The 72,089-nt window shown below is 45.7% G+C and overlaps 1 protein-coding gene, 1 long non-coding RNA gene and 2 pseudogenes across 2 annotated transcripts; all 4 read right to left on the bottom strand.

The window, feature by feature from the left end:
- Nucleotides 1-15,317: 15,317 nt before the first annotated feature.
- LOC146192257 (uncharacterized) lies at nt 15,318-16,402 on the bottom strand. Its single transcript, XR_014706748.1, has 3 exons — nt 16,215-16,402; nt 15,956-16,131; nt 15,318-15,857 (listed from the first exon to the last, which is right to left on the bottom strand). It is a non-coding gene; the product is annotated as an uncharacterized LOC146192257 (long non-coding RNA).
- Nucleotides 16,403-24,042: 7,640 nt separating this feature from the next.
- Nucleotides 24,043-25,694, bottom strand: LOC146192256 (uncharacterized; the record flags this gene model as incomplete). The annotated part of the gene is made up of 4 exons (XM_084600444.1): nt 24,043-24,157; nt 24,232-24,601; nt 24,986-25,230; nt 25,597-25,694. Coding segments are annotated over 4 exons (828 nt in total), but the record flags the coding sequence as incomplete, so codon positions are not given.
- A 20,745-nt stretch (nt 25,695-46,439) lies between these two features.
- Nucleotides 46,440-46,987, bottom strand: LOC146192255 (uncharacterized; annotated as a pseudogene).
- A 14,072-nt stretch (nt 46,988-61,059) lies between these two features.
- LOC146192254 (uncharacterized) lies at nt 61,060-61,863 on the bottom strand (annotated as a pseudogene).
- Nucleotides 61,864-72,089: the final 10,226 nt, after the last annotated feature.

Raw genomic sequence — 72,089 nt, 5'->3', positions numbered from 1 at the left:
GTTTACACCCTGATTTCGCCATGCCAGCATGACCGCCAAGGCTTCTACTGAGTAAAATGCTCTTTCGAAGTCAATGAATGCTATGTATAAAGGCTGGTTATATTCCGAGCATTTTTCTATCACCTAGTTAATGGTATGGATATGATCGAGAGTAGAGTATTCTTTCCGAAAACCTGATTGATCTTTTGCTTGGTTGCAGCCTAAGGTTGTCCTGATTTTTTTTACTCGATTACATATGTTGCCCCAGCATGGTGGTATCACTCCTCTTTCTCAACTAAGAGATCGCGTCCTATCACTACAATGAATATCACTCCTCGCTTTTACTGGCTCTTACGCAACCATGCGTACAGCTGCACTTAGTGTTCTTGTAAATATTCTTCCATTTCCTATTCACCTAGACCACTTATGTGCCGAGTTCAAGCTTTTTACACTCCGGCAACTTATAATTTATGGTCACATTACATACAACTCTTCTGAAACACAGCCTTTGTTCTATCCCTGGACTGATGATCCCTCACTGAAGTTTAAATTTACTTTTATTAAACTCGTCTATCTGAAAGCCATTTTCTGTTCTTCTCAACGCTCACTGTATTCACTTTTCTTCTCTGTGTCTGCGTTCCGTTCGCGCCCTCTTATACATCATGGCTTACTGTATATCTGATGGGTCATTTACACATCCCTTCGCAGGCGCTGCTGAAACGATGAAACGTATGAAACGATGCCAAGTTTTCCGCCGACAGTGATGAAGTATGGCGACGGCTTTTCGGCAATGCGTGACGGTACGTTCTAGTGTAAAAAAGAAGGGAGGGGGTACATTTAAGATTCGCCGTCAAGGGTATAACGCGATATCATTTCACACACACGGACGATGTTTATCGCTTTTTATATTTTTATTTTTTATATTTTCCCTGCCAGGCAATGACGTCATCGATATGCTCGGACGTGGTGGTGGTAGTGGTTATTTATTGTATATACAAAAGGAAAGGAAAGATGTTTGCCAGCCCCGGTATCTGCTATCTGATATCTGAAGCACCTGAACTTGGGCGGCGGAAATAAAGGGATAGCGAGGAAAAGGTAGAGGAAATCAAAGAGGTGAGCGAGAGGGAGAAAGAAAAGGGTAGGTAAAAAGAAATATATACACTATGGTACAGTATACAGTAGTTTGCTTGAGGCCCACCCGCAAATGTCTTGGGTCACTGAGCACTCGGCACATCGGGCGGGCCTCCGCAATAGCTCTGCGTCCAGGCAACTGTTCACTACGCACGCACTTGCACACGGTACAAAACACTGACGGCTGTCGTGGGCGATCGGTCGTTATTGTCCGAAATAGCACACGCGGAGCGTTCAGTCACAGCGCGCACTATCTGGCGAGGTGAAATTGGCGGGTCATCAAGCCCGCCTGTTCGATATATTAACACAGGCTCACGTGTGTTCGCTCGCGGACGCGCGCACTGTCCGGTGGCCACAGGAGCACAGCTACGCTGTCCGGGATTACCCCCTGCGCTCTGTAAGCCGCCAGCAACTCACGTCGTGGTTCGGCTAGCGCGGCGCAGTACAGGAGAAGATGTTCGAGAGTTTCTACCGCGCCACAGCCGTCACGCACGTCACTGGTGGCAAGTCCGTGGCGCATCCGTCATTCCCCAGGCCACACACATCCAATGCGTGCACTGAGGATCATTGCGCGGTGCAGCCGAGTCAGCGAGCGGCCGCTGACACTCAATGCGCTCACCTCTTGCGATGCGTGGGTCAGGGTGCTGCGTCTGGAGGTAGTCGTCGATTACCGCACGCACGTCCTCCAAAGCGAGTTGCTTGTCGCTAGGAGGGATTTCATGTGCTGCGGTCGCGAGCTCGTCGGCACGATCGTTGCCCTCTATGCCGCAGTGTCCGGGGATCCAGTGCCCGTATAGCGCAGCCGCGCTCCGCCAAGCGCTCGAGACATGCGGGAATCTGACACAGCAGCGGAGTTCCCCGGCCGGTGGTTCGAAGGCGGATGAGGGCAGCGCGGAGTCACATAGCACGGCACACCTGAGTGGCGGCGGAGTCGGTTCAAGCAGTAGATCCAGGCCGAGGCGTAGGCCCAGCAGCTCCGCCGTGATGGAAGAACCCAGGAATGACAGGTGCAGTTGTCTGTGCAGTTGCAGGGCGGGAATGGTAGCCGCCGCTGCTAGCGAGCAACTATCTCTGGCCACGGAGCCGTCGGTGTAAACGAGGAGGTGGTGTCGGAGTTCCTTGTAGATGACGGCTCTGGTCAGCTGCTGCACTGCACAGGTGTGGTGCGTTTCCCCGCTATTCCGACAACCGTAGCAGCGGGCCAAGGCGAGAAGAGGTCGTAGGGGGGCGTTTTATTGGTGAGCTGCTCGAACTCGAGCAGCGCCGCTCCCATGCGCGAGTGGCGATGATGTCGCAACCGATGTAAAAGCGGGCCGCCGTCCTCTGCGTGCTGTGTGCGATCGATGTGTCGGAGCGCCCGCCGCGTGGCCTGAAATTGTAAAGGCCACACGCCTGCCTCGGCCAAAGTAGCTGTGCATTGAGAGTTCTGAGGAAGGACGAGGCAAATGCGGAGCGCCTTGCGATGCTCGACCTGCAGCTTCTTCCAGCATGGTTTGCGCAGTGTGACAAGCGATAGCGCGTAGAGTATTGCCGCCCCAGCCTCGGAGTTGTACAGCCATAACGCGGCTTGCTGGGAGATGCCCTGGCCTCGAGCAGTGAGCCTGTGTACGGCGGCGGTGGTTCTCTTCATCTGCAGGCAGGCCTTGGTCGCTGCGGGTCGGAAGGAAAGGCGCAGGTCTATGTCCAACCTCAGGTACCGCAGCGAACGTCGCCATGGCAGGAGGGTCCCGTCCAGTGTGAGCGACGGTGGTCGCTTGCACGAGCTCAGAACACAGGCCGTTGCAACGGACTTGCCCGCGCTGAGCGAGAGACCTAGGCCGTGCAAACAGTCGCTGCCCGCGTTCCAACCGTGATCGGGTTTTGGCCAATATGCAGAACACAGGATTTGCAAAAGTTAATGCGGGCACGTGAACTGCTGTCCATAGTTCGCGGACCAGTATATACCTGTTGCAGCCCCACAGGCAGCGTCGGCGCAACATGCCGCCAGCCCTGCGGCTGGACTGCCCAACGTGTTCTCGTGGGCCTCCAAAGGCACAGGCGCAGATCCGATGAGTACACCTACGTATCGGTACTCGGTAGTCCGGGGTATGGTGTCGCCGTTGGGCAGGGTCACCTCAGCCCCACTGGGCGGGCTCGAGAAATGCAGCACAGTGGACTTCCTGGCGTTGAATTGCAGACCCAGTCGGTGCACGCAGGTGGCGGCCAGGGTGACCAGCTGTTGAAGGGTGTCCACGTTCTCTGCCAGTAGCACCAGGTCGTCGGCATATGCACGGCCTGGCAGAACCCCCACTTCCGGCATTCCTTCATACATATGGGGAAGCGGGAAGCTCAGCCCTGACTGTAGCAGGGTTTGCTCAAGGCTTGCAACGTATAGAGTGCATATAGAAGCAGCCTTGTTTGAGGCCCCTCGTATCAGGCACGGGCTCCGAGCGAGCGCCACCAAAACAGGCCACAACTGTGTTCTCGGAATACAGCCGGCGCAGTAGGTTTATCCACACAGGCGGCATTTCCAGGTCACCCAGGCGAAGGAACAATGGCTCATGGGGGACGCTATCGCACGCCTTGGCGACGTCCAGGAAGCAGCCCACTAGGCCCCAAGCTTCTTTTCGAGCAATCTCCATCGTCTGGTTGAGCACAAAGAGGTTGTCCTCTAGGCGTCGTCCTGGGCGGAAGCCATTCTGAAGTTCGGTGAGCACACTCGCGTTCTCTGCCCATCCACTCATCCACCCTTTCAAAATGTGGGCGAACAGCCGGTAAAGTACGCTCGTTACGGTGAGCGGCCGATAGTCCCGCAAGAGCCTCATATCGCCTCCTTTCTTTGTTATAAGGCTAACCCTGCCACACTGCCAACCCGACGGGATCGGGTCGCCATCTATTTTTCCGGTGAAGATAGATGCTAGAATAACTCGCGCAGCATCGCCGAGACTCTTCACCAATTCTGCCGGGATACCGTCGAGTCCCTGCGCGGTGTGCGCTCCAATGCGCAATATAGCGCGGTCTAGGGCCGCTCTAGTGACCTTCCAGCCGGGATCGGATCCTCCTTTGTACTGGTTGGAGGCCAGCTGGGTTGAGAATTCGTGGCGTGCCATAGGGTCCATAGGCAGGGGGGATTTGTATGTCTGCGACATGTGTCGTGTGAGGTGTTGTGACATGTCGTTGACAGGTTGGCCAGTACTTTCGTCCCTGATTGTCGGGGCGGTGTCTCTCTTGTCGAGCGATGCCACGTAAGACCAGAACTTCCTGGTACCACAGCGACCTGCGCTTGTGATGGCTCTAATCTGCTCGTGGTCATATTGGGCTATCTTGCGCTGGACCATCCCCTGCATGGCATGCTTGCACTGCAGGTACTCACTCCATGTTCATTGGCACTCTTCGTCCGAGCCGCCTTTCACAGCATGACGGTGTAGTCGATTAGCCTAGCGACGCGTGTTCAGCGCCGCCTGCACCTCACAGTCCCACCAGCCTTTGCATCGCACTCCTCGCCCTCTTTTTGACATGGTGCGCCATCTGTCAAGCAGCGAGGCAAAAATAAGCGCACCAGCGGCAGGGATGGCGCTTGACTTGCCGGGAGCGCTGTTCTTTTTAACGTGGACATCACGCGCAAGGAACTGGGAACAGAACGGCCCACGAGGCCGCTGGCGCGCAGCGTGAGGAAGACCGCCGGCATAGCCTTGATGTGGGCCCGTTCAACTCGGACCACCCTTACTGTTCTCCCGTCTCCTTCATCATACCGGACTCTGTCATCACGCGGCTTAAGCATGAGCGGAGGGGTTTGTGGCGAGACCTTGTCCCTGATATTTCTCCTCCGATCCTTTCCGGCCTCTCTCGTCCTGCCCAAGTTCTCTCATCCTGCCCAAGTTCGGTGCAGCGTGCTGTTGTGCCAGGCCGGCTAAAGCCCTCGGTCATTAAAGGCCCACTGTCCACCCTCCGGTCGAAATTCTTTTTTTTTCCGCGGTGGCTGTGAGGCTTCGTCCCCACAACGCAAGGCCGCAAGAAGTTTTTGAAAAGAGTAATTAATAACGGAGTTAAGCCACCGCATCAACCGATTTTGCGCTTCCCCCTCCTTCCGTTCCCTCTCAGAGGTTTTTCACTCTCCTGCTCGGTCATCTAGCCTCCGTAAGCCAAATTCCCCTTCCTCCTACGCATTTGGCGGGAGGTGGGCAGTCTTGTGGAGAACGTCACTCGCGTACGTAATGGCCCCGCCTTTGAAACTTTTCTTTTTCTTCGCTTTTGCTGCCTCGTTGACGTTGCGCCGTCGCCGAACCTCTCTCCTAAAAGGGAGAGAAAACGAGAGGTCACGTCGGAGTGAAAGTTTCAGGTTGCGCGAACGAAGGGAAGGCTGCAGAAACGGCGCAGCACACAGAACGGACTCGGAGCAGGGGGCTGGTGATGGTGGTACCAGGCCGCGGAAAGTCAGGGCCACTTCCGTCTCGTCTAATTCTCCCAAGCGGGGGCGAAAGGAGGAAAGAAAAAGCTGGGAGGAGGACTTCTCCCTCGCGCCAAAATTTTCCCCTCGCACTGACGGCGCCGCCGACTGAGCTGCGTGGCTTGCTCCGTCCTCGCGTGAACCGCTGTAGCCGTTGCGACTCCGCTCGTTTTGAATTAGAACAGTCGTCTGCGTCGGTCATCGGCGTAGCCTAGCGCTGTGAATTCTCTGCGTGTTGGCTTTTCGGCCAAAGTCGCGATTTTTCGTCGCGGTTCTTTTACTCTGTGCATCTCATTCCTGCTGGCTCTTCGCCCCTTCGTGAGACGAGAGACTTGTCTGCGTGCACCTCCAGTTCCGTGGACCCATCTCGTCTGCTGATTGTGCTGGCCATTACAGTCGGCGATACCCGCTGTGTTTCGTGTTGTTAAACTTGTTACCTTCATGTACTGTGGAGAGACGTGCGTTTCGAAGAAGACGGTTCTTCCAGGAAGGGTAGTGTAAATTTTTAATCATGCATTTTGGTTATGTATAGCACAGTGACATGTGATTACTTGCATCAAATACCAAACTAGGTAACTAGAACGCAGGTATTTGCTCATGTTTCTACATTGCTTTGATGGTATGGAATGCGTAGGGTGAATATGTGCATCATTTATTTAATTTCATATCAACTGTACACATGCTGACAGAAGCAGTGCCGGCAAACTGGGTTCTTTTGTAGTGATAAAGCAAGCATGCAAGATTACAATGTTAGCGCAGAACACATAACACTACTGTAAACTGTTAGCTATGTAAAGTGCGTGTGTGTGAGGGATACCTTGTCGCATCTTTTCATTTTCTGTTTCACGTGCACTTAATAAAAATGGGAAACGATATCTGCTGTTCTCTGTGCTATTTCTATACTGCGGTCGGGTACGCTTGCTGGCGAGCGCCTGCGCCCTCGAGAGCGCTATGCTTGTGGTTTTTCTTTCCATCACACTGTTCCTGCCGCGAGCCGGTCGCACCGCGGCAGAACGATGATGCGGTAGAAAATCCACGGGCAGGGCGTTTTCCCGGGCACGGGCGCACGCGAGCGCGCGACCCGCGCTGCTTGAAGCAACCTACCGACACCCCCCTTCAGCGCACCGTTTTTTTGGACCAGTCCGCTATGCGGCCTCCCCCGTCAAGTCCATTTTTTACGCGCCCCCTCCCGCTATAATCCTATAATGGGGAGTTTGGCGCTAGCGTCTGTAATTCGTGGCCACTGGGAGGTATAGGGAGACAAGCGTTTAGGGGTAGATCGGCTGGAAACGCTGATTGGCCCAGTCATATATGACGTCACAAACAACGTCATGGGTCACGTGATATTTTATGATGTCATGTCCGGATGTAGGGCGCACGTGTTTTCCCTAGACTGTCCCTGGATTCCCCATGCTTTTCAGATCCGGGCTCGGCTGCATGGCCGACGGTGACACGGTGTCGGCGGCGCGCCGCAAGCAAACGGCAGCTGCCTAGTCGATGGCCGTCGGCGGAGAGGCACGAGGCCTAGCTTGCATGCAGTGCGGACACTGTGAAAGCGGCAGCGACGTCAAATAACTTATGCACGCTTCGAGCCGCGAAGAGGTTTCCGAACCAGCTTGTCGCACCACACGAATTGCCGGGGAAATCACAGTTTAACTGCTTTTCCTTTATCTAGATCTGTGTGAGACCTTTCGGCGACAAAAACAATCGAGGTTCGCCAACGCAGTGTGACCTGTTCGTAGGCTGGCCGGGCGAATTTTCCAGTGACAACTGCACACCATGTTTGCGGTGATTCCGCTCTTCTGCACATTTCGTATATTTGCAACACACTTGCAAAATAGCTTTCTCGGTGCGATGTCTTTCAGGCGCGCAGGCTGTCGGCAACGGTCGTCCGTCCCGTTGCCACGCGTCCCGATATAATTCGGTCTTTTTCTAAGCGAAATAGTTCATTATGAATTGTTTTAACCAGAAATGCGCTCGGTGACCGCTCTTATTGGCTAAAAAGGGCCTAATTTCCTCACTCCAAACTAATGCGCCGGCGAATGCAAATGATGCGGGCCGGCAACACCGCGGCGCCGGCGCTATTATAAGCACATCCTAGCTGCAATAACTAGCTAATCGATGACTGTAGGGGGCAAAAAAAAGAAAAAGCTTTGAGGACAAAGGGAATAGAGATGCGTACTAGGTCATTCGACTCTACAAATTTTTTAGGTCAGAATTGTGGTGCTGGGAGTGATATGTTGATTAGGAAAAAAAAAAACTAAATAAGCTGTAGTATTAAAAGATGACCTCTCACTGTTTTGGTTACCCTGTTGTTAAAAACAATTAGGCGCCTAATGAATACCCTATTCTCATTTGGGCTATGATTATTATAAAACTATGTAAGTCATTTCACATTGATCAGGGCTTGTTTTAGATTAAGTTTAATAAAGCAAATCCCCATCTTGCACTTGGAGCATAATGCCTTCATACCTCAAATAAAGTTGATGGAGCATATCATAAAGTCGCAATTATTACAACCGGATTTCAGATCATTCAGCCTCAGGATTTCAGGCCAACAAGAAGAAATGTTGTACTACATTGTTACTAAGGAGGTCATGTTATATATGGGTAACTATAGGAGCATTATAAGATGTGTTTTTTTAAGTAGTACAGAACTGTGCGTAGCCTCTAGAAAACATGAAAATATTGCAGCGTATATATCACATGAAGAGTAATGGCATTGTATGTTTTCTAAGTGTCAGCATATGTTTGCTGTCAAATTGAGATCCATGTGATGCATGCATCTTTTAATGACTTAGTGCTTGTTCTAATGCAACGCATGGACCATTTAAGCTTGTCATGCCTTCGCATGTCCAATATGTAATAAGCAGCATCTTACGTCTTCTGCATTTCTTTCACAGCAACAAGTTTTGCATCCGTCATATGTGTCAATTGTGATTTTTAACTGGACCTGTAGCCTGAAACAGACTGCTGACTGCCATCACAAATTTGTTTGTTATATATTCAAACGCTGCATTTATTTTTGTTCATAAAAACATTGAAATGCTTTAATAACTTTCATTGCCTTGAGTAAATGTTTGTCATTCGTTACATTGATTGCTTGCAGTCCAGAAATTCTTTACATTCTTATTTGGCTATACCTTACACTTATAAACACATTTAAAGTTATATATGTGCTACACTATTTTTTCCTTCCATTTAGTATCTCTTTCACACAACCTCAGAGTTTAAAGACAATTATTTATCAAACAGCACTTGTGAATATATCTAAGTGGACACTTTTTTAATTGCACAATGATGACATAATGCAATGAAGAATAAGTTAATGTGGTCCACCACTTCAGTTTGCAAAAAACTTATGAAAGAGAAAGGTAGCATGCACTATAGCCAATTTTTAACAAAATTTTCTGGGCATATGCCACCTTTTATGCCTCTAATATGTCAACAGCAAAAAAAAAAAAACCCTTTCTTATACATTACTAAGGTGCAAAGATAGTAAAACGAGTATTTGCTGAATTTCGGGCTGTCCAGACATTGTGGGATTGCTTTTCAGGATATAAAAAGGCATTTTTTTAGCATAAAGGAGGGGTTAGAAACCTTGCGGGCCCTATAGGGGTGTGAGGACTGCACTGGGTGCAGTGCTCAGGAAAGTGTGGCTGGGAATGGGGGGGGGGGAGAGGGTGGTAATGCAAAGAGTGCAGTTAGAGAAATATATGCAAGGCAATTCACATGCTGCAATACTGTGGGCCTTAAGTTCTTTTCCTCAAGAGAATGCTTTCTCTCTTTTGTTGCTGTAAGAGAAGGTTATTGTTAAAATGAGAGATACACGTCAGTCCATCATGAAATCAAACCTGACGACCCCCACTATCACTCCGCTGCTGAAGACCACTTTGAGACTAAATGTATTCTGTTAGCAAGGCATCACTGCTCATTGGTACCTTTTTTATTTGCAAGGAGGCTACGGTAGTCTGTGCCATTGCTTTTTTATGTTGCTTGCACCTATAGCATGCAGTACCTGAAGTAGTAAATGCTGCACAATTTCATTTGCAGACAAAGCACCTATACCTTGACAAAGTAGTGGCAAAGATGGATGATTTAAAGCTCTTTCTCAAAGATGATGTGTGGCCACAGTGTGCAAGGCTATTGAGCAGAAATTCATAAAATCAAATGAGCTCAGAATATCAGTAGACAGGCACCAGAAGTTCAAAAAGAGTATGGTAGGAGAATGTGTCTGAGGTTCAGGGTTTTCATTGCAGGAAGAAAATAAAAGGGGCGATGCTTGACTGCACTGGTAGATTTTATGCCGAGCTCTGCATTAAATCAAAAGCGATTTTAGAAGCCGCAGAACATATCTGGTCCTGAAGTGAAGAGATTTCTTTATTCTACTGAGGGACCTCTCAAGCCTTAAAGTATGTATTCCGAAGCTTACATCCTTCTACAACAAGCTGTCTGATAGAACACATTTCATCAAAATGCCTTGGCTGAGGAGACACCTCAAATTAAAGTGGCAAGCATTGGACTCGAAGAGGCCAACGGTTGGGCAGCATTGGAGTTCCCCAGATTGAGATTTTCTAGAGCCTCTCGCAGCCTGCAACTAATCCTAATATATGAGTGTCTGTTGTATCCTGTGAGAGGAGGAGGCTGTGTCCTGTGAGGAAGAGGACCTATGATGGGTCAGTGGACGCTTTCAGATCTGGCATTATCATCTCTCGTAGGTGAGCTGGCAAAAAACATTGATTTTGACAAATCGAGTAGCAGCTTTGAAGCCTTAAAGACCGGAAAATGAAAATGTTGGCATGTCGGTTTTTTTTTTTGCTTTATGCTCTTTAGATCAATACCAGCTTTCAAAACAAGATTTATAATATCTGAAATTAGTTGCTCAAAGCAAGATGACTTCAGTGTTTCCCACTTTTTGTACACAAGCGATTTCTATAATTGATCGAGGGGTATGCTTATTTCATTTGTGCGGCAGGATTAATTATGCACTTGTCCCTCTGCAAAATTTGTCTTTTACAGCGCAGTTGTTGAAGGCCTCAATTATGACTGCTTGTTTGTTTTTGTAACTTCAGTTCTCTTCTGTGTGTTCGAGTTGTCCTTTCACTATTAGCATGCTTACTTCTCAAATGACATTTCTACGCCCATATTTGCATGTGAACGCTCAGTCTAACATTCTAGCTGGTTGGTATTTACTTTATTCTTTGTCACTGTGGCCGATGTAATTGCAGTTGTCTTGTGCATGTTCAAAGCTTTCAACAGTCCTTATGGAGAGTTTGTGGAAGCATAAAAAATATGAACTACAATACAGCACATTGGCCAGTTCTCAAGGCTTTTGCTGGCACTGCGCTATGCCTGATGTAAACGAAATTGTTCACAATGGCACCGTGTTATAATCCTGGTCGCATCTGCCAGTTTGCCACTTTTTAGTTACTGTACGTGTTACCAAGTATTTCTACATGCTCAAAGTTTGCAATTCTTGTGGTTTTTATATGCCCTTTTATTTGAGTGGTCCCAATCTAGAAATTCATCTGTCAAAAACCTCTACTTAATTCTTCACAAATGCACCTTTCTTAAGAAAAAAAAAATATGACATATGCCCCTCGTAATATAGCTATTATCAGTTGTGGTGTATGCTTGTTACGTTGAAGTCTTAAGAAATGAAGGAAAAAAAATGCCTCGGCTTGCACAATGTTGTGCGATACAAAAAACGAACTTCCCCAATCGAAGAAAGCCTTGACGACAAAGTAGTTGATGGTATTGCGCTCAGGTGTGTTCATGAAGAAGGGGGGGGGGGGGGGGCAGTTGCCCCGCATTATTGCACCGGATGTCGCAGACCTACGCCATTGGGGGTTAGAAATGGAGTGCTTTCATGGGATACAGAGGAACGAATACAACCGGTCATGGAGACTGCAAACATGCGCCTTATCTGCACTTGTGCCCTCGTTTTTGTGTTCTTTCGGAGTTGTAAACCATCAACAGGTAGCAAGGCTCGCATGCAACGGGTACCTTATACGCATGAATGTTGATCCCAGTTGAATTCCAGTTAGGGATCCATTGTTATCCAACTGGTATGAACTGGAAGTTTGTTCCTTAAACCATTTACATCAGTTAGGATTTTTGCCTGGGTTGTTTCAAAGTAATGTAGAAATGTTGTCAGTGTTGTTCAAGTTACTGCCTATGAAGCAACACAATTTTACAAAAAAACAATGGTTGTGAGCCACCTCATGCATTTATTTTTCCGTTTTGAAAATGTTTCAAGCTACAATACTTGCCATGTCACTTTGCGTAAAAGAAGCTCTAGCTTTTTACAGGAATGGTTTTAGAGTGTGCTAAAGAAAGAAAGTGTAAAGAAAGATGGAATAGTGACATGTGGCCTGTTTTTTGCATGATGTTTGTGTGCCGCACATGAAGTGAAAAGATATCTCTGTTGGTTAACGGCTTTGCACTCAGTGGATTAGTCATGCAGTGTTGCATGACAGACCACTGAAGGCCCAATACATCCTACAAAAGACTAAAAACGAGGAAACATGACAATGAAGTTGAAGGCCCATGATCTGCCAGGAAACAATGGGGTGGCTCTGAGAAGGACTTTTATATTGGCAGTAGTAAGGATGGCAGTCCTCTGTTTTGTGGCTCTTCACTTCGCAGTGACAACACTGGTGTATACTGCACTAACACCTACTGTAGTTTTGCCCATGCTGTCAGTTATTCTGAGAGCTGCGGCGGTGAGCATCAGCCAGTGCTCTAAGTTTCAAGTGTTCATTTGTAAAAGATGTGTTCTAGATCCTGCTAAAGAGTCTTGTATTATCCAATTGAGTTTCTAGAATTTACACTTTCTCTAGAAGCCCTCATTCCATTTAGGCATCTTTTCATTCTTTCCAATTAGAATTTTTAGTCCTAATTGAATTTCCATAATCAAATGTCTTCCAGTTTCCAGATGACCTCCCAGCTGGAATAAGTACTTAGTCCCAACTGCATAGTTTTAACTCTCTATAAAGAAGCAATTTATTTTTATTATGGGCTGCTAAGTTATGGTCATCTTACGGATTAGAATTGATATTCCTAATGAACATCCAAACTGAATGGACAATTGTTATGCATGGTGAAACTGGAATTCAAACTACATTTCAATGATGCATTGTGTGTGCGCTGGCTAAGATGTTAAAGGAAGCTGGTGCATTTTGCTCCCTAGTAAAAATACACCCAAACATGTCCAATCTGGAGTCAATGATTTCAATTCGAGCATATTAGATAGTCTCGAGAGCTAAATTAAATGTTTCAGAGAGCAACTCATGCACTTAGGTCCTGGACCCATTTACAAAGGAGTAGCTGCAGAGTAGGATAAAAAAATTTACACATTATTTAAAAAAAAGTGCAAGAATTAGAGACCCTATGTCTAGAAGATCTATTAATGCGAAAGTATTACTTCGCTATGTTTATTTATTGTAAGTACCTACAGCGCCCACGAGGCATTATTGTAGGGGGGATACAACTACATACAATAACACATGCAAAGAAGATATAAGGAAACTTGTTAGCAAGGTAACACAACACACTGATAGAACACTAAATGAATTCTCAAGTAGTATAAGTGATAACATAAAATACATTAACACAGCGCTGGCAAACGCACAGATTTCACAGATTTCTGTCCGCAGACCACGTCCGCAGAACGTGTCTGCAAAATCATGTCCGCAGCAGTTGTGAGTAATTGAGAAGTGGTGGAGGTTAATGAGTGATGTCAATCGACGGAGGGTGATGTAATGTTGCAGTAGCATCCGTTCTTTTGCATTGCTCCAATGCAGATTCTGCAGTGCTCTTTAACTTTGCAACATTTCTGATTTTACAACCCTAAAAAGTGTATTCATAGCTGTTTTCACAATTTCAGCAATACCTGTTTAAGTTCATTCAGTGAAACCATTAGATTGTGTTTTATTGATTGCAGGTTGCACCAAGTGTGAAAGTGCGGGAGAAACCAGAGGTTGGAGTTTTGAGTTAAAAACGGAGTGGCTCTAAATTGCAGCAGTGCCATCGAGCAAAGAAAGCTTTTATTGTACCGCCAAGAAAAATAGGAAACATGCAACAAGTGGCATTCATAGTTAAAGGTAATTATACTGTATTCTGCACGGAGGTGTCATGTCGTAAACCGGCAGTCAATATCTGTTATGTAAGAAACACACATTTAATTTACTGAGAATTATCATTTTATTGATATATGCTCTTGTGGTGCTTGCCCACATAAAACTGCAATACCTTATCTGTGGGGACTTGCATAATTAAAGGCAAGGACAGTACCACATCAAGGTAAAGCTCACTCATTGAAGAAATCTTTTTTTTTTTTTTTGCAGTGTTGTTTATATGAATTTCCTATCTCAAATGAAAAAAAATCACACAAGACTTATGCGAGTTTCTACAAGGTCAATATTTTTATTATAGATCGGTAGCCATCTCTTACATCATTTTCTTATTTCATACTCAAAATAAAATAGTTTTTCTGTGTTTATTTCTTCATGAAATTGGACCAGGCAAACGATTTTTCAAGTAAATAATTTCAATGTAAAACAGTCTCATTGAGATCAAAGCCAGTAATAAACACACTATTATCAGCATACATGATGAGCTGAGCACTGTTGTCAATATGAATTATGTCATTTATGTACAAATTCAGCAAAAGTGTGCCTAATACTCTTCATTGAGGTACTAAACAAAATATATAAAGGATGATTTGTTACTGTTCATCTGATTCCTTGAATGGGACTTGATTCAATTATTTTCAATACCTTTGCGAGTGCTGGTAATTAAAAAAAATATCTCTACGAACGTGTGCTCCATGCTCTAGCAGATTTCATAGAGTTCCCCGATAGAATATTGAGCTTTTATATTAGCATTGCATGACATGTTAATTGGATGTGAAGCATGTTTGATGTTCACAAATGCATGCCATTTCCATAATTTCGACTCCCTTAATTGTACGAAATGTTGGCACAGAGCTGAACTGTTGCCATTGAATTGGACTCCAAATTGTTGACTGGGGGCCAATATCCAGTTGGAAATGGTCATTTCCGATTTTGATTTGGCCTCAACTGTTTTGTTAAACTTGGAACAAAACCATACTGCCGCGGTGCAATCCATCGCTACGTACGTGGTTCGGCTAGAGCAGCTCTTTAGACACAGTGACAGACACAGAGACCATTTTTATTTAAGAAACAGCCAACAAAAGTGAACTGAAAACATGGCAACTGCTCACCCCATACATGGTTACTATACAAAGGCACACTGCACTTGAACCTTGTCTAGGACGCCTAGCGCGTAGGATGCTTTCGTGAAAAAAAAGAAAAAAAAAAAAACGGCGTTGTACATGGCATCGAATCCAGGTGCGTACACTTCTGCCTTTTCCCGTGCTCTCGAGTTAAGTGATCCTTGGATGGCGACTATAACCTTCGAAATGTGATGCATTTATAAAAAAAAAAAAAATACACAGCGGCACAAAGCCGCGGTGTATATTGTAGCCTATCGCGAGGCCTAGTTTGTCGTCTCTGCAGCACTGGAGAGAACGACGCTGGCCAAGTGCTAGCTGCAGCAGCTGTGGAATGCACGAGGTAAGTGAGAATTAAGCAGTACAGTACTTTATGAAGCAATATTCAAGACGATTATGCAGTTGTTATATAAAATGTCGATACTTCCATTAACATCGCTGAACAAAGCCGCAGAATACTCTAGCTGTTAAGCCTGTTGTGTGGGCTTAGTTAGCGTTCGTCGCGGCAGTAGAGCGACGCTTGCCACGTGTTCTGCAGCTGCTGCACGAAGACTCGGAAGAATGCGTGAGGGAAGCAGGTAATAAGCACTGTAGCACTTTATTAAATCAAATTTGACACGATTAAGCATGCGTGTATTTACGTATAGCCTGGTAAAGAGGCCTAGCGCGCAAGTTATTTTGGTGGCCGCGACGATTGATACGAAGCCACGTGCAACGTAGAGAGGGAAGAGGAGTACGGGAGGTGCAGGTGTGCGGTCTGCCAGGAAACATTGGGGCGGCCCTGAAAAGGGCCGTTTGGATGCGCAGCGACGTGACGGCGTGGCGAACACAACGCCCTGCACTCGTCCGTGGCCCTTTGCCGTGCACCGTCAACAGCGGTGCACTACGTCGTACACAGTGCCATGGTTATATGCTGCCCTGGATGCTGTCGCGATGCTTCTACTGTAGACATTTACGAGGGTTGCGGCGATGATCTTGGAGAGCTGATCGATGCCGCGATCCCTGACATGGGCTGCTGCGTACAAAGAAAATCCTCGGTCTCTTCGCAGCATACAGGAAACGGTGCTGTAAAAGAGTAGAAAAAGTTGCATTATGAACATAGCGATTTGATGAATGCGCAACATATTACAAAACCTTCGACAAAGAAATCTGCGTTTTTGTACCTCAATCAGGGTTGAGAATGCGCACGGCAGACGTGCGCCTCAGCATAGCAGTCAGGCAGCGCTTAGTTGCCGACGGCGGATGTTTTCGTGGAGGTCTCCATAGCCGTGGCCGATTTTTTTTTTTTTTTTTTGAACACGAGGAGCGTCCATGCCACGAGCTGCTGCTGCACGAGGTCCTGGAAGCACGTGGGGAGAGACAAGCGACACAGTACTTATAAATAAGCAAAATGAGAGACAATTCTGCGCAATTTATACTTACCTTGACGGTGCTTGCGATCTCCCGCAGGTCGTCGCCATTATCAACGTCATTCCGCCCAACGTACAGCACGGATCGGCGTGCCGAAAGCGCATTGACGTAAACGCGCAGGCCCGCCATCGTCGAGCACCTCGGTGACCGAACGCGCCGGTGTCATGCAGCAGCGAGATCCGCGAACCGAATGCCGGAATCGCGCGCGTTGCCAGAGCGGGGGCTCCTAGCGATTCCCTAGAGCGTCTAGGGACGAAAAAAAACAAGCAAACCCAGTTTTTGACTACGTCACGTCCGGTTAAGCATTCAGCCCGACGCAAAAAACGTCACGCCAGGCCGCGGCGTGTCCACCAATCAGCGTTTCCAGCCGATCTACCCCTAAACGCTTCTATAGGGAGTTTCACACCCCTGGTGGTACTTTCTGCGTTCGCGAAAACGAAACGGACGAGGGAAAAGCGAGCAGCAGCGAGCAGTGGACGTACGCCCATCCTAGCTTCTCCCGTCAGTCAGCGAGACGGACCAACGGACGTCGTTCTTGGCAAGTACGTCATAACTGTGGCTCGACGGGCTAGCACAGGAAACGGGAAAGCTGGCTTCCGGAAGGAGAGCATGAGAGAGCTTTGATTTGTATTTTCGTTGCTTTGCGGCGCGCGTGTCACTGTAGCATTTTGCACAGACTATCTCCGGTACCTGATCGAAACTGCTTAAAAGGTCCTTCCCTGGACAGTGGCCATTTAAAGCCAGCCAAGCTTCACCGCGTCACCGGGTTGTGTGGCGCCGCCGTGTCGCGGGATGGACGCTGCTCTATTCCCCCTGCGTTTGCGGTTTCGGGAGGAACGCGACCTCGGCAAGCGGGAGAGAAGGAACCAGCGTGCTGCTCCAGTATGCGCAGGCCTGGATGCGCGGCCGACCATCGGACGCGTGTTGCCATCGGCTTCGAGGTGGGTCCCGGGACCTGTGGCCTCATTCCTGCGACCTTGGGACCTGCAGCTGCACCTGGACCGCCTACGGCGTGAGAGATTTGTGACTGCGTGGGCGGGGCCAGACGAGAGAAAGACGCGGGAGTGTTTTCGGACACGAGTGTGTTGCGAAGCGACTGAGAGAATGCTCGAGAGGCTCTCAACGGAGGCAGGCTGCCGTCCTGCTCTCCGAGTTCTTTGTTCCTGTTGTAAATAGCTGTATAAAGCTCTTTTCATTTCTTCTTCTCAACTCCGCCTCGTATCGCCCGCTTGATTGCTGTTCCCACTCCGACACCACGCTACCATGAATCCCGATAACTGGATGGCAGCTATGGGATGGGCAAGTCAGTCACCGGCTCCAAAGGACCTCGGCAGCAACGGGACTGACGGCCACGAGCTATACTTTGACAGGGTGAGTGCCTGAGATTCACCTCGCATTTCGCCAGACCTCCCTAGCAAAGGTAATCGTTAGGAGGGATTGTGATTGTCGGGAAATGAGTTTCAGGGGAATTTGATTTTGTTTTGTTTTCGCCAAATTGCACAGGCGTTTTGACAACATACGGTGTAAAACCAGGATGGAGAAGTTCAAGGTACGGCAACTTCTCGAAGTTTGCGATGAGTTGGGAATTTCACTGGGTTCTGCAAAGCGAAAGAAAAATATTCTGGAGGTTATGAATCGGGAGCCAGTGACGATTGAGGAGGCCGGAGAGGCTTGAGAAACAATTGTTGAACGGAGAGAGAGAAAGGAGCGAGAAACGCACGAGCTCCGTGAGGAGCAGAAAAGACAAGAGCAGCGCGAGGCACAGGAATAACGGGAGGCCCGTGAGCATGCATGCTCTAAAAATGAAGGCTCTTGAAAACGCTTCGTTCTAGCCCTATATCCTTGGCTGAAAAAAAGGTGAGACATTTGCCCTACCTTTTCTGCAATAAATCTGAGCAGCTGTTGAGCGAGAAAGGTCTTTCCTTCGCTACAGGTTCGGCTGATACGGCACTTGCGAACGCCAGGGCACGAGAGCTGTCGCAAAAACGTGATTTGCTCAACTGAATGAGCAGACGTTGAGCCGTTCACTCGATCAATCAGGGGCATCTTGCGGACCCGAACCGCCGAACCCCTAAAACAGTGAACCAGCTGCGACCCCCGAAATTCAACTAACATCTGTTAACGAGAAAAATTGAGAGCTGTAGATCAATTCGGACGACTCAACGTTAACTCTTATTTCAGCTTGCTTGGAGCACTGTGACGCAAAGGAACGCTGACACGAGCGGCTTCCAGTGCTGAATCAATCTACGGTGAAAGTAAGAGATCGAACGCAAACTGTCGAGGATAAGCAACAGCATAATGTGCAAACAGAATCGCCAGACGTTTCTTCGCTCGATTGGGGAAAGTTGACAGTCGGCTGCGAGAACGATGAAAACGGCATGCAAGGCCCTGAGTTTGTGGAAGTTGAATATCGTCACTCTGACACAGCTGAAGATCTAGATTAAAAACGAGTCGCTGCTGAGCCGCGCAGATGCGGAGGGCGAGAAGTCAAAGATTGTTAGCCCGCAGAGACTAGAGCGACGCGTTGAGGAGGAAGGCGACCTAATAGGGACGCTTGAGGGCAGGTGCCCTACTCTAGAGGTGATTGAGTCGGTTAACTTTGGAGATGAGTAACGGTCGCTTTTCGGAGATAACGAAGTGGTGAATGGTGCACTAGAAGAAACGCCTTACCGCGGAAAGTCTCGAGAATAAGCGGACGCAGTTTCCGATCAGATGACTTGCGCGGATGTTTCAGCTTTTGACCACAATGGGCAACAAAACGGAAATTTTCGAAGCAGAGCAGATGCGAAGTTCTCTAAGGCTGACCATCCTGCGGAAAAAGACAGAGAGCGCCGTCATGGTACCACCTCCAAAAGAAAAAGGGCAGGGCTGCCTTGGAGATCAGGAGGTGCCAGATTATGCTACATTCCACGTATGCCTGCGCTAGGATCTGTTAATAAGGGCCAGTCATCTAGGCAAATTCCTCGCATACTGGGGGAAAGAAAGGTATGTCCTGGACAAAAGGGGTTACCTTTCGGGATACGTTTGTTTCGGAGGGCTGGAAAAACGACTGAATTGGGACGAGAGCAAAGAACAGCTTGTCGCTTAATTCAGGGCTCGTTTCCATGTGGCGGATGCTGTCCGCACCTGTCCGACCTAGGCTGTCGCGGCGTTTCAGCGAAGAGCCGAGAATCTCCGAAGGGCGAAGGCAGGATTAGCTCCACTGCCTGTTGCCACCTCAGGAACGTAGTAGAAGCACTCGGACCGCGACCCAGACGGGCGCGACTGAAGGAAAGCTGAGCGAAGCGCATTGCTGTCCACAAAACTTGTAAGGTTTTCTCTGCGAGAGAGTCAGTGTAAATTTAGTTGTGTATCTTACCTCGTAGTTGCATTTGCAGCTTACAAAAGAGGAAAGAAAAAAAAAGCCAATGGACTTGTATTTTGTTGACATCGTCTTAGCACTTTTTAAAAAACTGGATGAATGAGAATGAGTTGAAAGTTTGTTTTATGAAAAGCGCTTCATCTAAAGGCTGCTTTATTTTCTTTTGCATTGCTTTAGAGCGTGTATGTTAGTTCTTTCCTCAAGTTGAGGTGATCGTTATGCGTTTTATTCTTTTGAGTGACGTTTGTGTGTGATCCGCTTAACCTAAGCGCATTTACTTTTGGCCAAGGAGACAGAATGGCGCGTCTTGACGGTATTTTGGTTCATTCGGGTTCATTGGGGCCAAATTCAAAGCCTGCTTCGGCAAGATCAGTTGTCCCTCCTACCCGACACCTTCCGAGAAGCAGAGAACAGCGCATTCTTAGTGGACTACGAGCGTGGCCATACGCCCTGGAAGAGTGTAGACCAGAACTTATTTGGTGTGCACCTTGTCTTTGTTGCGAATATTTAATTTTTATATCAGATGTACGTGGGTTTTTGTATACACTCGCAGTTTTGCATATCTTGGTCTGGCGGGATGAGTTGTTTTCGAATGGCACTTGTTCTTGTTGAGTGTGGCTTGAGGCCTGTTGTCCTGTCAAGCTAGCCTCAAGGCACGCTCACACTAGCGGGAAAACGCGCAAACGCTGGACGTTTTCCGCGCGCCGCTTCTCGCAGAAGCCGGTTTTTTTCCCGCAGGCTGACTTGTTTCACGTTCCGCGGAGCGATGGGGTCGGGGGCTATTTTTCCCATTCCGCACAAAGGAGTAGCCAATTGGAACCGACCGTGAACCGTGACGTTCCCAGTTCAGTGACCCGTCAGCGGAGGCGCATACTGCGCGCGTCCTGCGGGGGACAGTCTGCAGTTGCTGTTCCAGCATTAGCATGCGGCTTGAGGAATTTGAGTGTTTTTTGGAATGTATTCGACCCTACCGCTTCCTCTACGACAAGACACACTGCGACTACAAGGACACGGATCTAAAAATGCAACCGAAGGGAATCAATCGGACTGGAGTTCGGCCTGACAGGTAATTCTTTATTTCGTTGTGGAGTGTCTAGTATCTGCTGTCGATACAGGTGTCGGTCAGCATGAGAAAAACATTTTCGGCAGCTTCCCAGGCGTCCGCAAAATCTAGAAATCCTAGAGACCGTTGGCTAAAGATAATCAGCGGCATTGACGCCACATGTCGGAGTGGGGCACCCGACAACGGCGCGAAGAAGTGGGCGCTTTTCCCCCTGATTGACGGCATGCTGCGAAGCACGCCACACTACGCCAGCAGGTTATTATACTGACACCTTTGCCGCTATGTTTTACCTTTTCAGTGTGAATATTTTTCTGACTTGGTACATAGCCACAGTGCTCCAAAAGAGGTTCCGCTACCATTTTCGCAGTGGGAGGCTGTAGCAGTGATGTATGTTTCCTTCTTTGCTTGCCCTACTCGGAACTTTTTCAGCGCCATAATTCTTTCTCAAAAACCCGTACTGCTTCTTTTCATGCACACCTTTTCGTTTGCACTTTCGAAACGCGTGCTTAGCCCCAATATCATTGAAAAGCTAGTTTCCGACCAGGCTGCGCTAGTGGCAGGACATACTTAGCAGTCTCCGGCTCCATTTGTGCTTGCGGCACTTTGCTATTGTGAGGTGCGATTTTAAAACATTCTTTGATATCTCCCGAGAAATATTGCAAATTCCATGTTATTTCGCGTCGTTTGAACATATACGCCTCGGAGAGTTAGAAGAATTAAGCATATTGCCTCACTTAGAGTACTGTAAAGATGTTTTTTTTTTGCACATCAGGATCACGACAAACATACGAAAGAAAACCGGGTATGTATAGGTATGACCTGCAGCTGTGATCTGCATGCTTGTATGACTAAAATGTTCTTGTATGGCGACTGTTATGCAGACAATCACAGGGGCCGAGTCAACTAAGTTGCAGCAGGTTTGCTACCCCAGAAAGGTAGGCAGTATTGTCGGCATGTTTGGCTGGCAAACGTATGCAATAATGTCAAGCTTTTGATTGTATTTTAAGCAGTGTTGAGGCAAGGTGAGAGGGCATTTAAATCTACAGTGGGCTTATTTTATGCAGTACTGACACAAGCCAGAGCTCTCCAGACATGGAGCTTCTGGGACTGTAAGTACACACTCAATAAGCAAGTGTGTACTGTGCTATACACTACACACTGCAGATTTCGACGTTTTTGCACCTTACAAGGATAAACCATACATTTGTGCTTCTCAGTATGTTTTCAAGCAGTGTTGGTACATGGAGAGTACAAGGAATGTCATATTTCAATACAATTATTTGATGCAGTGCTGATATAAGCAGCCAGAGCCCTGCAGAAGCACAACTTCTCGCATTGTAACTAGACACATCTATATATGTCATATCATGCCGTAATTTCAGTGAACTGACATTTTATGCAATCCAGGTATGACAACACAGTTGTCAAATCGGATGACGACAACAGAAGGTAAGCATCTACCAGCCTTTTTACTGACATTGGCAGAAACTGCCTGCAGTAATTGATATATATCAGAAAGTTTGGAAATGCATTGTTTGTCATGCAGCCCAGCACCTGCCCAAGCTAGTGTTCCAGGGTCTAGTAGCCCTACAACGGCTCAAAACTGGGGGCCGCTGCCTCTTAGCCCTGCACCAGCTGAGACTGAGCTACTTGGGCGATACACACCTCCAGCCAGGTAGACAAGCAAGCAAGCAAACTTTGTCATGTAGTCATTTATTAACTTTTTGTGCTTTTTCTTCTCAAGGCTGTCCAAAGGAACACCTTCAGGTGAGCCACCTTCACGGTATGTACTTGCAAGTTTCATACTTCCTAAGATAAAAGATAACTTTTTGTGCTTTTTCTTCTCAAGGCTGTCCAAAGGAACACCTTTCAGGTGAGCCACCTTCACGGTATGTACTTGCAAGTTTCATACTTCCTAAGATAAAAGATTGAAAAAATGGTGTGAAACAATGCAGTTTTCATCATTTTGCAGAAGGAAGAAAAGGACAGAGGACACTTTTGAAGACTGCGTCAAGGCAAGCCTTGACAGATGTGCTGGCAGTCTTGCTAGCATGACGAAAAAACAAAAGAATGAACAAGAATGTGACGACGACAGTGACGCCGCGGGCCGCTTAGTCACTGCGAAGCTTCGTACTCTAACACCAAGGCAGCGATCGGAAGCTATATTTAAGATATCTAAAATTTTGTACGAAGCTGAGCAAGAAAGTCTGGAATTTTGAAGGGAAATAAAGCTAACAATTGTTTGAATTCAAGAGTATGATGCCTGCATTAAAGGGACACTAAAGACACCCAAAGATGCTATGAAATTCTAATAAACTGCATTTGGTGACACTGTCGCCGCATATCCGGCAGCAAAAAATCGAATAATAGCTGAGATATTGCGATAAGAAGTTGGGGTTTTTTCTTGTTCCCGCCGGTCGAATTCAAACTGCTGCTTCCAACTACGTAGTCGGGGTTCCACCTATGACGTAGGTGGAGACTCCGTGATTGCTGGCGCGCAGGCAGCGGTGCAGAAATGTATTTCTGGTGCTTCGTTATTTTTAGTTTTTACTTTTTACCCTAGGCCCTTTTTTCGCCGGGCGACGAGCGCAATATATCGACGCTCTCCTTGGCATGGGCGGCATGTATGCCCCTTTTGTTTACGACGCCTGCAAATAGCACGTTGAAGGTCTTGTTGACGCAGTATATGTTGGTCAGATGTGCCATGATTTAGTGAAGAATTGAATGATAATGCGTTTTTCTTTCGGTACTTAGCATATGTATGCTTTTCGTGGCGTACGTAGCTGCAGTCAAGCGGTCAGGTCGCAGTCGAAGCGGCAACGGCGGCGATATGTTGGCGCAGAAGTGTGAACGAAGGAGTGTGTCGGCGGTAGCGGATTTCGCTCGCTCGTGCCTCCGAATGCTCAAATGGGAACCATCAAGGCGCATCTGCTGCTCCAAGCTCGTAATTCAGGCGCTGCAGGTTCAAACAAACTATCCGAGTGCGCACGGAATGCCTGAGCCAAAACATAACCAAAACCGAAGTGGGCGCCTGTGGCGCCTCCAAGTATATTTTTGTATTGGCCTTGCAACGTTTACGTTGTCTTTTCGCCGTCGTTTACGTATGATAAAAGCGTGTTATCATGTTTGAGAAAAAACGTACTACCGCATTCAAACATTCAACGTAATTCGAATTTGTCAGCCTCCGGGATCCCTAGCGCGTCACGTGATTTGTAGTTGTGAGCCTCGGCCGTTTGGCTGTGGTGGCGATACCTGTATTTCTGTTATTCTTCTTTGCTACCTTATAACAGCTCTGTTTTCAGTAAGAGTGGTCTTTTTGTAATCAGGAACTGGCATTCTATCGATGCAAACCCACTTCTTTTCTCTCTTTAGTGTCCCTTTAAGTTTAAAGAATATATTTTAGAGCAGATACAGCATTATCCTGCTTGTTTTACCTTCCGTCCTGCACGGTTGACAATCCTTTCTTGCCATGGAACTTTGCCATCCGTGACAAAATATTGTGCCAGTCTGTCACGCACATCCATAGCAGACCTGCAACACAACATCGGAGTAGCTCAAGATGCACTGCACAAAAATGTTGATTGACATAGGCTTTCCCCATTTACCTTGCAGAGTGGCAGCCTTGTCTACTTATTCCTCTCAGTCCTGGAAGGTCATTGCCGTCTGTCCTCCATAAGCGAGCAGTCTCATTTCCCTGCCAGTCCTCACTGTCGGCATAGCCAGGTGGGCTGTAGGCGGATCGTGCCAATGCGCTCTCCGACATCATGAAGTTATGCAGCACAACACATGCCTTGCAGATATTTTCCGTCGTTTCCTCTGATGCTCTAAAGGGCCTCCTTAATATTCGCCATCTTGCCACCATAATTCCAAACGAATTTTCAATGACCCGGCGAGCCCGGCTTAAACGATAATTAAAAGTAGCTCTCTGCTGGAACTCCTCACGTCCAGATGGGCTTAATCTGTGCTTCTGCAGGTCTGTAATGACTAAATGCTTACAGCTCTGGATGGCGCATTACAAAACGCGTCGTGTCACTAAGGATGGCTTGCATTCTATATCTGACTTAAAAAACCTAGTTTGATTACTGAAAGTATCGTTGCTTTTGAGTAAAAATATGTGGATGGTTACTGTGACAAAAAAAAAATAGAGATTTTAATGTGGACTTCAAAGATCACAAGCAAAACTATTTAAATGAGCATAATGCTGTTTGGTCCCATTCGACTAGGGTACTTCACCCAGATATTTGCTCTAAAATGGAAAACAAATAACAGAATTACCTCCTGGGCAACAAGAGCAACTTTAGAGAGCATCAGAAAATTACTGGCTATAAAATGCATAATGCTATTCATAAACAGGTTCACCACGACGGGCATAGGGACGCATGAGGAATGTCTTCAAAGGGAAGGCTTCATCACCTACAATAACGGTGGGAATGTCACCTGCCGACCCAACAGCGGTGGGGGCTGGAACACCACACCAGTTGTTGGTAAGATCTTTCAGCAAATCTGAACGTAAAAATATTCCTGAGTCCCCTTCACCACCACAGTGGCAAAGATCCACATATGTGAATCTGAAACAAGTGTCATAAGAGAAGGAAATCAGTAAACTAATAATGAGTGCCGTAATAGCAGGTGAGAAAGACTAGGTTAAACCTCTCCAAAATAAATGACGCCACTATAGGAGAATGTTTTACTCAGATATTGCTAAAAATATTAAATGCATGCTATCAGCACGTGTCTAGGACTCGTGTTCTTGTTACATAGCGCTCCATCGTAAAATATTTCTCTGCAGATGCTCATTGTCTGGTGCTGCATTTCTTACAGCATTCAGTCGGCTTTGACATTAATGTTTACCGTTGCTGCAACCAAAAGAGCAAAGCACCGAGCCGTAAATGGCTAGAAATAAGTTGAAACCAAGTGCAGGTAATAACTTTATCTGTAATGTGCATCACAGCAGGCCAAAAGGACAAAACTGAAAGTTTTTTTTGTAGTTCATGTTTCTTGACCCAGAGTTATTTGGGCATTCAATGTTTACATGCTTGCCGTCAAGGCTTCCAATGCAATTTGGAAAATTTCAATAATTTTCCATGTCCAATGCAATCTGAATCAGACACAAATTTGGCAGCAGTAGCTGGCTTAGTAAACAATTTTATAGAAGTGGGGAGAGGGAATAGTGCATATAATGATCAATCAATTAAAATTATGCAAACATAAACGTCCTCATCTCTGCTTCCTGTTTGTTCGGCTGAAACTATTTTCTTTATGAAACATAAATAATTTCACGAGTTTCAAACATTTACACGTGGGTCTCGCAAAACAAAACAATCCATATAAAAAATACTTAAAAACATCTGAAGATGCGAGATTTCACTGCATAATCACAGCACAAAAAGAATGAAGTAAAGGAGGCACTCCAGGGTGTAGCACTGACCATTCCATTCAACTTGCACTACATGTCACGGCAACATGTGCATACAATGTTTTAACAAGTACTGCAGTTTGTTGGAGAAAAGAGATGTTTGTTTCCCAAATTTTTTCCTTAATTTTAGATTAAGGGTTATGCTGAACTGTCACTGCAAGGTGGCATAAACAGTGACGTGAAATTTATAGTCGTCCATGCAATGAGCTAGTACTGAACACCTTTGCACTGTTAGAAATGAGGTGGCAAGGTTCATATGGATAAGTAGAGTCATAGCCTCCTTTTTCATAGAGTGCACAGAGTGCATATTTGGGAAAGTTGACAGTCGGCTGCGAGAACGATGAAAACGGCATGCAAGGCCCTGAGATTGTGAAAGTTGAACATCGTCACTCTGACACAGCTGAAGATCTAGAGATTCATGAGTCGAGTCGCTGCTGAGCCGCGCAGATGAGGAGGGCGAGAAGCCAAAGATTGTTAGGTCGCACAGACTAGAGCGACGCATTAAGGATGTGGGAATTCAACATTTCTCTCGCCCGCACGACGCAGCGAACACCCTCTCTTTCTCTCGGGGAGCCCTCATCTTTCCCCTCCTGGCTTCCTTCGCCCGGCGCTGTAGCGGAGAGGGCGGGGGTGAGAGACGGCCCCTCCTTCCCCTTCCCCTCTGATCTCAGCGAAAAGCATCGAGAGACGACGCCGCGACGCTGTAGCGAGCGGATGCTGCTATGACACCGAGGGAGAACATTGGGCGTTCCCAATAAACGACTTGGCCCGCTGGCTATGTTTGCCTCAGTGTGATGCTCTTCACGGCCACGGGTGTGGTCAGAGCTAGCGTGTGACCTCGGTTCTCAAAGCGGAGCCGCAGCCCCGTGAGAACCCCACAAAATGGCGCACCAACGTGGGGCCCCACTGACAGTCCAGTTGGGGAGGCTAGCTCACGAAGAATGGTGGAATTCCACGCAGTAAGTCGTCCCAAGTCGGCTGGGCGATCCCGGCCGGTATGCGAAGCCTAGCCCGATTGCAGGGGCTTCCAACCGCTATTGCGATACGCCTCCAGTGGAATCGCAGGTGTGGTCCGCCGAACGAGTCATTCTCAAGGAGATCCTGAGCTACTCGTCAAGCTACTGCTAGTTGCCTACGCTACCCCCTTACACCCGCTCGGGAAAGCCAGTTGGTCCAGCTAATGATAAGTGCCCATTTGCTTACCTCCGCCCAGAACCGCCGATGCGGTAAGTCAGTTTTGCCCGTTGGCTCAAAACCGTGCTGTCTGTACGGCGGAGAATGCGGGTGAGAGCGCTGCCGAAGCGCGCCGAGCACACGTTCAAAGTTCACCGGCTCAGGAGAGTCAAGAGCCAAGTTGACTGGAGCGGCATCTCATGGATATGCGGTGAGGTCACTCGTATTCGGCAGGTCAGTTCACGAGCAGCCAAATGCCGTTCGGAAAGGAAGTGTGATATAGTCGCCTGTGCGATGCCTCTAGGAGCCGTGGTACACCAAATCTGCGGAAGGAGGTAGCATCGGGGAGCGCTCTGTTGCGGAAACCTCCAATGCACGTGCATCTCGTAAAAGTGGGGACGCCCACTTGAGCTTGCGTTCAGCAGTTAAGAGCTGTCAGGGGTTAGTAGGAGGGCTCATTTATTTTTTTGTTTGCCGTAAGAGGATCGCTAGTCTTATTGAAGAGACAGAACCCCGCGACGATTCAGGCCAAATTGCGCTGTGAAGCCACTTGTACTGTGGTTGGCGTTAGTTAACTCTAGTGCAGCTGGTATTGCAACGAGTGAGTTGGAGACTTCCTGCTGGTCTATGAGCAAGCTTTGCTACAATAAGTGCTAGGTAATGATGCCTCAAATGAGGGTAGAAAAGTCGTTATTCGCAAACGAGCGCCAGCTCCGAGATCGGAATATAGAGCCGATCTAGGGTGAATATACGAGATCGCATAACTACCGGAATGTGCACTGGCACGCCATTTCCTTAGCTCTGCGCATGAACTCAAAGGTCGAGACCAATGTCGACGGCTACGCAAAGCGATTGCGCGAGATTATGGCCAATGCCAATGGGAGGGCGAACCGCAGCCGCGGTAGCTATGCTTACACACTCAGCGACGTGACGCGAGATCTCGACAAGTCACGCGCCCAGATGGGTGGGACCATTAGAGGTTGCCGAGATTGTTTCGCGGCTGCAAGCGCGCTCTCCTTCGAGACCGGCCGTGGTGGAGCGTAACCACGCCTAATGTTGGCTGACATCGGTTTCCCAAATTTCCTATGGCCTCCGAGATCACCTCCAAGCGCGCGTCACGCGCGCTGTGGTAATCTCAGTGGCCATAAACTTTTCTTTGTGTTTCGCCGCTTTGCAGCTACGTGTCTACGTTATGGTAACAATATCGGTAGTTTTGGTTTCGAAACCAGCGCACTGCAAGGTTTTAAAAAATAGGCTGCCATTACCGCATCGACAGAAATTTTCGAGTTTTATCTCTAGCGTAGCAAACTGGCTGCAGATGCTAAATGTTAAATGGGTCTGGTGAAGTTTCACAATAGGCGCGAAGCTGCATCAAGCCGTGTCGACGAGGCAATCGCTTGGTCCTTAAGGTAACTGCCGTCGCTGTCGGCATAATTGAAGAGACTTCTGCTACGGCCTATGACTATGATGATCCAGCCTTTTCTACATTGCGTCTTCTAGTTAGTTATATAAGAAAGTCAATGGGCCCAATTACGCATTTCATTTGGAGACGTTTGAAACCGCCCGTCAATGTGTACATTAAATAATTCATTCATTTATCTGTTCATTCGTTCGTTTCGTCCGTAGGTTACCCAACCGGCACTTAATGGCTCGTTCGGCCGAAAAGTAGTCGGCGTCGTCGTACCGACACGACAAATTTAATGTCATTTCCATCAAATGACATTTCTTTGCTGCCACACGACAAAATATTACGCCATTCGATTCAAACGACAGTAGGTACCAAATTTTTTACAGTACGTGCTTTTTGTGCCTTTTCAATGACGACAAACGGCAAGCACTCTGTCCTGTCATGTTTGTGGCTAAAAGAACGGTGACTCGTTCTTTACTCCTTTTTCCTCCGATGCAGGGATCAAGTGCTGTTTCATCAGCATTAAAAATGTAATTTGGATTATATGCTACGATATGTTCCAGCAGCTGAGCGTTCTTCCAGTTGTTGGCAGCATCTTCGTTGACGGCACCTCTTTCGCCGCACACAGTCTTGAAAACGAGACCATGTCTGTCTCTAAAGCGCGCACACCACCCTTCTGACGCTTTGAATCCATCGATATGCATCATCAGTGCAAACCTCTCGGCCTGCGCCATGATGAGGGGTCCACTCAATGGGAGGTCTGCATCACGTGAGTCTACCACCCACCGAAGCAAGGCTTCTTCCAACTCCGGATGAGCTGCTGTTCGCAGACGCTTTCTTGACGCTTGGAACTTCTCGCTTTCGAACGCCTGAAGAATCTGTTCTTCATTTTTTACATATGTGCTTAAAGGTCCCCTGAAAGGGGTCACAAAGAAGGGTAAACAACGCCATAGCACTGATAGTTATTCAACCACCAATCATTCTCCCGCAAAAATTTTCGATCTAGCTTCTGCAACACCAGATATATCGGCGATTAAAAATGACCCTTCCAATTTTCCCTCTCAACTCGTACGCCGAAGGGAGCCATAAAAAAAACAAAGAATACAGCCAAGTTCAAAGCTCCGCCCAGACATACGTCACTTCGACGAACTTCCGGTTGCCGCGCGCTCGCTCGCTGGCGCACTCGCGCCAACCCGTCCTCGCTCGCACACGCCTGAGGAGTTCGCCAGTTCGCGCAGCGACGGTTAGTGTAACCGCGAACTCGTGGTTATCCTATGTTACACGGCGGACCAAACCATGGTTGCACCACTAACCGCGGTTACCGCAAACCGAGCTTGACGACCTCGGTTTGCGGCGTTAACCGAGGTTATGACGGCGTCTGTTGACGGAAGCTACTCGTCGGCGCCCGAGTGCGCGAAACGTACGAGCGGGTCTGCTTCACAAAGTTATTCATTTGCCCACTGTATCACATTTAAAGATCGATGTATAGATTATGGTGCCGCCAGACGTCTTCGATTACGGCCGACAGCGCAGCGACTGCGTACTGAAGCCTTGTCTTGCCTACAGTATCGTTTGAACGGCTTGTTGCTGAGCAGAACGTCAAAAAATACGCGGCCTTAGCTATGAAAGTACACGAGTTTGCAACGCTTGCAGCACGGGATGCCGCGAGCAGGCTGAGGTACGTTACACAATTACCGCGGGGGTGGAACGTGCGAGCGCGGCGAACGCCGGCGCCGTGCGTGACCGTCCCTAGTCGCCGCTAGGCCTACTTGTTTCGCTTCGAAGCCGCGGCGGTCGACGCTTTGGAACATTATCAACGCTGTCGTAAATCGTCTACTTATGAAACTGCCTTATAGTGATTCCTATCCTGCACCAATTATAGGATTAACTCTGCCGACGCATTAATCGCAGAGCTAGTACGAGCAGATTGGATCAGCCGAAATGCACCAGCGGCAGCTGGCTTGAGCAGAAACTAGCTTGTATCACGGCTATCGCTGTTACCAGCAATTTGCTGCTGGTCAGCGATCCTCACGAGGGCTTCATACTTGATAATCGTCTCAGTATTCCAGACGCCAACAAATTTTAGCACGCTTTATTTCGGACATCGGTGCTAACGATCCGCTGTGTCGTTCGCGAACGGTATGCGGGAGGAGGGGCCACAGCGGCGGTGTTTACTTTACGGCGGTCGAGGAGGTGCTGCCATCGTGCGGTGCTTGACCGTGCTGTTGACGCCTCGTCGGACGACACTCCGATACTCCTGGAACCACGTTATATAAATAAGATATTTGTAAATGCAGCTTCGTTCTGCCGATCCCTGCGTCGCTTCGGTTGTTGCACTTAATGGGCAATGGCCACCTAACCGATAAGGGCGGCGAGCTGTGTAACAGCCCGCATAGAGTTCGAGCAGCGCACGAGCAGACGACTTTCGCAGCTACCGGAAGTGTGTCCGTGACGTCATGGTTGCAGTGACCGCAGCGAATGGCAGCTTCTAGCAAGCCTTGCCAGTCAACCGACCCGTGACGTCACGGCACTAGGAAATAGTTCCATGCGACACCACCAAGCGACATTCTCTCTGCCCGCGAATTTCAAAAAACGCTGTTTTTAAAAATTAATAATAAATCGCTGGCTTTGTTCCAAGGAGTTATACTTTGCGTTAATGCTCAAAAGGATGTGTTCTACACACTGAACACGTTTATCAGTGGTTTCTTGGGGGCAGTTTCCGTGGACCTTTAAAGTACTCCTTTTAACGTCATATTTTTTCATTGCTTCTTGTCGGGAGAGCCCGTTCTTAAGGCCCCGCAAAATTTCCACTTTGGTAGCCAAGTCCTTGGCCTCGTAGCTCTTCGGCCGTTTCGCCGGTGTTGCCATCGGGGGTGAGTGCGGTGATACCAGAGCACAAGAGAAGCAATGAGCGGCACTAAAGCGAGCAGTCTTCAATACAACAGCGTAGCGCACCGACAGCAGCAAAACGACAAAATGGCACCGCCAGTAACGTCGACTCGTGAAAAAAACAAGAAAAAGCACCCATCCAGCCACAAGTCGAGCCAAGTTGATTGATGTCCATGGCGATGCTGCTTTTGGGTATCACTATTGCGCCGCGATCGTCTTATTTTCGTTTTCGAGCCTCGGTAGCAAGTCCGAATTATCCGTTGTGCGGTCAAATCCGTCCGAATTAACAAGAGTTTCGTCCCATAGACTCCTATACATAATTCTGGGGACCAGGCGCGAAGGTCGAATTATCCGATTTTCCAAATTAACGGGAGTCGAATTAACAAGCTTTTAATCCAAACCAACTCTGGCTATGAGACGCCATAGTGCAGGTCTGCGCAAATTTCTACCAAACCATGTTCTTTAAAGTGCACTTAGGCCACACAGAACATTAATGAATTACTTTTCTCCTTCATTGAAGAGCAGCCGCCTGAATAGTATTTGATCCCGCATTCTTGGGCTCAGCAATCAAAATCCCTCACCACTGAGCCAACGGGGCAGCGCGATTGCGACGAAATGAGATTTTATACATACAAGTGTACAGACTGTGAGCCCAGCAGAACAGGTGCCCCTACCAGGATACTGTACCAACCTGTACAGGCCCCTTGGTTCCGCTCTGATCACGTTCATTCTACAGCACTCATCTAGTCCCATAGAATCTGATGCCTTAGACTCCAAAGGGAGGATCATGTCTAGCAGCGTTCAGAATCCTTCACATCATTTAAAAGTACCCAGAAAGGGGTCACAAAGAAGGGTAAACAACACCATAACACTGATAGTTATTGAACCACCCATCATTCTCCCGCAAAAATTTCCGATCTAGCTTCTGCAACACCAGAGAGATCGGCGATTAAAAATTACCCTCCCAATTTTCCCTCTCAACTCGTACGCCGAAGGGAGCCATAAAAAAAAAAACAAAGAATACAAGCAAGTTCAAAGCTCCGCCCAGACATACGTCACTTCGACGAACTTCCGGTTGCCGCGCGCTCGCTCGCTGGCGCACTCGCGCCAACCCGTCCTCGCTCGCACACGCCTGAGGAGTTCGCCAGTTCGCGCAGCGACGGTTAGTGTAACCGCGAACCCGTGGTTATCCTATGTTACACGGCGGACCAAACCATGGTTGCACCACTAACCGCGGTTACCGCTTGACGACCTCGGTTTGCGGCGTTAACCGAGGTTATGACGGCGCCTGTTGACGGAAGCTACTCGTCGGCGCCCGAGTGCGCGAAACGTACGAGCGGGTCTGCTTCACAAAGTTATTCATTTGCCCACTCTATCACGTTTAAAGATCGATGTATAGATTATGGTGCCGCCCGACGTCTTCGATTACGGCCGACAGCGCAGCGACTGCGTACTGAAGCCTTGTCTTTCCTACAGTATCGTTTGAACGGCTTGTTGCTGAGCAGACCGTCAAAAAATACGCGGCCTTAGCTATGAAAGTACACGAGTTTGCAACGCTTGCAGCACGGGATGCCGCGAGCGGGTACGTTACACAATTACCGCGGGGGTGGAACGTGCGAGCGCGGCGAACGCCGGCGCCGTGCGTGACCGTCCCTATACTCCGTTTCATACATCAGGTGCAACGCAGCGAAAGCTACGCAAGTAGTCCGCAAGAAAAAAAACAGGAGGCGTATCACTACGCGCTCGTTCTGTAGGTGAGTGGTTCCTGCTGAAACGGGCTCTATTCCGAGCATACACGTTTGCAATAACATGCTTCGCATGCTTAGATATCTTCACATAGCGGATGTTATAGAAAAAATGCGCACAAAAGAACCATTTTCTCAAAAAGAGATGCGCAGCGCGGAGGGCACAGCCAGCGCCATCTGGTGGCACAGCTGGCAAGGTTGCGGGGCAGCAAAACGCGGCACGAGCAAAAACGACGTAAAAAAACATACAAATTAGCCGAATCCCACTTTTCTTCTCTAGAAAAGGTGCTTTTTATAAAGTTGATGGCAAATGTAAAATGCATTAAGTTGCAGATAAAGCAACTATTATTTTCTCTCGTCAAGAGCAGGCACTATTTTTTATCGCGGATGCGGAGAGCGCAAACAAGAGCTGTAGCTTTGGTAGTGTTGCACTTGATGTATGAAACGGAGTATAGTCGTCGCTAGGCCTACACTGTTTCGCTTCGAAGCCGCGGCGGTCGACGCTTTGGAACATGATCAACGCTGTCGTAAATCGTCTACTTATATGAAACTGTCTTATAGTGATTCCGATCCTGCCATAGTAAAATAATTATAGGATTAACTCTGCCGACGCATTAATCGCAGAGCTAGTACGAGCAGATCGGATCAGCCGAAATGCACCAGCGGCAGCTGGCTTGAGCAGAAACTAGCTTGTATCACAGCTATCGCTGTTACCAGCAATTTGCTGCTGGTCAGCGATCCTCACGAGGGCTTCATACTTGATATTCGGCTCAGTATTCCAGACACCAACAAATTTTAGCACGCTTTATTTCGGACATCGGTGCTAACGATCTGCCGTGTCGTTCGCGAACGGTATGCGGGAGGAGGGGCCACAGCGGCGGTGTTTACTTTACGGCGGTCGAGGAGGTGCTGCCATCGTGCGGTGCTTGACCGTGCTGTTGACGCCTCGTCGGACGACACTCCGATACTCCTGAAACCACGTTATATAAATAAGATATTTGTAAATGCAGCTTCGTTCTGCCGATCGCTGCGTCGCTTCGGTTGTTGCACTTAATAGGCAATGGCCACCTAACCGATAAGGGCGGCGAGCTGTGTAACAGCCCGCATAGAGTTCGAGCAGCGCACGAGCAGACGACTTTCGCAGCTACCGGAAGTGTGTCCGTGACGTCATGTTTGCAGTGACCGCAGCGAATGGCAGCTTCTAGCAAGCCTTGCCAGTCAACCAACCCGTGACGTCACGGGACTAGGAAATAGTTCCATGCGACACCGCCAAGCGACAATCTCTCTGCCCGCGAATGTCAAAAAACGCTGTTTTTAAAAATTAATTATAAATCGCTGGCTTTGTTCCAAGGAGTTATACTTTGCGTTAATGCTCAAAAGGATGTGTTCTACACACTGAACACGTTTATCAGTGGTTTCTTGGGGGCCGTTTCCGTGGACCTTTAACAAGACATTCTTAAGGTAAAACTTGTTCAACGCAAAAGCTCATATGCCTCATGTCCTTGCATTACGATGCTGTGATTATTAGATCAACCATTCAGGAGAAATACATTCACATAAGGGCTATTGATTGGAAAGGCAGATAGGTTAACTGAAAAGTAGAATATCTGACCTGCTACTCTGTACAGGGAAAGAGGAAGAGGAAAACAGAGGGTCGTGACATGATTAAAACATACACAGGAATATTAACTTGCACCACAGTCACAAGTCGAGTCCTGTGTCATATAACAAGCAGCAGAAAGCCTGCACTGCCTGTAGAGCTTTCCATTTCTGGCCAACCAGCCAATAAGTCCTCTGAGAAAGGCCTGTTGCCAAAACACTTCAAGAAGTAACTCGAGTTATTGTTTTGCACGCATATACTGGACACACCACTAGCACACGCTCCACAGTCTCCGTAATGTCACATGTGGAACATTCTGGGCAGTCCGCCTGTCCAATTAAGTATAAATATTTGTGTGTGAAACCACATTTAAGTGCATGGAGAAAGCATGCATAATCGCATATAATTCCATGCAGAACAGAAAATTACGTCGAGTCGAGCATTCTAAGATAGATGTTTTGAGTGTCTGGCTAGGCCCAATAAGTCACTGCCACACTCCTGATAAAGCTCAAAAGACAAGTGGCACTATCCATTTTAGTAAAACTCACAACTGTTTCCATAAAGCCTGCAGTAAGCATGGATCCACTAAAGCACTATCTTGTGGTCTTGAGCAAAAGCAGATATAAGGAACTCAGTGATATGTAGTGCAAAAGGCCCAAAGACTGGAAAGGGTGTGGCATAAAAAACTTCAAAAAATTTGTAATGCAGGCTTTGAAACTGAATACACAAAACTTCTGAAGTTCCCCACAGATGTGGAAAACCTCTTACCGAGGGGCCACAAGCTCAGCAGCAGTTGGTGAAGAATTATGCCCTAAAAAATATGAGTCGTGTTCTGAGTGGGCATCACCACAGTTGTAGGCAACACTTGTGTTGATACAGATCTATCTCTGTACACATAGATATAGTTCTAATATTCTCAGCAAGATGTATGTCAGCTTAAGTTGCTTGAGTCTACTAATTGGTAACAGTATCCCGAGAACATGCAAACGCACCAAAGGTTCAGTCATTACACACACAGGTTGGGTGGGGTGATATGGGAAGTTGTAGCGTGATAGCATTTGTGATTAATGGCAGCAGAGTGCACGTGAAAAACTGCTGTTCAGCTGCTTTAGAATGCCGACAGGAGCACAAGACAGGAAGACGACACAGTCTCGTCTTATGCTGCCGTCCACGATTTGCGCAGTTACCTCAGGATGGAAAACTAACAAGCCCCAAGCTGCTATTCTGGCTAACATGCCATTGTTTGAGGTGCATTGCGGAAGCCAAGGTTTATCCTAACCATCTGCACTTCTACGCTGTAAAGTTGTAAGCCAAAAATGTACATGTTAAAGTACTGAGAGTGGTGCTCATTTGGGTGTGTACCATTTTCCTCACTCAGGGGATCAGATTCCAAGAGGGCTAGCACACCCAACCCAAAGCACATGTAGCAGAAGTTTGGACTGTCGAACCGAGAAGTTTTCAGTTCAGTTCCTTCCCTATTTTTCAATTTGTATGAGCATCAGATTGTCTGTGCTTGTGATTAAATTGCAAAGGTGTACATACCACCTGCTCTACTGACCAACCTCACTGCATATTCACAGTTTTCGTTCGATCAGAAGGCTTTCACAATATTCAGTGACACAAGCAGCCACTGAGACAGGATCAGTGTAACATTCTTCGAGCTTTGCAAACTGTGGTTACATTGCTTACTAGCTAAACATGCATGGCAAGCAGATATGCACACTAGGACACAAAGATGCAGTGCCAATGTGGGCGGCTCTTACGTCTAGAGCTGCCCGTTAATCCTGTTACATTCCAGCCTGCAGTGAATTCAGTAGCAAGATTTCACAATTTAACCGTCTCAGCTATATATTTTCAAACTTCACCCCAGCACCGAGGAAGTCCTTCCTCAGGACGAGAGGAAGTTCATTATATTACCAGCGTTTTGGTGGCATATTTTCACACTTGACTCCAGCACCGAGGAAGTCCTTCCTCAGGACGAGAGGAAGTTAATTATATTACCAGCATTTAGGTGGCGTATTGAACCAGCAGGCCATTTAACTCAATGCCATATGCAGGTTCTAGTGCAGATATTTCCATGCAAACTATGGGTGTGTATGGTCAACAAGGGAGGCTTTACTATACATACCTTTTCAGCACGCTGTTTTACGACTGGTTAATATGTGCTACATTTCAAAGGATAAGGCTCGTATTATTGCATGCATGTCTACTTAATTGCAGGTTATGTTGGCTTGCTTCTGAATGAGACTTTAAAATGCTACAAACAGTGGCCAACTTTCAAAGCAGCTTTTGCAGCGAACCTTTCAATTTTTATACTTCCCATGAGCCACTCTTTTCCAAGGTCGTGTAAAGGTGAATGTGGCAACTAGAACATCTAGGTTTGTAGTGCAACAAGGACCACGACTCTGTAGTACATTTGGGCATTCTCTAATTTACCAAATGAGTGTTAAAGAGAGACATGTTGCTTTCAAAAGAATTTATTGCTTGGTTCATCAGTGCATTAAAAATATTTAGGCTAGAAGGCAGTTGACCTGGAGCAAGACACCTTTTATTCATGTTTCTTTGCTGTCTTCCCCGCTCCTAAATATACAAATGGGTATATACAGCTTCACAATCATGATGTATTGAGGTCAGTGCTAAAAAAAGATTGCACCCGAAAGGTATAGGTAAGGATTGAGTACACAAAATTCATTCTAAGTGAGCCTATCTATGTCTTGTAGATTCCAAGGGAAGGCAAGTGTAGAGGGAGGTGGCAGAAACTCAGGCAGGCAGATGAAATTAGGAAGTTTGTGGGAATCGTAAACGTGGCACAGGGTGGGGTTATTTGGATGGATATGGGAGAGGCATTTGCCCCGCAGTGGGTGTAGTCAGGCTAGTGATATCCGCAATACTAACAACTGGATGAGTTGATACCGATTCAAAACCAGCCAGAAGACGAAACACATGAGAAGAGAGGAGCACAAGACAAAGCCTGACTAACAACTGAAATGTTATTGAAGGAAAGAGGAAAAGGAAGATTTGCACGGAAATGTGTGCGCATAAAAAAACCCCAAAGTAGTGAAAGCATGGAAAGCAGAAAGGGTGGAAAACAGCCAAGTCACCATTGTGCTACTGAATCATCTAAAAGAGCAAATTCTTTGTGGTCAAGGGCCACCCGCTACAAAAGGGAAGCCATATATCCAAATCCAAAGGCACATTATAATGCAAAGGCTAAGGATGTGTGTGTGGCTGAGCAGTCGGTCAACAGTCTTTTGGGGCCTTTTTTACATACGCTCCTCTGTGTTAGTCTTTTGCTGCCTCTATCCTTCAGTAAAATTTCAATCGTTAATCCACCAGTCTTGCAGTTCTATCTTCTCCTGTCTTTTGGCTGGTTTCACAACGAATAAGGTGATGACTCTACAAACCTTGTTCAAACTGGAAACCAGTGTAACTGTCAGATGAAAATCATTCTTATTTGGCTTGCAACACAGAGGACTTTATTGTGATGCCTTTCTAGGCATCCCCAAAGCCATTGTGCAAGCTGGCTGTAGCTGATGTAGCAGTGCCTCCTGTTGACAAGAAAAAGAGCAATATTCACTTTTCAGCATAGCAAATTGAAAATGTGATTTGGGTCTTTTACAAATCTGAAAGTTATTCATGTTGCCAGCAACTGTACAATTCCCACCCAACAGGTCTCAAGCTGTACAGTGAAACTTTTTCTGTCAATTTATTCTCCCTGGAAGTATGAAAAACTGAATTCTGCTGCAGGTGATTGAGAGAGAATGAGACCACCAAATATTAAAGGTTATGTATACTTGCGCGAAGAAGACGGGACACAAAAAAGGCGCATATACGACATGTACAGAGCGCTCCGTACATGTCGTATATGTGCTTTTTTTGTGTCCAGTCTTCTTCACGCAAGTATACGTAACCTTCAAAGATGAACCAACTCGCCCAAATAAGAGTATTACTCAAATATTAAAACTGCACTGCAATCACAATTTGCTACTGCAGCAGGATAATGCCTGAAGACTGCAGCTTTTCTATAAATGGTTCCGCCACTAGCCACAAGATTATTGCTGACTTGGATGCATGTCACGATAGCTTTTTTTTTTTCTCGCACGGTTTTAAAGCAGCCTTGGAAGATCGTAAGCATGCAAGTTCGATAGAGGTGAAGGGTAATCGTCGCACATTCAGGAACCTCTGCCGTCATATATATGAGTATACGCGAGGTTTTCGGAAGTGATCCCGTTAAAACGGATCAGCTTATACGATCGAAAGTGAGGAGAAGCTATTACATCGTTTGTAAACTACGCGGCCCACCATAGCATAAATGTGCGCAATTATCGCGCGAGTTTCAGCTTATTTCTTGTTTTCACTTGTTTGCATATGCTACAGACTGGGTTCAGTGCTTTCATTTTTAATTTTTACTCCTATGCCTATACACGCAGAGGGCCAAGCCGAGCAAGTGGGTTAATTCAAACGAATTATTAGACTATAGAGTAATGGCACTATCATACACGCCTGCCACACTAGTTAGCAATTTTTCATTAACTTTCAATGATACGCCAAACTTAGAACATTTTTGGCACTAAACCTCCACCAGTTGTAATGTTACTAGCCACTTTCTGAACAAAATTACAAGGCAAACACTGTGAGCAAATTAAAAAAGACGTTTCTTTATTTACAAAACTCATGAGGTGGACAAAGAGAAAAACAATATGGGCAAGCACAATCAAGAAGTACACACAAACATTTCGTTATTTACAAAGTTCAATCACCACATGATGACTACTTGCGTAGTTTTCCATTCGCAAAGATAAAACTCGCAAGATTAAACACGCAGCTCCTATCTTGCTCAGCATTTTTTTTTTCTGTAAGCTGCTTGATCAATTACTATTTTTCCTGCGTTGATAAGCTGTGGCCTAAGCGACTTTTCTATGATTATCTTCGTTGTTTCAGTGGCATGGTCCTTCCTTGCTGCACAAAGCTAAAAGAGAGCACCTCTTGAAGTAAGCAACATAAGCTAGCGACATGTACGCTACACATGGAATGTAGTGATGTACTCTCCACTGAAATTTGTTATATTTGCAAGCAAGCGCAGAAGCCTTAGGATTAAAAATGGGGAGGAAAACGAATGTCTCATCAGTTCACCAAACTGCAACAAGACCTTGCAGCTGAGCAACATGCATGCCTTTGACCACTCGAGCATACGCTCATAGCATTGATTCACTGCCAGCTTCACGAGTGACCATTAGGCACTCAAAGACTACCACCTACAAGAGGTAGTCTTGATGAGTAACTGTTTCACAAGCAAAGAAGACTATTTACACGAGCACAATGCGTAAATTCTAAGTAGAACGGAATGCATTATGTGAACGCAGCAAGAACATCAACACTCCGCTTCGGTAGTAAACACAACACTTAAATTGTGAAACATTTCGGACACACCTTGCAGTCAGTCTTTGCTGGAAAACCAGCTAAAAATGAATAGCTATGTGACAAGCTCGTAACAAATTTTTCATCAATGTACACGTACAAAAAACGAGAGAACCGCCAGCGGAGATACGCCGCGAGCGGGCTGGACGATGCATCGACGCCTAGGTGCGCACTGCCGCCTGGTGGCGCTTGGAGGAACTGACAAAATTACATTTGGCTGGGGCGCGCGCTGATTGGAACGGTCGGAGAGAAACACGTGCGCGGAGGTTATCTCGGAGACCATGGCAACTGAGACGCAGTTTCCTCTGCGGTCGCGGGCGGCGCCACCATTCGTACACACCCGAATTTCGACCAATCAAACCGCCATTTTTGATACATGGGCCATATGGGAAGTTTCGCAACTGGTAGTATCGAAGAGCTCTGGGAAATAATGGGGGTGAAGTAAAAAAATGGTACCTGCAATATAACAATGTTCTACCTGGGTACCTGCATTAGTGCAGACAGAATGCCCCTACAGACACACACACTCTTGGTCCAGTCAGCTACTTGTTGCAAGGAAGCCAAAAGGAAACACTGACCTTGCCACTGCATTGCTTTTTTCTGGCTCAAGTCCTGCAAAATTTCTCATGATGCAGATAATGAAAATCAAATCAATAAGAACATTCTTTAATTACCAGAAGGCGTACCTCTTTCCTGCAGTCAACATGGTAAGTGTGCAACCTGTCTTTTTTCACAATAAACAACCCTAGTTTACAATGCATAACATGAAGAAAACTCACAAGCCATAAATCCTACAGTGAGCCTGCTTTCAGATATCAAATGATTGCGGAATGCATGGCTACTCTTGGAGATGACTATTATTCCAACCAATTTCAAAGTTGCATGCTGCCAACTGCTTAACTTAATCGCATTTAATGCAATTTCAAGTTAGCACAAAGACTTTAATTCACTACATGTTTATTATATGATAATGCCCTCTCCGTATTAGGCCAACAGACATAATGTGTACTACTACTCTAGATTCACCCATAAGATATTGTAATGCAAAAGCTGCTTTGCTGGGAGCCACTGCAGTGTGCCATATTTATAAGAAATAAAGCTGCAAAGGCCGAAGGAGTGAAATTGCTGTCGATAACTGTAACTGGCTGTGAGGGTAAGCTGCATGAAGTGAACCAGCAGACTGCTGGCTCTTCTCTAGATTAGAGCACTGCAGGTGCTAGGGCCAGCCTGAAAGCCTCGGCCTGAAAACTGTTGTTTTGCTGGGCCTGGGCCGGGCTCGGCCTGCGCCCAGGCTTGGCCGAATAGCCAATTTCCAATATGCATTCTAAATGACTGTAATCTATATCTTTTAAATGCACATTGTTCATGGTAACTTTAAATAAAATATATCCCCCAAAATTTTTTTACCAACTGTTCGGTTCCATGGATACTATAACTATGCCCTTCTCTGCTGAGAAATGTTTTGTAAGGTTTTTCTCACATCTTGATTTATTGTTATCTACTGACTGGTTGATTTCTCGTGAAACGGATCAGCTCAGCCTGGTGTGGCAAGCGAAGCACAATTTAAGCACTTGATTACTATTTTGAAATGAAATGCACTCCCATGAAGTGGAGGAAAAACACTGTCCAACTGAAGCCAATTTCTACATTCGTCATAGGTCTGAGATGAGCATCAGGAAAAATTGCTGGCATCTCTAGAAGACAGTGAAGTGGAGCTGTGTGGTGATGGACGCTGCGATTTGTCCGGCTACAGTGCAAAATTCCTCACATATTCATTTTTGTGCCCCCAGCTTAGGAAAAATATTACATACTGAACAAGTGCAAGTTGGAGAGGCAAGTACACAAAACTCAAAGCTTAAAAACAGTGAACAGAAGTCATGACAGTGCTAATTAACTCCGCACTTTTTAAAGTTCTCTGTAATTTAGTGTAATGACTTTGCATTATTTTGATCATTTCTTTTTATTCTTGGCAGAAATGTATTGATGACAGTTGGTTTTCTCCGGTTTTCAGACAAATGCAGTGAAAGCGAGTGCCCATATGGAAAAAGAAGGCCTTATCAGAGGCCTTGCATTTTTTTCGAGCATTGGAATTCAAATTCAGTCATTGATAACTGGCAGACACCCGAGAATTAAGAAGCACATGGAGCAGCACCAGTCCATTACTCACTACTTTGATGTTTGGCACGTAGCAAAAGGTAGGAAGACATTTTCACCTTATTCAAATTAATATGTTGAGTGGAGCAGACCAAGTGTTGCGAAACTAACCAACTAATCTCAGTAGTTAAAGGATTACTAGCGCCTTGTAATTGTTAGCAGAAACAGCAAGTGCTGCTACACATAAAGGAAATACCTTGAAACAAGGCTTACTCACAATTCTAGATCTACTTAGGCATTCCAACAGCTTTTTAGTCATGAAGTGTGTAAATGCTAAGAGAAAATAAGAAAAGGGATGCAAAGGACTTGAAAAATTATAGACCAATCAGCTTGCTATATGTTACGCACAAGGTATTTACTAAGGCAATTGCTAATAAAATCAGGGCAACCTTACACCTCAATCAGCCAGACAGTCAAGCAGGTTTTCGGAAAGGACACTTTACATACTATCAACTAGGTGATAGCAAAATGCTTGGAATGTAACCAACCCCTATAAATAGCATTCTTTGATTATGAAAAAAAGCATTTAACTTGGTCGAAGCCCCCACAGTTATGCAGGCACTGCGAAATAGAGTTGTAGACGAGCTGTGCATGAAAACATTGGAAGATATCTATAGTGGCTGCACAACAATCATAGCTGTGCATAAAGAAAGTAATCAAATTCCCATAAGGAAAGGTGTTAGGCAAGGAGACACAAACCTCCCAGTACTATTCACAGCTTGTTTAGAGGAATTGGAGCAGTTAAAGATAAAGGTTGATGCAGCAATAATATGTGATTCGGTGGGGATATTACCTTGTTAAGTAACTCGGGAGATGAACTGCAAAGAATGATTGATGACCTAATCAGGAAAAGCAGAAAGGTAGGCCTAAAATTTAATATGCAGAAGACTAAGGTAATGTTCAACAGCCTCCGGAAGGAACAACACGTTATGTTAGGTAGGGAAACACTGGAAGTGGTTGGCGAATATGTATAATTAAGACAGGCAGTAACTGCACATCTGGACCATGGAAGAGAAATAACCAGATAACCGGGAGAATAAGATTAGGACGAAGAACAATCTGCAAGTACTGGCAAATTATGACTAGCAGCTTACCAATGTCTCTCATGAGGAACGTATCTAACAGTTGTATCTTACTGGTACTCACCTATGGGGTTGAAGCGTGAAGGCTAACATAAAAGGTTCTACTTAAGCTGAAGACAGTGCAGAAAGCTATGTAATGCAAAATGGCAGGTGTAACGTTAAGAGACAAGAAGCGCGCAGTAGGTCAGAGATATAACACGAGCTAATTACATTCTAGTGAAAATCGGCAGGATATGCAGTGCAAAGAGCACGATAACCGATGGTAAATAAGAGTAACAAATTGGATTCCAAGCGAAAGAAAGCATAGCAGGAGGGGGCAGAAAGTTAGGTGGGAAAATGAAATTAAGAAATCCCTGGGGTCAGGTGGATGCAGCTAGCACAGGGCAGGTTAGTTGGAGTAATATACGAAAGACCTTTACCCTGCAGTCGGTATAATCTGGATGATGATAATGATGAATCAAATGCTGTAATGTGAATAAAAATGAATATGTAAAGTTTACAAGGTATTAACGTGCATCTGCTTTTGGACTGAATAAGAAAGTAATCATGTTAAACAATTTTACTATGATGAGATGGTCTACTGCAGCTTATGTTTAGGAGGAAACTGAAAACATTATATAAGCAACAGCTTTCTCCTTCCTCCCACATCTTCTTACCAACTTTCTTTCCTTTTTGAGATAATGATCAAACAATAAACTACAGTAAAAGCTCGTTAATGCAAACTCGAAGGGGCCGAGAAAATTGTTCGAATTAAACGGAGTTCAAATTAACAGTCGGGCACTGGAATGAGCGCCATCGTGGCCCACCGTGCTGGCCGAGCCCACGTGTTGACTCATTTCCATGATTAGAGAGGGCTAGGCGCTACTGCACATTTACGGAGGGCAATTAAGATAATTTTTGCAATCGAGTCGCACCGGCGAATGAACGGGACTAATCGGTCAGTCATGCGCCGCAAACAAGAACCGAAATGCATTCGTGTGAGTAGCGAGCTTCAAAACATGTTTATTTACACGGAAAAATAATCAGTAATGTGCGTTTGCTTGCGTTTCTTGTGCCGCGACTCCACAAGCATCGACTGCAGCTTGCCCTAGAGTTCCAGTGCAGGATCCGAATTCTCATCAGCGAAGTATCGTGCAGCGAGATCGAGTGCCGACACTACTTCACATGCACTAGGGGGTGGCACCGGATCGTCGCCTTCGTCGGACTCTTCATCGCTTTCAGCCGTGTTCGCCACCCGTGAGCCCTGTGGAGCACATGCAGCCGCGATTATATCCTCCTCACTCAAGGGCCCAGACGTCTCCACACCATTGGACACCCTCCGACAAATCTGCGTAGCCACGGTCGAGCACGACGGAGTCATCAGACGAAGCCTCCGCAGCTTCGTTCCAGTTGGCGTAACTTAACCTGTTGCCAGACTATGCTACCAGTGTTTCCACCAAATTTGACAGCCAGACACTCCCCCAAGTTTGACGGGCACAGTGTGGCTGTTTCCACTCCGTGCACCGCTCCCTCACTCACTTCCTTGGAACTTTCCTCCTCGCAATCCCATGCTTACAATACCGCCGCGCTCGCTATGACCGTTGGCGGCTGTGAATTTGGACTATGCGTGCTGTGAAAGATTTTTTTTTCTTCCAGTTATTCTTGGCAATGTTTTCCTCCTTTCAGCTGCTGTCAAATACCGCGATTGCCGTTACACAATGACCGTTCGATCGGCACACGTTTTCCGGCTGACGCTCCACGGCCAAACTTTTATTTTACGGCAATGTCTTCTGGCTGGCGTTACATAACCTCGACGGTGCTTATGGCAGCCTTAGCGGCTGCGACGCTTGTGGTAGCCTTAGCGGCGTGCTCTGATATATACTTCCAAACTTCGCAGCTGCGAATTTTGACTACGTGTTCTATTTTTTTTTTGCTTCGGTGTACTCTTGACGTTTTCCTCTAAGACACGGCTGCGAACGTCGGCGCACCTGTTTTCTGGCTGGCGTTACATAACCTCAACGGCGCATATGGCAGCCTTAGCGGCTGTGACGCTCGTGGTAGCCTTAGCGGCGTGCTCTGGTAGATACTTCAGAACTTCGCAGCTGCGAATTTTGACTACGCGTTCTATTCTTTTTTTTGCTTCGGTGTACTCTTGACAAAGTTTTCCTCTTTTAAGACACGGCTGCGAATGTCGGCACGCCTGTTTTCCGGCTGGCATTACATAACCTCAACGGCGCTTATGGCAGCCTTAGCGGCTGCGACGCTTGTGGTAGCCTTAGCAGCGTGCTCTGATATATACTTCCGAACTTCGCAGCTGCAAATTTTGACTATGCATTTTATTTCTTTTTTTTGCTTCGGTGTACTCTTGACAACGTTTTCCTCCTTTAAGACACGGCTGCGAACGTCGGCACGCCTGTATTCCGGCTGGCGTTACATAACCTCGACGGCACTTATGGCAGCCTTACCTGTTTTCCGGCTGGCGTTACATAACCTCGACGGCGCTTATGGTAGCCTTACCTGTTTTCCGGCTGGCGTTACATAACCTCGATGGCGCTTATGTAGCCTTACCTGTTTTCCGGCTGGCGTTATATAACCTCGACGGCGCTTATGGCAGTCTTAGCGGCGTGCTCTGATATATACTTCTGACCTTGGCAGCTGCAAATTTCGCTTGCTCCGATTTTACTTCCGATGTGTAGCAAGTCGCGTACGGTTAACTGAGGTTAGAAGATTAGGCTGGAGACATGGCACTGGTAAGAAACTACGAGTGACCAGAGAGAGGGTGGGGCCGGAGCGGACAGCGACGACTCTGCCTAGGCATCTCTTGGTGGTTCCGATAGGAACCGGTTAAAAAATTGTGACAGCAGGAGCTGTCGCTGAAGCCAGCATTGTTTGCCCCCGACTTCAAAGCAAATAGGTCAGCGGCGACTTCGACGGCGAAGCCAGGGTCCTTTACAGCGGATAGCATCTTGCGATGGCTTCCATTAGGTGCAGAAAAGAGTCTGAACACTTCGTGCGGCCGTTGATAGACTGCCACCAATGCCAGTAAAGGTGCGACTCCAGAAGAGCCGATGACGTCTTCACTCAGCGCTTTCAATGAGCTGAGTGTTTGCTCCGGTCGTGGGGTCGACAAAATGGATGGTGTGGTTCACCGTATGCCAGTTGAGATTCAGGGGAACTCCGGTTGGGTCCTGTAGGCTCGGAACACTGATGTACGCGGCCCATTCATCACTGTAAACTGTGGTTCCTGGCTTGATGTTGGCCGCGATGATAGGGCCTAAAGTAGCTGCGTCCCTCTTGTCAACTTTGAAGAGGCGAAGCTCGCCAGTCTGGGACCACACCATCCCGAACACCCACGGACCCTCGTCGGCGACACCACTGTAGTTATTCCGGTGCCTTGGAGGAACATTGTCGCCGGATAGAAGCCTTCCTTTATTGGCTTTCCGCTTTCCACGCAAGAGGCATTCATCAATTTGAACCTCTTCGCCACCTCCTCCCATGAGAGGCCGCTGGAGAAGCTCCTGCTGCAGCACTTCCCGGGTATAGTTTCACCAGTCAGTGCGGGCATCGTTGTGAAGCTCGAAATCTTTGAGCACAAGCTCGCGGGTCTGTCTGGATGTGAGTTCTTTCGCCATACAGTAGGTAATCCAAATTATGTCTCGCCTTGACAACTTTACATTTGGACGTCCCAAACGGTCCGTACAGGCAAAAAAAGCACCTTGGACTTGAACCCCTTGAAGCATACCGGTGCCATGAAGCTGTGAAAGCTGCTTGCGGCACCTGTTACATCTAAAACTTGGCCGCATTCCATTTTTGGCTTCGTGTTGAATGTCACCACTTCTCCTTCGCAGGAAGGCTTGTCGGCGTTAAAGGTAAGGTCTACAGACACCCCAGTACTCCGACGTTGCAGGGCGGCCTCCTTGGCTACTGGCTCTGGATGGCCGGCTTGCAGTTGATTCGGCGGTAAGCCTAAGCTCGCGGAGGAAGGCTTGCTCAGTCTCAAATGTCTTGATGGCGGCATAAACCTCGCCAACCGAAGGGTCAATTCTTGAGGTCGCCATATAACTGTGATATCCCAGTTATAGGGCTCTTTTCGGGGTGGAGAGCAGAAATCAGACATGAAATAGAGCCAGCAACAAACTTAATCAGAGCTGGATGCCCCCGCTCACTCGACGGTCTTGAGGCTGAGCCGGGACGTCACTGCGGTGATCCGGTGTTTGAGGTGCGAGATGGTGGCCTTAGATTCAAGCAGCGCTGATGGTGATGGTTTACACAGCGAGCTCAATATATGTGCCGGCAGGACTAGCGAGCCGTCTTCGTATCTTCAGACAGTCGTCCCTCGGAACACGAGGCTAGTTTGACCAGCTGTAGAGCGTCTCTCGTTCCTGTGTGCCCCACCGTCCTGTTGCTTTCCTTGTCACCTCAGGTCCTTTCTTCCCATTCCAGGAACCCTGGCCATCCTCGAAACAGCGCACGTGTATTCGTCATTTAGCGCGTCGTACCCGCATTCCGGTTTTCAGACAAAAGGCGACACAAGCCAACAAAATTGTGGAGAGGTCGGTGGTTCGCGGAATCCCGCGCAACCCGTATCCCAATATTCGGCACAGGCAATTTCGCCATCACATAACCAAGCTGCTGATGCCAAACAACACTACACTGTGGGAAAAGGCGGGAAGACCTTTCCACAAACTGCAGCGCTGTGCCATCCCCTCATGGATCCACGCAAAGCATGATGGGAGAACGGAGCAATTGCTTTCTGCATCGGCTGTTGGCAAACGTATTGGCATGCTACGCCGCTGCTTTCTGCTGTCATAAGCTTTCTTGTACATGTTGTTGGTGCTTGCTTGCAAAATGCAGCAAGCATATGATTGCTTTGATGGTTAGCTCCTAGTCTTCGTGCAGTTGTGCCGCGACTTTTGAAGCGAAAATTTCACTACGCCATTTAAAGCCAACGTCGGCGTACGTGCCATAAGCCGCTGCAGCGGAACGTGATAAATGCAGCTCACAAAACAAAATTAAGCACAGAAGCTATTGCTTAATTTACGAACACAAACCCCATCTATAGAACCAAGCATCTTGCATAACGGAATAAACACTATACAATATGTAACTATAAACTATATACTGGAAATTGTGCACGAGCCAGAGGTCGACAAAATATATCGGAGCATGCGTAGTCGAAATACGCAGCTGCGAAGTTCTGAAGTATATATCAGAGCATGCCGCTAAGGCTACCACAAGCGTCGCAGCCGCTAAGGCTGCCATAAGTGCCGTCGAGGTTATGTAACGCCAGCCGGAAAACAGGCGTGCCGACATTCGCAGCCGTGTCTTAAAGGAGGAAAACGTCAAGAGTACACCGAAGCAAAAAAGGAAAATAGAACACGTAGTCAAAATTCGCAGCTGCGAAGTTCGGAAGTATATATCAGAGCACGCCGCTAAGGCTACCCCGAGCGTCGCAGCCGCTAAGGCTGCCATGAGCGCCGTAGATGCTATGTAACGCCAGCCGGAAAACAGGCGTGCCGACATTCGCAGCCGTGCTTTAAGGAGGAAAACGTTGTCAAGGGTACACCGAAGCAAAAAAAAAAGAACGCATAATCAAAATTCGCAGCTGCGAAGTTCAGAAGTATATATCAGAGCATGACACTAAGGCTACCAGAAGCGTCGCAGCCGCTAAGGCTGCCATAAGCGCCGTCGAGGTTATGTAACGCCAGCGGGAAAACAGGCGTGCCGACATTCGCAGCCGTGTCTTAAAAGGAAACTGAAGAGTCTGTCGAATTCAGTGAGACGCGCACATGCGGATGTGGAAGCCTTAAAAATCATGCGGGTAAAAGAATTTCTACTCATTCATCACTCGGAGCGCCGTAATTGCCGCCTAAAGTCGGGCTGTAGCTCTGCCCTTATCGCGCGCCGAGCGCTGCTACTACGCGGACCGAAACCGGAAACCGTGGGGTGGTGACGTCATCACTGGTGTTCTGGAGCCCGGCTACGCTTCGACGCACATGCGAAGCATTCTTAGCCGTCGCGTCCGTGCTTGTTTCCTGATTGTTCAGCCAGCGTCGTTCGACCCTCTGTGATTGTGTGTTTGTGGAGTGATAATGCAACGCGTTTAACATCGAGAGAAGTGGAAGGCCCATCATGCCGGCGTTCTGCGCAGCCTTTGGTTGCACAAACACCAGCGGCCGCGACGATGTCGTCTTTCATTACTTCCCGCAAGAGACGAAGCTTTCAGCGAAGTGGGTCGCTGCTGTGAAGCGAAAGAACTTCAAGCCATCGAGAACAGTGCTGTGCTCCAATCACTTCCGTGATGATGACTACTACAAGAGTTGGTCTATAATGCGTGCACTGGGTTTGCCAATCAAGTCAGCTCGGCTCAGGCCCGGCGCAGTACCGTCAGTCTTCGTACACAAAAGCAGCTCGCCACCATTATCAAGGCCAGCGTTTGCGAAGAGACGGAAGCTTGAGGTAAGAATCTCGCTGCACGAACCGGCGCTGTCTAGTGTACTGCGCGTAATATCGTAATTGCGAAGGTGAGTTTTCAGCTAAATGAAGCCCACGCTAGGTTATTGCCGTTTAAGGGCATTGCGCGTGAGTGAGACGGCTGTGGTATGAGAACAGAAGCTAACTGCAACGTACTAAAGAATTGTTTGGCCGTTAGGCTTGTGTGCAGCACTCCCAGCACACCACTTATCGATGCGGCAGCTATGCTACGCGAAACCAGCATTGAATGATTCTAGCGAAACACAACCGAAGACTGCGCGCCGCGCGTGATGAGATAACTTCGTTCGGAAAGCGCGAGTAATAAGAAGGGATATGTAGATGCGCTCACATCGCTTTAAGTTCAGGATCCGTGCATGTGCCTCTGTGGCCAAAACGTTAGGAAATTGTATGCGGCCCCCTTTTCTTCGTGCTTGGAGTGCCGAGAAAATGTTTGGCTGAAGAGAAGGCTTCTGGTAGCCGGGCAAATAAAACATTCTTGTAGCATCCAACGGCGCAATTGAAAAGAAAAATGAAAGACACCACAATTAAAAATAGGCATTTGCTTCATTAACACAGAGGAGTAGGATAATCTTCTTGGCCTCCTCCCCTTGAGTGTTTCATAACCTCCCAGAGAGGTGAACAAGGGGACATGAGAGACTCGCGAAGATGCAGTCACGAAAATGATTAACAGTCTGACAGCAGGGACTATGGAGAAAAGTTTTGTTTAATTTCCGTTGCCAATGATGGGAATTTAATATGACGTGCTCTTTTAATATAAACAGAAGTAACAATAAAGAAGTCAGCAGGAAAAATACTGCAGTGAGGTTGTTATTACTGCTGCCTTGTTTATTGTTGCTTCCCAGTTTATGTTAAAATGAAAAACATGTCACATAATTTAATTCCCATAATTGGCAGTGGAAATAAAAAAAATTATTTGCAATCCCTGGCAGCAGACTTGATCTTCTCGCAGATAGGCATCACAGATGCCTGAGAGCAGACTTTTCTCCTCAACCGTATTGAATTACGCAGCTGGAATAAACTAATGGGTGGCATAGCTGAAAATGCAACATATATAATACGTGATGCCACATCATCATCATCTTTATTTTTCTTCATGCGGTACAAGCACATGGAATTATCAGTATTACAGAAGGAGGTCCCGAAGTGCACACTGTCCGGGGGGGGGGGGGGGGGGGGGGGGGGGGGCCTCCTATGACAAAATGAATAAATTTAGTGTGTAACTTACAAGGCACTCGATAATAGAAAAACATACAGGAGTGCAAAGAGAAAACTTATATGCAATACTAACGACAAACAGGATGGAAATTTCTAAAAAATAAAAAAGAAATGTGCTTATTGCAGAAATCTGAAAATACAGATTACTGAAAAACAAAAGAAATGATGTGAACACGGAAATTAAAGAACCAGATAAATAGAATTAACCAGCAGAACAAAACAGGGTAGAAAATAAAGCCTTTAATGAAGGATGAAATGAATGAAGAGTACGCTGCAATTTGATTTCGGATGGCAATAAATTCCACACAGAAATGCCTGAAAAGTATGCAGTTTGCTTTCTATTCTAGATCTTCGGTAATAGTAGGTTATGCTGCTCTGCAAACCTTGGGTTGCTATTGTTAAAGAGCTTAAAGGGCTCAAATCCACTGAGGATGACACGATTATTACGCGTTTAATGATAACTGATGCCAACCTAAGATGAAGCTATAGAGACAATGGGAGAATGTTAAGAGTGCGATAAAAATTAAGAACGGATGGACGGTAAGGGCTGAAAGTAATCATTCGGAGTGCTTGATTTTGAAGGCGACGAACGCATGAAAGGTGAGTGTTGTATATGTTACACTAAAATAATATGCAATACGAAAGGTGGCTATGTACGAGGGAGAAATATAACATACGAAATGTAGGTAGGTCGAAGTAATATCCGGCTTTAATTATCCCGTGTATACCAAAAGCTGCTATAGTTTTATTGCGTAACACAGTTGTAAAATTCATTCTGAGCCTTAAGGCCAAGCATTGAAATTAAATATGAAAGAAACCAAAGAATTTTACTCCTTTTAAAATGCACTTTTGTTTGTTCTACTTGCAGCAAGCGCATCACATATTCCTTTTCAGATTCTTGCTGACCTTCTGGATAACTCGGCTAGCACTGAAGACAGCACATCAGGTGACCACAAACCAGGTGACGACATGCCAGATGACTGCATACCAGATGACTGCATACCAGATGACACTGCACACCAAGAATTCATCGCAAATGACAACACAAATCAAGAGTGCCCAACGAGCAACATATCATTGGTACATGTTGAAGAACCAGCGTTGAACTCTTATAAAGGTGATGACAAGTGCATTCAAGTACTCATGCAGCCATCAGTGTTCTCCAAGGCATCACAAGTCGACATGAAGAGAAAAGTCTTATCGAAGGCTGCACAGACGAAACCAAGTGGAATTTTTATAGGTATGTTTTGATGAATTTAGCATGCCCTTTCATATAAATAATTGAACATTAAATATATGTGGCACTAAGAGGGAACCATTGATTTTCCGTAATAGTACAAATGTTCTAACTTTAGTAAGAACTGATTTGGTGGACACAGTCTTCTCTGAATGAAGCAACTGTCAGTGAGTTATAATACCTACTGCATATGTACCTCACTTTTTTTTTTCCAGGTGTTCAGGTTGGTGCCTCTATGGTCGACAAAGCCACCCAGGTTCATCTGGGCACTAAAGTGCATGAAGAAAGCTGTCATGACGACAGTGATGACGAGATCAGTGACGATGACAATTCATTCAACCGTGATGATGACTACTGTCCCTTTAATGACTGGAAAGACGAGTATGTTGTATCAATGCTTATGGAAACTGCAATCCTTTCTGAATGTTTTACATGTGAATATTGACCTGTGTGAAGTTGCAGAGCGGGTGCAGTAATTTAGTGTGCCCTTTTTGTTTGTGATATGCAACTTAGCTGAAGAGTTGTTCTTTATTCCAGGAGCATCAACACTGATCAAGAAAATTGCAGTGAGAACTGCAGTGACGGTCCTGAAAATGAAAGGATTATTTTAGTGCAAGAGAAGCAGCTTAGGATGCTTTTCACTTCGTGCCGCAAGTGTTTAGCATCTTGCACATATCATATGCAGTGCAGAGGGACTCTCTTTTATGTGCAAACACTCTGCAAGTCAGGCCACATACTTTCGTGGAAAAATCAAGACTGCATTCAGCAGCTCCGTGAGCTGAACCTACGGCTTTCTTCAGCCATATTGTTTTCTGGGTGCAACCCCACAGTTACCCTCCGGATGCTTTCACTTATTGGAGTACAAGTTTTTGGAGAAAGGACATTTTTTAATATGCAACGTTTTCACTTTTGGCCTGCAATTGAGACAGTAAGTAAATTTCTTAAAAGTATTTTGGGTAATTCACCAGAAGTACTTATTATTTATGAAATTTATAATGTGGAAAAAGGAACAGCAAATGTTGCTTGCAAGTGTAAGACAGCAAAAGGTGAAATTTGCTGGGGACGGCAGGGCCGATTCACCTGGATTCAGTGCTAAGTTTGGCACCTACTCCTTCCTGGACCTTGAGAGCAACAAAATACTGCATTTTGAGCTTGTGCAGGTTTGCTTGAAGTTTGGCATGCTTTTATAGCATGCTGTATTTGTAACAACCAGCGCTAAAAGATAGTCCTGTGCACCGAATAGTCACTTCACATTCATTCTGTTTTCAGAGGACATACCATTGCAATGTATTAACGTTAAGAAATTTTGTCACTTTTTGCAGTCTAATAAAGTAGGTGGAAGCTGCCGAATGGAACTGGAAGTCTTGAAACGTGGCCTCAAATTTCTCAGTGATAACCACATTGATGTACAGTCTATGGTGACTGATCGGCATACGCAAATAAATGTTCTCTCCGCAAAGAGCACTCAGACATCATGCATGAATTCGATGTCTGGCATGTCGTTAAAAGTATTGGGTAGTCTATACATTGCTCGTTCAAAATATTTTTGCTTACGTTATGTGTTCTTTAAGACAGTGTGTTTATTGCTACATTTTTTAAAATATTTCAGGTGTTAACAAAAAGCTGCATGCTCTGTCAGAGAAATGACTCCGTAGAGCTTAAGGGATGGATAAAAGCTGTTGGAAACCACCTCTACTGGTCAGTTGCCTCAAGTGAGAGCCACAAGGAACTTATTGTTCCAAAGTGGAAGTCACTGTTGAACCACATCAGAGGCATTCACAGCCATGAAGATGCACTGTTTCCATTCTGTCTCCATGGAGACATTGAACCAAGAGATTGGCTAAGTGCAGGTACACTGCCTTCTGATAGAAATATAAAATCCATCATTTCAAAATATATAAACTTTAGAAAACAGTTGCATGTGAGTACATTGCAATAGGCCATCTAAGAAAGTTTAGGTAGCTTTTTGTGGTTCAAGCTCTATAATCACGTGAGCATTGCTTTCTGGCAAATTTCGTGTTTTCTGTGGCATCTTTTTATGTCGCTGTAGGTGTAGTAGCATGTGCAGGTTATGTTTTCTGATTTCGAAGCTAACCGGCTGAAAAACAGCCACATACCTGAGGTGACAGTCAGACTAATGATGGCAAGTAGTGTAATGCCAGCATGTACATTCTTAGCTTGGTGCTGAGAGAGATAATGTTTCTCACTTAGTAGAATAACACCAAGTGTTCCATAGCATGCTTCTCGATTTCGCTCCCAAGTTTTGCCAGTATTCTTTTGAAGGAATGGTGGCAAGGTAACTAGATATTTATCTTTGCAGCTACATCTTGACCAGATATTTAAGCCAAACAAGCAGAGTACTTCAGAAAATTGCTTCTGCTAGGCTGTCGCAATGTGAATTGCAACAGTGTTCCCAAGTATTCATGACGAACAGATTTGTCATGGCAGCTTATGCAGGAATATACACCATTTTACCGGAGCGTCGCCATCTTGCGTGCGCAGTGCCGTCTATGAGCTAGCCAATATCTTCGCCATGTTGGAATGTGCGATCGCGCAGTTCCGCATTGACATATGCGGTACCCGCAGGCGTTTCTGTTAAGTGTGCTTTATTTTCTGCGCTCCAGTGCACATCACAGGAAAATTATTGCTTGAGGTTCAGTCAAGTGCGCGAAACGACGATGTCTGAAGCTTCGGATAGCAACCAAACAGCAGACGCTCGTCAAATTGCAAATGCCCCAGCTGTGCCTGTGATTACCATTGGAGGTAAGTGACGACTTGTTATAAAGGTATTTGCTTTGACTGGCTTCATAGATTCCGATTGTATATTCCGATTGTACATAGCGCGAAGATAAACCGGAACGGGCATGCAGCGCCTTTAAACATGGATGTTTTTTCTACTGTGTCTTCCATTTTCTGATCGAATGTGTACACGCGCGCAAGAGCTTGTGTGGAATAATCGCATTCTTACCCTCAGTCCATATGGCCTGCAAATTATACTTACGCATCAGAATTCGCTTTTATATTTCGTATTAATCGGAACTACTGTTGGATCGATCGCGACCAGTCCGTTGCTAGCGGTACACTTCGTATGCGCGTTCGACTGCTTTATCGGTCGTTCCGCAAGGTCGCGATCGTAGGGTTTGAGTACTTTCGAATTACTAAGTTAAGTTGCGCGTCAACTTCGCCGTGTTACGTTGGCAAAATTCGTGCCTAGATTAGGCTATGTTGTCAGTACAGCGAGCTAGCGTTCGTCGATAGGCCCGTGGAGCGACGGGCAACAGCGGCGCTTTCCATCGCTAAAACTATAGATTCCGTCGCTGCTTTGTCGCATCGCTCAGATTTTGGTGCAGCATAAATCGGGCGAAACGCAGACCGCAGCTCCTGGCTGCTTTCACTGGACGTTTCGTCAAGAAAGCGTTCGTCAACAGGCCTGCGGGGTGACGGGCAACTGCTGTGCTTTCTGCCCTCACAACTTTCACTCTTTCCAGTGCTGTATCGCATCGCTCAGGTTTTGCTGCAGCAGAAATAGAGTGTAGCATAGACCACAGCTCTCTTCCTGCTTTAGCTGGTCATTCCACTCGCCACATCACTTCATGAAGAGCGCCGTGTGTAGTGCAGCGGAGATGCAGTAAGATTTTTTTGACAGGTCGCTGCTGGCCATCTGGCTGCAGGCACAGTAGGTGTACTGATTGGATACGCGCGCTGAAAATGTGTCGCTACTTTTTCGGGAGAATAAAGCCTGTTTGAAAAGAAAAAAAAATTCCAAGGCTGCATGTAGCCTCCCAGGTGCGGAGAATGCGGAAGCATGCCAACTTTTTGGGGTGGCCCACTTAAATTTGGAAGCCATCACTCATTTGGCCATAGTCAAATTAAGTTGAACACCCCTTTTGGTCAAATTCAGATGAGGGCAAATTTCAGGCATCCAGAGGACCAAATTCTCTGTAGACAAACATGTTCTGTATACGCTTTTCGGAGGCATGAGCCAATAATTCTTCAGTTTAAAAGAAAGCAGGGACCATGATACAGTTCCTTTTGACATATGTGTCATTTGGGACTCTGGATCAACTGGGAGCCTGCACATAGCATAAAAGACTAGTGCTGCACCAGTTTGGCACTAATGAAATGCATGTCGCCAATTAACTTTGAAAAATAAGTGAACTTCACAATGCCCGCACCTCAGTCATGTACGAAGCACAAACAACAAAACTGTATATCAGTATGTTATTGCTTTGATGTTTGCTGCACTCTAACATTGTGTGATATGTTTACTTTCGTTTCTTTTTTTGCAGACAAGACATATCAGCACCCAAGTGTGATCACCGAGTGGCATGATGATGTCAAAAAATGGCCCCACGTCCAAATGCCGCACATTATCTATTACCTCGTTACCAACAAGGCGTGCGACTTACGGGAAGTCAACTCCTTCAGGAGCATGGAGTCGTACACATATCTACAAAGCGGTTGGGTCAGACAAGTACTTTTACATGAAGTGGACAGTGACGTCATTATTCTAAAGTGCCCAGTGCAAGCGTCACAGGCATTAAAGACGCAGCATGAAGCTTGGGTGGGCTGCAAGCAAAGTGGGCAAGTTAAGAATAGTGGCTGCACTTGCATGGCTGGAAAGGGTAAAGTATGCAGCCATGTGGGAGCACTGCTTTGGAAAATTGATTTGGCAGTAGCAAAGGGCCTCACTGGAGTAGCATGTACTGATGACACAGCAGAATGGAATATGGGTACGAAACGAAACTTGGAGCCAGCTGCATTTCAAGATATTGATTTTAGGTGCAGGATGCGGACCGTTGATAATCCACCATCTAAAAAAGTGCTGTCTGTACCACATCTGCTTGCAAATGACAAAGAGTTCAAAGAGTTCTACAAGAGCTGTTCGTTCCAAAAGCTCGTGAAAGCACCTGGTAAGAGGCAATTCACTGCATAATATGTAAATTATACAATACATTCATAATCTGGTAACCAAAGCAAGTAGACTAGGTAAAAATAATTATAGGGGTTTAACCCTGGTTACACCCAAGATTGAGTGATAGCTATATTTTCAGATTTTACTCAAGAAAGCCTTTTCAACGATATCAAGTTCAATTTTTAATCACGGATAACTGCAAAAATCAAGGCACGCAGTTAGTGTAGTGCAGCCATACTTGTCCTAAGCTGTCCGCTATATGACTCGACATAGTGTTAAATTTTTTACTGCAATTATAATTAAACAGTAATCAATATCTAGTTTAGTAGAGTGCAGTTCTACTCGACATAAGCAGTTCAATATAATGACTTAATCTACCGTGATGTTCAATTTTTAACCACAGTGAACTGTAATTATTTATGATGCATAATTGGCAAAGCAGTCAGTCATATGGTCATGCATCGGTTGACCATAGCACACTATACTAACCGACACTTGTCGCTAGGCAGGCCAAGTCCCAGTTTGACCTTGGCTGAGCTTGAAAGAGCGAGACGTCTGCTGGGTTTGTACCTTGAGTAGTAGAGCTGCCCCTATAAAAAGCATTTTACACTGCGCAATAGGTGCACAGACGTGTCCTCTAGTTGGTACTGGTCGTACACAAGTCCCCCACAAGAGACATTATTAATGCCACTATCTTTTCTCGCACCTCGCTTCATTTTCGTAATGGTGAATCATTGGCCTAAGCGAGACCAGTGAACGTTCCTCCATGCAAGCTGTCAGACATGCACACTGTATGATATTTAGTTATGCTTTCTGTCAATTCCAGGCACCTTGTTTTACGAAACTAGGACTGCTCCATTCCGGCAGCTGCAACCAGGTACACCTGCTCTGCAGCATGCGTCCCATGATGATGTCGCCACCTTGCCTCACGCCTGCATGTTGTGTGCCGAGTTCTACGATAGATACATTGTCCTTTCTGGGGCAGCAATAACAGCTCTGGAAGCGGCTACAAGGGAACAGAACAGTTACTTGTGGCACATATCAAGACGGCTGAGGGTGACAGCCTCAAATATTAGAAAGATTCCCAAAAGATCCACAACCCCTACACTAAAGGAAGTCCAGGCCATAACAGCACCAAATTTTTTTGGAAATGCTGCCACGCAGCATGGCCTCAAGCATGAGTCAGTGGCACGGCAGCAGCTTGCCACGGAATTTGGGCTGACTGTAGAGCAGTGTGGGACATGTGTCTGCAAAGAAAAACCATGGCTGTCTGCAACGCCTGATGGTGTTGTTGCCTCACATCAAGCAGTTGTGGAAATTAAGTGCCCTTTTGTGGAAGATTGTAGGGACATAATTCACAGTGGAAAGTATGATGTCGTTAACCAAGGCACATACATGTTGGCCGAGAATGGGCCAAATGAATACTACTCGCAGGTTCAATTCTCCATGCTGTGCACAGGAAGGAAGCTGTGCTTTTTTTGTGTGGTCAGTGAAATGTGCCATATTGTTAGAAATACCTTTCAGCGAGGTATTTGTGGGAGGCATAATGCCACGTCTCGAGCGCTTCTATTTTTGTGCGTTGCTTCCATGTCTGCAAAAATTGAAAACTGAAGGCAAACTAGACCTTGCAGAATACGAGCGAATAGCACAGATGATACTACAGCGCAAAACTGCATGTTGTCAGGTATCGGCAAGATTTCTCCGATACAAATCATGAGCATGGAATTTTTTTTATTATTGACTATGCTTCTTTTGTACCCGATGCTCCGGGCCTACTTGGAAGGGCCTTGAAGCACTTTTGGATTTGTAATCATTGAACCATCTATGAAGGTGATAACCTGAAAACTCCTGTCATTTGAGATTCCTGCTGTACTGGAAGCTGGCACATGATCTGTTGAGTTACAACATTTGGGCCTTTTTTTTCACTTGCGCCCATTAGCTGATTATTGCTGGCCTAGAAACCTAACTAGTCATTTCTTGATTTGCTTACTCTGCTGCTTAAGTTTTGTTTTTTTTTGCGCGAGTATGCCCTTCGGCATAAGGGACTAAATATACTGATGCAGGCCTGTTGCCCCAATGAAGGCCAACAGCTCTCAGTGGTGTGGTCCATGTGTCCATACCCTTGTGTCAGGCAGTCTTGTGGGGTGGTAAGCGGCATTTGAGAGTCGTGACGGTCAAGAAAAGTCTGCTGATAGCTGTCGTGAGGCGATAAAAAATTGGCACACAGCCTAGTTTCAATACAAAGATTTCAGACAACTCGGCAGAGCATCTGATAGCTTCCAGTACAGCAGGAATCTCAGATGGGTGGAAGTCGAAAGGCGACTGAGGAGCAATTCTCGTGACCTATTAACACCATCAGAATCCAAATTGTTGCCACAAATGATTCCGCTCATGGTGCCCCTTCATACTGACAGATTTTGCAGTAATGAGAGTTGCTTCAGGGCCCCTTTCATCATGCACTGTGCTTTCATCTGTGGCTCCTCAGTACACAAAGTGCTCACTGCCTGTTAGCAAATACCCATTGTCCACAAAAATGTGCAGCTGTGGGAGTGAATTTATTCCACTTAAGTGGAGTGGACCTCATCTTGCGTGTTCTTGCTTCGAATAAGAGCTGGCTTGAAGTTGCATAAGCCAGCACACACAAATATAGTGGCATCTATTGTTTTCTTGGACTTGATGGTCAAGGTGGACTTGAATATACGGAAGATTTTTTATCCGGTTAATGGCCCTCTCAACGTGGATTCGCACTGATGCAATGCGTCTTGTTTGGGTAACCTCCGCTTCAGAGTTGCTTTTTTCCTGAATGAAAAATTGGCAGCTAAAATGTTAATATGAACTTTGTTAGTCCACACTACATGAAGAGCACACCAGTTGACAAGCACCAAACACCTTAAGCAATGGTTTGGTTTGCATGAGCACCAATATCCACAACATTTTGAAGCATACATGGAAACGACCAGGAAGGTAAAGAAACAAAAATGTGGGAGAATGAAGCGGCAAGCTCGGCTAGTTGGTGATGGCTCGTGACTGAAAGAATGAAACTGCTCTTAGACAATGATGAATCACACATGCAATACTTAAATGGGCACATAGCCCCATTCGGGAGGAGCACACTGTTGCATTGCTGTACAGGCACAATCAACAACGCGGCACTGTTATCACCAGACATATTTTATGACCAGTGACCAGTATCCTTTGTGTATCCAAGTGCGTGATCATTCCGCACTTATTTCAGATATGCCAGGCTCTTATGAACAGACTGATCATATGTAGTTACTGGCGTAAATATTCAGTTAAGGAAGACGCCCTGCATATTCGTCAACATTTGCACAAGCAGGCACATTACGCTTCTCACTCACTGCCTATTGCAATGGGTGCTTGAGCAGATCAGTTGCTAAGTAAACATGCTTAACATGTGCAAAATCCAAATGGAGTAGGAATGTAGGGAGCCTACTTTACTATAGATAGGACACCGTACCTCAACGATTTTGCTAGTTTTACCTTAATCAAGTGTGCTGCAATAGTCACTGCAGCCAGACAAACTATGTGATCAGCTAACATAATCATGCAAGATCAAATTATGGCAGAGTGCTGTGCTTTAGGTACATTACGCAGCAACGAATGCCTTCAAAATAGTCTTATCCATGTAATCTATGAAAGGCACTGTTCATATGGAGTTGGGTTAGGATGCGGAGTACCTACCTCTCGTGAAGGCTGGCATGTTGAGCTTTACTCCTTGGGCTTCGAGGTAAGGGTCCAATGTGAAGCCCCTGTCAGCCATGATATCGTCGCCTGGGACAAAGTATTCAATAACTCCGTAGTCTCTCACAATGTACTGATCAGAGGCACGGCCGCCATAGGCCTTTGACACAAACATGATGATGCCATTCGGTGCTATAACTGTTAGAAACTTCACAGTGTTGCAGGCTTTATATGGGCTGTATGTCTGAGCCCTAGACTTCTGTTTTTTCGGCCTTTGCAGGGACACTTCTGTACAGTCCATAATGCATGTGGTATTTTCCTATCCACTTTCGATAAATGCCTTCGGCATGCTGCTTTGTATACGTGATCATGGCAGCCAGAGAACAAAATATTTCATTATTTTCTGGAGAGCTTTCAAGATTCTATTAAAAATCTTGCACGCAAGTGACAGAAATGGAAAACCTCCAAGCAAGATCTTTGTGCAAAAGGCCAAGCCTGAGACGCATCAGTGTAAGCAACAGCTGATCTTCCAGAGGCACTCGAGAGGGTGGCAGCAACAACTGTTGCAGGCTTTTCAAAACCTTCTGAAACATGTCTTCTGATAGTCCAGTGTAAAATCTATAGTCTTTCGCTGACATCCTGGACCTCACAGATGGCCGAAATACAGCCAAGTCCAATGGCACACTGTAGGCATGGTCTACTATTGCCATGTCTTCCCACTGAGTTGTTACTTCACTGCTGACCTGGAAAGTGCAAATAATACAGAATGAGCTCAAAGCAAACAAAAATTGCCTGATACAACTACCAACAACACAAGCAGCAGATGAAATAATATTTATCGGCTGCTTTAGACGTAAAATCATTGATGGTCTGAAACCTTCAGCTGCTGGCATCGATTGCATAAACACAAACTTTTTAAAAAGCACAAAATTATATTCCTTGATTATTCTGCCTAAAGTGTTCCAACACTCTTTAGAAAATAGTATGATGCCGGCACACTGGAAGATAGGGAAGGTGATTCCAGTACAAGCACTCGCCTCATAACTATCGACCTATTTCAATCGCTAGTATCCCCTGTAAGATTCTCGGACATGTCCTTTTTTTCACACAGTAAATTTCTTAGTCAAACTCGTTTTCTCATCATGCACAACATGGATTTCGCAAGTAATATTTGTGCAAAACATAAGTTGTCCTTTTTACTCACAGGTTGCATACAGTTCTTGATCATTCCACTGCAGATTGCATCATTTTAGATTTCGCCAAGGCTTTTGATAAGGTTTGTCATCAGCTTTTGCTACTAAAACTGCGCATGATACTACAGTACTAAAATGGCTTGAGTGCTTCCTAACAAAACGTCAGCAGTTTGTTGCAGCTAATGGTACTAGCTCCTGTTTAAATCTCGTTCTTTCTGGTGTTCCACAAGGTACTGTGCTTGGGCCCTTACTCTCTTTTAAAGAATATTTATCAATGACCTACCAGAATCTGTTACCTCATCAATTCATCTATTTGCAGGCTACAGTGTCCTTTTCCGCAAAATAACAGATGATGATATGTGCACAATTCAAACTGATATTAACAATATCCCTTTATGGTGTAAAGCATGGCAAATGACACTAAACATTAACAAGTGTCAATTCTTGTGTGTCTCAAGGCCGTCTAGCAACTTACCTACATATCTTAACAATGTTGCTCTCGAATCAGTTGCGTCATACAAGTACCTAGGCATTCATATCACTTCTAACCTTAGCTGCAAACTGGTGTTTTTTTTTTCATTTATTTACCCTAGAGGCCCAAGTGGACACTGCATAGGGGGGAAGCATCGAACAACGAAAGCACTATTGTCAACAAAGCTAACAGTCTGCTAGGGTACTTAAAACATCCCCTTCTAACACCAAACTTTTTTTTTGCAAGAGAATAGTTAGTTCACAACTTAAATATGCATCATCAGTTTGGGACCCAGGCACGATAAATCTCATTAACCAGCTAGAAATGGTTCAAAACAATGTAGCTTTCTAATTATCACTGCACTGCCAGCGTATCCACAATCAAATCTAATCTCAACCTGTTAACTCTCGCATCTCGACGAAAGCTTGCACGTATATGCCTCTTTCACAAAATATTCTATCACACTGATCTACACGATAAATTGCTTACTCTGCCTTCCTATGTATCATCTCGCATAGACCACATTCACAAAGTTGGCATGCTTCCTTGCAATACTAAAAGTTTCTGATTCATTCATACCCCGCACATCGAAAGACTGGAATCGCCTTCCCTCTTCTGTTGCAGCTATAACGAATTTTTATAATTCCAATCTGCCATGCGCAATGCAGGCCATACAAATATTCATTGGTATTGTATAAACACTGCCTCAACTTTTGTGTGTCTATTATTCATTTCACCCCATCATGTATTCAGAACCTTGCCGCAAAATCAGTGACTGCATATTGTACGACAATACTTCGTTATTATCTTGTCAAGTTAATATCTACACAATATGTGTTGTTCTGTACCACATGGACCTCAACTATTGCTCACATATTACTTGTGTGCTTTTTTCCTTGCTGTGTACATATTTTCTTTTTGTTGTAGGGCCCACTCCCCTCTTTAATGTATCTACCCTGAGGGTAATAAGAAATAAAAAAAAATATATTGCAGTAAAGTGTGGTGCCTCAGATGCTATGCAGAATGAAAACCTTGAGTGTTCTTTTACTCAGTGGAAAAGCTTGAGTCATGTGCATGCCAATTTCTTTACTTCAGCAACAAATAGTTGCTTACACAATTCTCGATTATATACCTTGCCGAATGCACTTTTCCATAACAAAGTTGGTTCACATCACTCCTTGTAATGCGTGTTGCAATTGCAAAATGGTCTAAGTACAGACCGTTTTCTGAATCTGACCCGATATCAAGAACCTTGGCAACATTACTAGGAAGCCATTGAAGGAGCAGTTGAACAGTATGCAATGCACTCGTGATGGGCCTTCCAACTGCAGTGACTTGCTCTCATGTTTACTGTGCCGTGTGGCTTACACATGTATTCTCTGTGTGGATCTAAATTATGCCATATGTCCTTCTTAAGGAAACAGTTGTGACAGTGAAGCAATCTTGCCTTTATTTGCGCTCTTTCCACTTTTTGGTCAACCATCCATGGACAAAATACACACTAAATGCAACCATTACATTCTTCCTTAACTGGGAAATATATGAAATGTACTTACAGGACTTGTGTCTGTGTTTCTGCTGTAGTAGTTGCCTTAACAAGAACCACACGGAATCGTGGCACTGCTCTAGAGCCTTTAGAGACACCTTGCTGCAAATCAAAATGAAATAAGAAATAGTGCCTGTATTGAGCCTTTTCACTGTTTCAAGCATAAAAGACAGCCGCCATTCACCGACGCACAAAAACTAATGCACGAAAATTGGTACTCTAAATACCAATATTAACATAACTTAAATATGCCATTACTTCATTCGCCGAAAGCATGCACAGGTCTCACCACATCTAAACAGAACTATAGGTTCCTTGATCAAAATATGCTGGTGCATGAATTATCAAATTTGAAGGACATGCTGTGTGTTTGCAGGGATATTTAATACCTTCACACAGTACAGGTAGACCAAGTAGCCATGTGTTATTTTTTCACACGGCCAGTCCCATCATGATAGTGTAACACAACAGTGACCCTTTTGTTATGCTAGGGCGGCTGAGCAATCTGGGTTAAGCCATATCACGATTTGCTAAAAGCAGCCGCTGCTCACGCAAGGCCCAGGTGGTTTATGTCGCTCGGCTCGAGCAATTTCATGCTCGAGCATGTGCCTATGTCGCCCCTGGACTTTGTCTGTGAAAGGGGAAGCGTCACCTACATTCTGTTGTCGCCTCAAAAAGTGAAGAAAAGGTACAGGAAATAGGAGCAGGTCGGCTCTCGCCACACTGAGCTCTCGGATTCCGACGTGATGAATAAGCAACCCTCGATGTACTTGGTACATAACAATGGTTCATGCCTACTTGAGAGCTGTGTTGCAAGTAAAGTTTAAAGAAAAACATTGTCTAAGAGGTCCATCAAGCCACAAAGTCCAGAATAGTATAAGGCTCTTTCAACTGCCAAATTAAAGTGCAATAACCACTAATAACTGTTCAAGCATAAACACTGTTATACTACTAAGTGACAAGGCCTCGCATATCGCACTAGTGTGCATGCTTTGTGCCACCTGTTGGGGTTCTAAGCATTGCCACATTCATCACAGTAAGCTGCATGAGCTCCTGATTGTGGCAAAAGGTGCCGCCATGCCTTTGTTGTTGGTGGACTATGAATGGAAAGCAGAATGGATTTTACCAAAGAGGTGCATAGTTTAACCACAAAAACTTAACTCTCTTGATTTTGATATGTCTAGCAAATTGCTGTGAGTCAATGCTTTCTCACTGGTTTCTGTTTTAGGTCATAAGAAAAGGAACGTAATGGCACCAAACAATTGATTCTGATGCAGAGAACTAAAAACTTATAGCTGAAAGGCTGTGGCACCTGTCGACAAAGACCTATGATTTAGTGGTAAATTAAAACCCAGAAATGTGATGTTGCCTGAGAATGGCCTCCGGGAAGAAAATCGGTTCAATATCAACCAGGGAGGCCTACAGATAGTAGAAGGAAGCAAGTGGCAAGAAGGCACCTTTACAACATGCCTATTAGATGCCTCATTTGCAAATGTTTATGTCCACTGCGCAAAGTGAGCATACTACAGTAAACCATGTTTTGTGTGAGGTATGAAGTGAAAATGAGTCGAGTACTCCGTCAGTGCTTGGCTCATGGCTTGCTATAAACAGATTGTGGTTGTGCAGTTCTCAATGAACCTTGTAAATAGAAGAATGAAGCATGCGACAAGATGGTACCTTTAAAACATGCCTATTAAATGCCTGATAAAATTCATTTGCAAGCATTTACATCCACAACCTTGAGATGTGCGAAGAACACAGCTGCTGCTTTGCATGTGCAACCTGAGCATGCTGCACTATAAGCAATGTTTTATGCGAGGTATGAAGTGAAAATAATTTGATTACCTTGTCAGTACTTGGCTCATCACTTGCTGCCAAGGGATCAGATTGTGCACCTCCTGGGGAAACCCGCAAATAGAACTAAGCATGCAGCCAGAAATCACCTTTAAAATGCACCTATTGGATGCATCCTTACAATTGCCTTGCTAGCATTTCAGTTCAAAAACTTCAGGAGCTCTGCAAGGACAACAGTTGCAGTGAATGTGCAAACTGATTATGCTAGAATGAAATGCTTTGTGTTAGATATGAAGATCAATTGCGTACACTGTCAGTGCTTTGCTCTTTGCTTGCTGCAGAAGGAAGAGATTGTACGTCTTGCAGGGAAACCTGCGAATAGAAGGAAGCAGGTGGTAAGAAGGCACTTTTAAAACATACATATTAAACGCATACTTATAATTACTTTGCTATCATTTCAGTCCACAAACTTAAGCTTTCACTGGGTACCACAGCAGCATTGCATATGAAAAATGAGCACACTGCAGCAAACATTTTGTGCGTGACGTGTCATGACGAAGAAAATTGGAGTTGCATACACTGTCAGTGCTTGTGTTATCATCTGCTGCAGAGGAATGAGGTTGCACATCTCCCAGGGAAACTTGTGAATGCAAGGAAGCAGGTGGCAAGAAGGCACCTTTAATACATACTAGTTAAACGCATACTTGTAATTACTTTGCCAACATTTACGTCCACAAACTTAAGCTGTCGCCGAGGGCCACAGTGGCACCGCATATGAAAATTGAGCACACTGCAATGAACATTTTGTGTGTAATGTGTAATGACGAAGGAAACTGTAGTTGCATACATTGTCAGTGCTTGTGTCATCATTTGCTGCAGAAGAATCATGTTGTACTTCTCCCAGGGATACCTAGAAATAGTACAAAGAAGCACATGGCAGCAAGACACTAACATGACTTGCAAATACATCACAGTATTACTGTGCTCAGAATTAGTACTAGAAGCTTTCAGTTTCTACGGCATTCTGCTGCCCAACCCAAGGTCGCCGATTTGACCCCGACAGTGGTGGTAGCATTTCAATGGAGCTGAAATGCAAGAATACCTGCACTCGGCCCGTTTCGGTGCGCATTTTTTTAAGAACCGCATGTGCCGTTAATAGTCCAGTGCCCTCCAGCCGGGCGTGCCGCACAGCCAACAGCGTTACATTTTTGAATGAAAATTATAAATAACAATGGACGCAAACTTGTTCACGTGCGTTGCACTAAATGAAACAGGCTCCCGACAAAAGTAACATAGAGAAGCCCGCGCCTGCTACTGCTGGCGCCGTGAACCCCTCTGTAAAACGGCATAATACACCGTCGCGTCGAAGCGCGAATACTGACACGCCTCTATTAGCAGTTTAAGTAAAGTTTGCGCGAAAATAAAACGACTGTAGAGTATTAAATCCGCGCCCTAAATCGTGCATACAGTTGGCAACCACGAGCTACCAATTTTCAAAATAAGAGGTGCACTGGAAATACTTACCTTTCTTCTTTTCGTTGGCACATAAGCTTCCCTGTGGATGCGCCGCCGTCCAACTTTCACCTGAGTAAAAGTGGATGTCGAGGTATTACTTGCAGCTTAACAACACATGAATAGCACAGGCATAATTAAAAAGTTCCTCACCTTTCGTTCATATCCAAGACGAAGCATTGGCGTTGTGTTTACGTCTGTCCGTTTCCCATCGCCGAAGTGGTCTGAGCAAACACGCGATGACAACGAAGGCGAGAAGTCTTTTTTATTAATGGTAGCTACCCAAACCCGCCGCTGCTCTTCGTCCGCAGGAAATCTATGCGGCTGAAAAAGCTTGCAGCCACAGTGCCGGCGCGGCTGGTCATGAACTTCACAGGTTTTCATTTCCAGTCTTTCTCGCTTTCGGTAGTTATTGTTGCAGCCGAAGACGACGCAATGGTTCCCAGTAGATCTAGAGTTCGTTGTCATGTCGCCAAATCCACGAAAAAGAACAAACGCGAAGAAAATGTGTCGAATTCAAAGCTTGCACACTGAAAATATGGCAGACTACCACAGATCCCACAAGCCAGAGAGGAGGAAAGCAGTTGGCACGCTGCGAACTCGCTGGGTGTGAGGCTAAACTGGAAAATGGTGTATAGCCATGGTTCGAGAATGGCTTAGCTAAAAGCCACTGTTTTTACTTTGCATGTTTTCTTCATCTCATGGCTGCATAAAACATTTTCACAATTGTAGTAGCCCTACATGACAAAAACAATGGTTTCACATAATTCCAGGATTCGGCTGGCAGCCATGCACTATAATGAAAACAGTGAGAGAAAGCAGGCATGCACACAGGATGGCACAGCTAGGTGGATTGTGAAATACCCCAAAGCCACAGGAGGTCATCATGTTGCGTGTCCTGTAAAGGAGCAACCAACTCATGGTAAGCTGGTGTAGGTCCCTTTATTTGAGCACACGCATATTACTTTTTCAAACCTTCACACAGGCTATGTGACAAGACTGCTGGATGTGGTCATGATGGAGGCACGGACTGTGCTACGGACGAGAAAGGCCACCAAAGTGAATCCACCACCCCTCAGCAGCCACTTTCCTAAAATATCAAAGGAAGAACTTGTCAAAATGCGAAAGACAAGATTCAACAAGTAAAAAATGTTTACAGTCTTGTTGCAGAGGGTGGTGAGAGTGCCAAAAATGTCAAGTCTTGCTGCACTGCTCCTGACAAAAGCCATTGTGGAATCCTGACAGATGACAGGACCAACTAGCTTTGTGACAGCTTGACAACACCTGTGTCAACAATTCACATATGTGTGTTAGGAATGATCATTTTTATATTTTACATGTATAGCCACTAAACAAAATGACATGGAATCAAAGATATCCAATATGTGCTCCAAATTCACAAGTTTACTTAACTGTGTCAAACACAAACATTTACTGTATGTATCAAAGTTGTGAAGGCGATTGGTAAAATATGGAGTGCATGCATGATTCTGTTTTTTTTACTAATGCACATGTAAATACCAACTTCAAAGCCGCTTGAAAACTGTTTGAATACACTCCATTTTCAGACGGATATTTCTTGCAGATAGCATACAGCACACAACTTGGCAAACTGCACCTCTTGTGCTTTTCTATTTTTCTCCATGTGAGCCACACAAACTGCCGATATGCAGCATATCTCAACTGCCTGTGGAAGTGAAAGTAAATTGAATTATTATACTTGTCTTTCTGCTACAGGTATATCAACTTTCTCACCTATTTGTGGAGTCTTCGTCACCTTTTCCTGATAAAGCTGTACATTGCTGTGCCAGTGCCACCTCAAGAACATTCTTGTTCAGACAAACATCTTTAAATTTTTTTGACCTTGTGACGCATATTGGAAGCTTCTGCTTTTTAACGATTTCTTTAACCTCTTGACAGCAGCAGCAGTCTTCCTCAGTCTCCATAGGTATGCAGTGAGTGCAGGAACACCTGTTAAACATGATGATGATGATGGATTTTAATGGCGCAAGGGCGACTCAGGCCAAAGAGCGCCAGACTCAAGGTTAACGGTATACTCAAGTTTATATAATGGAATAGTTGTGATTTTTCACGAAAGAATAAAAAGCAGTGGTGTATAGGGCCTAAAAATGTATTTGCTCTGTAAAATTGCTAAAAACAATGGTGTATAGGGCCTAAAATTCATTTGCGATATATAATGGATGTGCAATGTATAAGTAGATGTATTAAAAGATCTCATCCGTCCTGTAAAGGAGGAGCGGGCTGAGACCCACGTCGATAAGAAATTTCATGTAAAAAGCCTACTTGTGATAAAAATTTAAGCACCTGTTTTAAAGGAAACATTGGGTTGTCGCCAATAAAAATGGTTGGGTGTGCAGGTATTTGATGAGTGAACAAGGAGGGAAAATGACGTCTCCTTTCTGGTTCCAGTTGTGCACATATGATTAAAACATGTATGACAGTGAGTCGATCACCACATCTCGAGCAGTGTGGTGCAGGAGAGTTGGTTAAAAGATATGTATGGGATATGTATGTGTGGCCAATTCTCAGCCTGCACAGGGCTACTTCTTTAAATCTGTCTTGTTTTTCTGTGGTGTACCTGCCTATTTTTGCCTTTATTGTGTGTAGTTTATTTTCTGATGCTGCGTCCCATTCCTCTTGCCATTGTTGTCGAATCATGTTTTTTATGTGTGGTTTGAGGTCATGATAAGTTATCTTATCAATGTCTGTGTCATTTCGAAGGGCAGCTGAAGCAGCTAGCCTATCAGCTGCCTCATTACCAGGTATACAGCGGTGGCCTGGCACCCAACACAGTGTAATTTTAATTTCTTGTTCATGGGAAAACATAAGGGTGTTATAAAGAGAGTTCAGTACTGGGTTCTTATTTTGCCATTTCCAAAAGGATAGGGACTTTAAAACACTGAGGGAGTCTGTGTAGATGATCGACGTCTGTATTTTATTTTCTATAATGTGTCTCACAGCTAAAAGGATACCATGGCATTCAGCGGTAAATATACTAGTATGTCTGTTCAGGGTTTTTGACTGTGAAAACTGTGGTCCATGTGCTGCACAGGAGACTTGAGCAGACTTCGAAGCATCAGTGTAATATTCATCACAAGTGTACTTCTCCTGAAGTGACATGAAGTGCTGCTGTATGGCAATAGGGGATGCATGTTTGCCCACTTCAAGAAACGACAGGTCGCAATTAACACCGTGCATTTTCCAAGGAGCAATTAGGTCTTTTATGGAAGGTGTATGAAGACTGGTAACCGAAACATTCAGATATTCAATGTGCGTGGCAACTCTGATTGGATATGGTGGTGTTAGGGTTTTTTTGAGAAAAGTGCTGTGCCAGTTTTGTCAAGCAGGAGCCGATGACATGGATGGTCCAGTTGGCATAGTACCTTCATAGCATAAGTTAGAGAAGTAAATTGTCTCCTTCGTTGCAGTGACCATCAGTTCGCCTCGACATAGAGGCTAGCAATTGGGCTAGTTCGGAAAGCGCCCGTAGCGAGGCGAAGGCCGAGGTGGTGCACGGGATCGAGCAATTTTAGCGCAGAGGATGATGCTGACCCATAAACCATCGAGCAATAGTCAATGCGTGATAGAACTACACTATTCAGAAGGTTCAGAAGGCAGTCGCGGTCTGTGCCGCATGACTGGTGAGAGAGAATTTTTAGCAAATTCATCGCTTTGAGACACTTCAGTCGCAACTGTTTTATGTGGGGAATGAAGGAAAGTTTTTCGTCAACAACTACGCCAAGAAATTTATGTTCTTTTTTAAAGGCAAGGCTCTGGCCATTCAGTGTAATGTTGGGGTCAGGCCTGATGCCACGCTGCTTAGAGAAAAGTACACAAACACTCTTTCCAGAGTTAAATTTAAACCCATTGTCATCAGCCCACCTGGACAATTTGTTTACACCTAGCTGAATTTGTCGTTCACAGATGGCCAAGTTGCAAGATTTGAAGCTTATCTGGACGTCATCAACATATACAGAACAAGAAATTGTTTTTGGCAGCACGCTTTTTAAAGAGTTCATTTTGACTACAAAAAGTGTGCAACTGAGAACACCACCTTGAGGGACACCATTTTCTTGAATGTACTGCTTTGAATATGCATTGCCAACACGAACTTTGAAGGTCCGTTCAGACAAGTAACTTCGAATTGTGCTCAACATGTTTCCTGTGATGCCAAGAGAGAAGAAGTCGCGGATGATACCATAGCGCCAAGTGGTATCATATGCTTTTTCAAGATCGAAAAAGACAGATAAACAATGTTGTTTATGTACAAAAGCATCCCTTGCATAAGACTCAAAGGCAATGAGCTGATCAGCTGTTGATCGCCCAGCTCTAAAACCAGCTTGGTTTTGATAAAGAAGACCATTGTATTCAAGGAAATGGAGAAGGCGACGATTTACCATTTTCTCAAAAAGCTTACATAGACAGCTGGTTAGTGCGATAGGCCGATAACTAGCAGCAAGTGTGGGTTCTTTTCCGGGTTTTAATATTGGGATGATG

This window comes from Amblyomma maculatum, chromosome 4, assembly GCF_055883805.1.
Source record: "Amblyomma maculatum isolate TAMU_Amacu chromosome 4, ASM5588380v1, whole genome shotgun sequence".
Taxonomy (NCBI): domain Eukaryota; kingdom Metazoa; phylum Arthropoda; class Arachnida; order Ixodida; family Ixodidae; genus Amblyomma; species Amblyomma maculatum.
Note: the sequence above shows the minus strand (reverse complement) of the source record. Positions and strands in the feature narration are given on the sequence as shown.